The sequence below is a fragment of the Saccostrea echinata genome, unplaced genomic scaffold, assembly GCF_033153115.1.
Source record: "Saccostrea echinata isolate AGI-Se365-2 ecotype Australia unplaced genomic scaffold, CSIRO_AGI_Sech_v1 ptg000086l, whole genome shotgun sequence".
Classification (NCBI taxonomy): Eukaryota; Metazoa; Mollusca; class Bivalvia; order Ostreida; family Ostreidae; genus Saccostrea; species Saccostrea echinata.
Genome location: NW_026889835.1, coordinates 2,939,161 through 3,006,157, shown reverse-complemented (window position 1 = coordinate 3,006,157; position 66,997 = coordinate 2,939,161). Strand labels below are relative to the sequence as shown.

Here is a 66,997-nt window from a genome sequence, read left to right as displayed (position 1 = left end):
GAAAAAATGTTAAACGGACATATCCGTACAAAGAATCGCAAAGAGTAAACATGTGCATGCCAAAAAACTGAAGGAATTAAACACATCATTATTTTGCATCAGTAATATGATTCTTTCTTCTGAAAACTGTATTTGTTTAAATGCAGGTAACAAATTCCGATGTGAATCAGCTTGCACAAAATCTAGTTCATTAAGAATGATCGCTTAGTTTCGGATCATGGAAAAATTAATCCCTATAATGCCTGACGCACGTGGCGTCAGGCAATTATGTATGGAGGTGCGGAATTGAAAAAGGATACGAAAACCTTAGTAGTGATTATAGGTAAGGTGTTAGGGGCGCTAAAATGATTTACCGGTATACAATCAATACAAGAGATGATGGGAGGCAGAATAACATAACTTAAAAGATGTTATTCCTAAGGGGTAGTATCTCCTTTCAATCTCATTTTTTGAAAGAATCAAATAAGGAAGAAAAAAGCATTCCTGAAAGAAAACTTGGCAGGAGTTGGTCAAGGTGGGAAGGGAAAGGGTTGAAGATAGGATAGTTGTCGTTCCCTTCTTAGAAAACGTTATATGTGCTTTGAAATGGCCTATTATTATATTTTAATTAACTTTCAAGCTAAATATTTATATCGCAAAAGAGCTTCCGTATATTGTCCTAGTGTAAAAGTAATTTATGGACTGTAGAAGTCAGCGCCTCTCGCAAAAGTCCAATAATGCGAACACACTTTGTAAAGTGGAAGTTACATTTTTAACATAGCAATAATTTGCTAATGTGTCTTCATTATATCAGTACTTCGAGTTTGATGTAAATAAAACAAGGCTTATATACAAATAGTGATGTAGAAAACTAAGCTCTCCCACTCGGCACATCTCGGCCGATTCGTTCCTCATCCCTTTGATGAAGGCGACGGAATCATCCGAGGTTTAGCGAATGAAAGTTCTCCGTTTAACATATAAAACTGTGCATAAAATGCTATGTAATTAAAAATTGCTCCAAGAGTTTTGTTAGAAATGTAATGTTTTAAAATAATAAACATGCTACCACTTTACATGTATATTACATTGATGTTTCTATATAAAATTTTAAATGTATTTGAAAAAAAAAAATTATTTTGCATAAGAACATAACTTTATCAGGAAAAAAATTTATCTAATTTAGACTGTTAAATCTAGGTAACACTTGTAAACTCTCCATTAATCCCTTAGCTGCAGAACCCAAGGCCAAACATCCTATATCAGTCCATGCATGGGGTGAATGCACACAGAGGGTTAAAAGATAAACTGAATATTTAATTATGTCATCTAATGCGTGCATTCTATAGCAAATAACAATATGACACTTAGGCGCGCAAAGGCCTAATCATTAGCCAAAAAAAGTTTGTCATCAGGCTAAGTAAAAACAGTCGAAGTGATTTCTTCGAAAAAGAAATGAAAGTGGAAAGGTTGCCTGGTCCCCTTACCACTACGGTGTTGACTCTATTGAGTTTGGGAAGGGGACTAGCCTGCATTTATGAGTAATATCGCCAACAGACGACAGGAAAATGCCGGGAAAAAGAAAGAAAGGATATAAAGGCACCCACCGACAAAGTTAGTATAAGATTTGAATACTTCTAGCCATTACTCAAAATAGCAATAAAGGGGAAGTTTTATTCAATACTGAAAATAGCAAAAAAAGGGAAATTTGATTCAATGGTAAATATATAATTATATCAGGGAAGTCAAGGGTTTGAATGAGATACCATAGTCGTATGAAAAGTCTCGTTGTTTACAATGTTTTTGTTTGTTTAAATGTTATTATATATTATAAATTAGTGATATCACCTATTTGTATTTCTTAAAACATTAAATAATGAATGGTCTCTTCTTCAAGACAATTTTAAACTATATATATATATATATATATATATATATATATATATATATATATATATATATATATATATATATATATATATATATATATATATATATATATATATATATATCACTAGCGGATTTAAGGGGGGGCGTGGGGGGCGCACGCCCCCCCCCCCTAAAATTTTCAAAGTATGATATGACTAATATCAATAATGCCATACTTTGGTATATAACAAATCAATACCGCTAATTTTGTGCCTGGTCTTACTCTTAAAATACACGAAAACCCAGGAGCTTCCGGGGGCTTCGCCCCCTGGGCCCCCTCTATTCAAAGTATGATATGACTAGTATTAATAATGCCAAACTTTGGTACATATAAACTAACCAATACCCCTATAATTGTACCTGGTTTTACTTTTAAAATACACGGAAACCCAGGAGCTTCCGGGGGCTTCGCACCCTGGGCCCCCTCTATTCAAAGTATGATATGACTAGTATTAATAATGCCAAACTTTGGTCCATATAAACTAACCAATACCCCTATAATTGTGCCTGGTTTTACTCTTAAAATGCACGAAAACCCAGGAGCTTCCGGGGGTTTCGCCCCCTGGGCCCCCACCAGGGCTCGCCCTGGACCTACTGGGGGCCTTAAGGCGGCCCCCAGACCCCCTGCCTGAACGAAATTATCCACGCCCCCCCTCATCACAAATCCTGTATCCGCCCATGTATATATATACAAAGCACTAAAAATGACCAACGACACGAACAATAATAATTGTCAAATTTTCGGGACGACCTGCCCCTTCCTCAGGAAAAAGAAAAAGTTAAGAAGTCATAAAAACAAAGGAAACAGAGAAACAAAAACAACTAGCACTACTACTAAACTACCACACACTAAATATTTACAGTGTTACATGTTTAATTTCAAGTTAATAAACAGTCGTGAACAAAGAAATCCGGAGCGTTATGAATTGCGTCCGGTCACACCCGCCGTATGCTCTTTGTCATGATGAGGAAATAACGGAAAAAACCCGTCGACCATTCAGTGTGTAAATAATGGCCTAACAATTAGTATGAAAAACATCAGTCAGCATTTGACTTAATGATAAATTGTATTTGCTGACAAAGTCATTGTATCGACCATAGAACTTACGAAATGACGACTTTAAACGAGACTGCTGATATTCTTGTTTCATCAATTTGTTTGTCAATAACTTACCTCGTTTTAAAAATTGTTCATACCGATACGTAGAGCACAATTGTAAAAATTCTCATCATCATTTGAGAATTCCCTTCACACTTTAACTAAGTTATACAACTAATATATTGAAAGAAAACAATTTTTGGTATACCACTTTAAAAAAAGAACGATATCGTTCCCAAAAAGAGTATTGACTCGTGCTCACTCCTCCATGGCATGGAAGGTAAATTGCGTTTCAAAGATTTGTATTTGTCGATTTTAATTTGTGTTTGTTTTTAATTTCATAACCTAAAAACCAATCCGTTCGCGGACACTAAACATAGAAAAAAAAACTTGGAATGGCCTAATGTTTATCAGTGGATATTAAATTCAGAGCTTTTGCAATGTCGCATATGCCTATTAGTTATTCTATTCTTTAACTGGAATGACAAATACATTTATCATTCAAAATCGGATTGAGATCGGCATGCTTGTATTCTCCGCTACGTCATTGTTGTGCCAGTCAGACGACCAAACGCGCCGAGCTCCAGTAATGGAAAGTATTAACTTTCCTTTTCCGAGTTATTCCCCTTTGTTTGAAAATTCAGAGGCTTTGGTTTTCCAGACAATGGCTCCGAGACTACAAAAACCGCAGCAGAATTACCATTGAATTTGAAAAATAAATTTTTTTTAATTGTGCACATCGGTTTTTGTTTTTTGATTTCTGCGTTCAAAAGGGTGCTAAAGAAGGGTAAAAAATTGGGACGCTAAAATGAGCGAAAATTTAGACATATTTTCCTTTGCATTCTTTAAACTAAAAATATTTTGTAAAGACATGTAGAATAAAAGTTATGCAAAATTTCAAGAGTTTTCATTTGACATTGCTTAAAAGGAACTGGCCCCTAGAATTAGGGTTCTAGGACTCAAAAACAGATATATAAAATCAATATTTTGATATGGTGTTACATGTAGTTGGAGAAGTTGTTCTTTCATATCTTATTGATCTCATGAAAATGTTATTTTGTTCGAGTATTGCGTAATATGTGAGTAAAAAGCTTGACCCGTAAACAGGTAACCCTTTTCATTCGGCAACTGAACGAGAAGTCTTCATGCTTGTAACTGAAACAATCTTGCTATAAATGATACCCCTTACTTCATTAAATGCTAATTTTTAATAATCTTCTAAAATGAGGTTTTTAACGTGGCGTTGGTTTTCTTAACAAATTATTTAGTGACAACTTTCTTTTTTATTTAGTTTTAGAGCAAGCCTTCTAATAAAAGAGAGGAATAGATTATTTTTCGTTTTTTATCATTAAAATAAAGAATCAAAAAAGTAATATAAAACTTTTAAGCATAGAATGGTTTATGTTCATTAACTGTACATTCACCATTCACCTCGGTTTTTACCGTCCCTCGATCGCACGTTGCCGAGGTTACCAGTGTACCAGCCATCTGGGGTCATAAACAAAACAAACATCAGCGATGTAAATACATTGTGCAAACACAGTGATTACTGGAAAACTACAATGATGCGCATTGATATGGTACATGTAAAATTTTTCGTTTGAACAGAACTTTTGAGTCTTTTTTATCGAAAGTCGTTTGTTACATAATGACAAACCCATTTTCTAGAATTGAGAAAGCAATATTCCTCGCAATGTTTTAGGATATCCTACTTTCTGAGACTAGCAACGCGAATTATACTGGAATGGGGATATCATGAAGCTGGGAGAGAGAGTGAGAAACTATATCCGCTTCTGTAAAACTCACGCATTGCAACGAATATGTTCATAATTTCATGTATATGTATTTGTTATGTCTAGGTAAGTTATCACAGCACGTGTATCTATCAAACACGTATTTACGCGGTGTTTATGTAGACTGCCAATATGATTGACTATTGCCTTTATAGAACGGGGTGGGGGGGGGGGGGGTGTTTATTGTTTAACGTCCCTCTCGAGAATTTTTCACTCATATGAAGACGCCACCACTTGCCGGTGGAGGGCTGCAAATTTATACCTTTACTCGGCACTTAGGGCCATTGAGCAGTGAGGAGTCTTTTTCGTGCCAGTTTATTGGGACCGGTTTATAGGTCTCATTCGAAGGACGGGTATCCACATGAATTTGAACCCGCGACATAAGGATTGGCTCCTTACTTCGCGACTCTTAGAGCAGACGCTCTAACCACTGCGCCACGAGGGCGACGGTGGGAGGGGTGGTGGTGGTGGTAAATTCCGCTACAATAGTAGTATTATAGTGAGATTCCGCTATATTTTTAGCCGTAGTTATCCTCGATTTCACCAAATAACATGATTGCTGTTTATAGCGCAAGTCACGGTGGGTATAAAAATGGACAATAACTGGCATCCGTGGATCTTACGAATTTTATTAAATTTTCTGCCAATGCGTTTGATGGACTTTTGCGAGAAGCGCTACTTTTACGGTTGATGGCTTACTTTGACATTTAAACCTGCACAAGTAATAGCTTTTCAAAAAGCTTGCCTGACTAATCAATCAATATCTATGGAACGTATAAGCAAGAGAGGTGCTAAACGTTTCCGTCATCAAGGAGCGACATAGTTGCGATACTTCATTACACAAGATGTACAATTGACTTTCTCATAACCAAATACTACAGATTAACGAATATCTAAGACATGCCACTATTTGGTCATTTATAGTTAGCCCACTGGCTGACTAGTTACGTTGGGATGAAACTGCAAGTGCGCTAGCGTAGATAATAATTCTGGGAAAAATAGTTTGATGATTCGTTTTAAAGAAATTCATATTACATGTACTCTCTTACTAGGGGGCGCGCTTCTTCATGCACACTCTCTGGTCAGTGATAGATTGAAGAGACGGCCTCTATTTATAGACTGGTCTGTTTTCCGTCGTTCTCGACGACGAAGTAAATTATGAACCGTTTTAACTGGGAAAGTTGTCTTGAAGTGCTTGAGACAAAAATGTTTCAATGCTACTCTAGGACGCAAAGTAAATGGCCTGTACACTTTATAGTTAGAGCAAAACAATATACTAATAACATCCCCCCCCCCCCCCCGGGACAAAACTCACGCGATGATGGTTTTACCACATATAGATGTACAAGTATTATAAATGAGTTTAAAATACATCTTTATGTACAGTTTTAGATTTGTTTAGTTTTTCTTTTCAATCGATTTCAGGACCTTTTTATGCCCCCGGATCGAAAGATCCCGGGGGTATATTGTTTTTTTTGTCCTGTCTGTCTGTTTGTCTGTTTATCTGTTTGTCTGTTTGTCCGTTTGTCTGTCTGTTTGTCCGTTTGTCTGTTTGTCTGTCTGTCTGTTGTCAACTTTAACCTTGCCCATAATTTTTGATTGGTTGGAGCTATGACTTTCATATTTCACATGTATATTTCTTGTGACAAGACCTTTCTTTGGGTACCATCATATTTGACCTTTTGAACCTTGACCTTGGAGTTTGACCCACTTTTGCTAAATTTTATGAGACTTTAACCTTGACCATAACTTCTGAACAGTTGGTGCTTGGGGTTTCAAACTTCACATGTATATTTTTTGTGACATGACCTTCCTTTGGATACCAACAACTTTGACCTTTTGACCTTGACCTTGGAGTTTGATCTACTTTTGAAAAACTTTAACCTTGGCCATAACTTTTGAACAGTTGGTGCTTAGGGTTTCAAACTTCACATGTGTAGTCCTTGTGACAAGACCTTCCTCTGGATATCAACCACTTTGACCCTTTGACCTTGACCTAGGAGTTTGATCTACTTTTGAAAAACTTTAACCTTGGCCATAACTTTTGAATGGTTAGAGCTAGGGCTTTCATACTTCTCGTATGTAATCCTTGCGACAAGACCTTCCTTTGGATACCAACCAACACTCTGACCTTTTGACCTTGACCTAGGAGTTTGACTTACTTTTGAAAAACTTCAACCTTGGCCATAACTTTTGAATAGTTGATGCTAGGGCTTTCATACTTCACATATTTAATCCTTGTGACAAGACCTTACTTTGGATACCAACCACTTTGACCCTTTGACCTTGACCTAGGAGTTTGACCTACTTTTGAAAAACTTTAACCTTGGCCATAACTTCTGAATGGTTGGTGCTAGGGCTTTCATACTTCACATATGTAATCCTTGCGACAAGATCTTCCTTTGGATACCAACCACTTTGACCTTGACCTTAGAGTTTGACTTTTATTTAAAAAACGTTAACCTTCGCCATAACCTTTGAACAGTTGTATCTAGGTCTTTCAAATTTCACGGGTGTATTCCTCGAGACAAGACCTTTCTTTGGGTATCAACATTTTTTATCTTTTGGCCTGGATTTTGACTTGCATTTGAAGAAACTTTAACCTTCGCCATAAGCTGCCATACGGGGGCATCAGTGTTTCACAAAACATCTTGTTCATAATTATAATAACGTGCTTTTTTATGAAATGAAAACCAGTACAGATCATGATGTCTTCTTCATTTTGCCGATTCTTTACTTTGAACCTTACGGGAGTGAAGCCCATTCCTTTACGGGTACTGACCTACACTCTTGTCACTGTATTAAAAGGAAGCCCTTGTTCCTCACAAAGCATGAAATAATATGCAACTGGCTGACTTTCTAAGCTTTTTTAAAAACCTAACGTTGTAACGTATATTATTAATAAACGTACTATTGAAAAAAGGTGGAAAACAGACTGAATCAAGAAGGAATGTCCCATTTACTAGGTGGAGGGAGTTTTTTATGATTGGACTAGTCCACTTATGGGATAAATAGTAAGAATAATCAGCAAATCCATTGCTTTAGTGTTGCCTACCCATATGCAATGTGTTTTAAAAATGAGATAAAATTTACTGTTAATAAAAAATCTGAAGCTTAAGAAAAAGGTTAAAAGAATATTTCCATAGAAGTTATCACACCCATTCAATAGAACAATCCAAGAAAAAGTCGCGAAGATAATTTACATGTGACATTTGGCGCGAAATGAATGTGTCACCCCTTTCGCAGAAGGCCAATGGACTGATCCAGTAGTTTAGAAACACAGAAAAAATGTTAAACGGACATATCCGTACAAAGAATCGCAAAGAGTAAACATGTGCATGCCAAAAAACTGAAGGAATTAAACACATCATTATTTTGCATCAGTAATATGATTCTTTCTTCTGAAAACTGTATTTGTTTAAATGCAGGTAACAAATTCCGATGTGAATCAGCTTGCACAAAATCTAGTTCATTAAGAATGATCGCTTAGTTTCGGATCATGGAAAAATTAATCCCTATAATGCCTGACGCACGTGGCGTCAGGCAATTATGTATGGAGGTGCGGAATTGAAAAAGGATACGAAAACCTTAGTAGTGATTATAGGTAAGGTGTTAGGGGCGCTAAAATGATTTACCGGTATACAATCAATACAAGAGATGATGGGAGGCAGAATAACATAACTTAAAAGATGTTATTCCTAAGGGGTAGTATCTCCTTTCAATCTCATTTTTTGAAAGAATCAAATAAGGAAGAAAAAAGCATTCCTGAAAGAAAACTTGGCAGGAGTTGGTCAAGGTGGGAAGGGAAAGGGTTGAAGATAGGATAGTTGTCGTTCCCTTCTTAGAAAACGTTATATGTGCTTTGAAATGGCCTATTATTATATTTTAATTAACTTTCAAGCTAAATATTTATATCGCAAAAGAGCTTCCGTATATTGTCCTAGTGTAAAAGTAATTTATGGACTGTAGAAGTCAGCGCCTCTCGCAAAAGTCCAATAATGCGAACACACTTTGTAAAGTGGAAGTTACATTTTTAACATAGCAATAATTTGCTAATGTGTCTTCATTATATCAGTACTTCGAGTTTGATGTAAATAAAACAAGGCTTATATACAAATAGTGATGTAGAAAACTAAGCTCTCCCACTCGGCACATCTCGGCCGATTCGTTCCTCATCCCTTTGATGAAGGCGACGGAATCATCCGAGGTTTAGCGAATGAAAGTTCTCCGTTTAACATATAAAACTGTGCATAAAATGCTATGTAATTAAAAATTGCTCCAAGAGTTTTGTTAGAAATGTAATGTTTTAAAATAATAAACATGCTACCACTTTACATGTATATTACATTGATGTTTCTATATAAAATTTTAAATGTATTTGAAAAAAAAAAATTATTTTGCATAAGAACATAACTTTATCAGGAAAAAAATTTATCTAATTTAGACTGTTAAATCTAGGTAACACTTGTAAACTCTCCATTAATCCCTTAGCTGCAGAACCCAAGGCCAAACATCCTATATCAGTCCATGCATGGGGTGAATGCACACAGAGGGTTAAAAGATAAACTGAATATTTAATTATGTCATCTAATGCGTGCATTCTATAGCAAATAACAATATGACACTTAGGCGCGCAAAGGCCTAATCATTAGCCAAAAAAAGTTTGTCATCAGGCTAAGTAAAAACAGTCGAAGTGATTTCTTCGAAAAAGAAATGAAAGTGGAAAGGTTGCCTGGTCCCCTTACCACTACGGTGTTGACTCTATTGAGTTTGGGAAGGGGACTAGCCTGCATTTATGAGTAATATCGCCAACAGACGACAGGAAAATGCCGGGAAAAAGAAAGAAAGGATATAAAGGCACCCACCGACAAAGTTAGTATAAGATTTGAATACTTCTAGCCATTACTCAAAATAGCAATAAAGGGGAAGTTTTATTCAATACTGAAAATAGCAAAAAAAGGGAAATTTGATTCAATGGTAAATATATAATTATATCAGGGAAGTCAAGGGTTTGAATGAGATACCATAGTCGTATGAAAAGTCTCGTTGTTTACAATGTTTTTGTTTGTTTAAATGTTATTATATATTATAAATTAGTGATATCACCTATTTGTATTTCTTAAAACATTAAATAATGAATGGTCTCTTCTTCAAGACAATTTTAAACTATATATATATATATATATATATATATATATATATATATATATATATATATATATATATATATATATATCACTAGCGGATTTAAGGGGGGGCGTGGGGGGCGCACGCCCCCCCCCCCTAAAATTTTCAAAGTATGATATGACTAATATCAATAATGCCATACTTTGGTATATAACAAATCAATACCGCTAATTTTGTGCCTGGTCTTACTCTTAAAATACACGAAAACCCAGGAGCTTCCGGGGGCTTCGCCCCCTGGGCCCCCTCTATTCAAAGTATGATATGACTAGTATTAATAATGCCAAACTTTGGTACATATAAACTAACCAATACCCCTATAATTGTACCTGGTTTTACTTTTAAAATACACGGAAACCCAGGAGCTTCCGGGGGCTTCGCACCCTGGGCCCCCTCTATTCAAAGTATGATATGACTAGTATTAATAATGCCAAACTTTGGTCCATATAAACTAACCAATACCCCTATAATTGTGCCTGGTTTTACTCTTAAAATGCACGAAAACCCAGGAGCTTCCGGGGGTTTCGCCCCCTGGGCCCCCACCAGGGCTCGCCCTGGACCTACTGGGGGCCTTAAGGCGGCCCCCAGACCCCCTGCCTGAACGAAATTATCCACGCCCCCCCTCATCACAAATCCTGTATCCGCCCATGTATATATATACAAAGCACTAAAAATGACCAACGACACGAACAATAATAATTGTCAAATTTTCGGGACGACCTGCCCCTTCCTCAGGAAAAAGAAAAAGTTAAGAAGTCATAAAAACAAAGGAAACAGAGAAACAAAAACAACTAGCACTACTACTAAACTACCACACACTAAATATTTACAGTGTTACATGTTTAATTTCAAGTTAATAAACAGTCGTGAACAAAGAAATCCGGAGCGTTATGAATTGCGTCCGGTCACACCCGCCGTATGCTCTTTGTCATGATGAGGAAATAACGGAAAAAACCCGTCGACCATTCAGTGTGTAAATAATGGCCTAACAATTAGTATGAAAAACATCAGTCAGCATTTGACTTAATGATAAATTGTATTTGCTGACAAAGTCATTGTATCGACCATAGAACTTACGAAATGACGACTTTAAACGAGACTGCTGATATTCTTGTTTCATCAATTTGTTTGTCAATAACTTACCTCGTTTTAAAAATTGTTCATACCGATACGTAGAGCACAATTGTAAAAATTCTCATCATCATTTGAGAATTCCCTTCACACTTTAACTAAGTTATACAACTAATATATTGAAAGAAAACAATTTTTGGTATACCACTTTAAAAAAAGAACGATATCGTTCCCAAAAAGAGTATTGACTCGTGCTCACTCCTCCATGGCATGGAAGGTAAATTGCGTTTCAAAGATTTGTATTTGTCGATTTTAATTTGTGTTTGTTTTTAATTTCATAACCTAAAAACCAATCCGTTCGCGGACACTAAACATAGAAAAAAAAACTTGGAATGGCCTAATGTTTATCAGTGGATATTAAATTCAGAGCTTTTGCAATGTCGCATATGCCTATTAGTTATTCTATTCTTTAACTGGAATGACAAATACATTTATCATTCAAAATCGGATTGAGATCGGCATGCTTGTATTCTCCGCTACGTCATTGTTGTGCCAGTCAGACGACCAAACGCGCCGAGCTCCAGTAATGGAAAGTATTAACTTTCCTTTTCCGAGTTATTCCCCTTTGTTTGAAAATTCAGAGGCTTTGGTTTTCCAGACAATGGCTCCGAGACTACAAAAACCGCAGCAGAATTACCATTGAATTTGAAAAATAATTTTTTTTTAATTGTGCACATCGGTTTTTGTTTTTTGATTTCTGCGTTCAAAAGGGTGCTAAAGAAGGGTAAAAAATTGGGACGCTAAAATGAGCGAAAATTTAGACATATTTTCCTTTGCATTCTTTAAACTAAAAATATTTTGTAAAGACATGTAGAATAAAAGTTATGCAAAATTTCAAGAGTTTTCATTTGACATTGCTTAAAAGGAACTGGCCCCTAGAATTAGGGTTCTAGGACTCAAAAACAGATATATAAAATCAATATTTTGATATGGTGTTACATGTAGTTGGAGAAGTTGTTCTTTCATATCTTATTGATCTCATGAAAATGTTATTTTGTTCGAGTATTGCGTAATATGTGAGTAAAAAGCTTGACCCGTAAACAGGTAACCCTTTTCATTCGGCAACTGAACGAGAAGTCTTCATGCTTGTAACTGAAACAATCTTGCTATAAATGATACCCCTTACTTCATTAAATGCTAATTTTTAATAATCTTCTAAAATGAGGTTTTTAACGTGGCGTTGGTTTTCTTAACAAATTATTTAGTGACAACTTTCTTTTTTATTTAGTTTTAGAGCAAGCCTTCTAATAAAAGAGAGGAATAGATTATTTTTCGTTTTTTATCATTAAAATAAAGAATCAAAAAAGTAATATAAAACTTTTAAGCATAGAATGGTTTATGTTCATTAACTGTACATTCACCATTCACCTCGGTTTTTACCGTCCCTCGATCGCACGTTGCCGAGGTTACCAGTGTACCAGCCATCTGGGGTCATAAACAAAACAAACATCAGCGATGTAAATACATTGTGCAAACACAGTGATTACTGGAAAACTACAATGATGCGCATTGATATGGTACATGTAAAATTTTTCGTTTGAACAGAACTTTTGAGTCTTTTTTATCGAAAGTCGTTTGTTACATAATGACAAACCCATTTTCTAGAATTGAGAAAGCAATATTCCTCGCAATGTTTTAGGATATCCTACTCTCTGAGACTAGCAACGCGAATTATACTGGAATGGGGATATCATGAAGCTGGGAGAGAGAGTGAGAAACTATATCCGCTTCTGTAAAACTCACGCATTGCAACGAATATGTTCATAATTTCATGTATATGTATTTGTTATGTCTAGGTAAGTTATCACAGCACGTGTATCTATCAAACACGTATTTACGCGGTGTTTATGTAGACTGCCAATATGATTGACTATTGCCTTTATAGAACGGGGTGGGGGGGGGGTGTTTATTGTTTAACGTCCCTCTCGAGAATTTTTCACTCATATGAAGACGCCACCACTTGCCGGTGGAGGGCTGCAAATTTATACCTTTACTCGGCACTTAGGGCCATTGAGCAGTGAGGAGTCTTTTTCGTGCCAGTTTATTGGGACCGGTTTATAGGTCTCATTCGAAGGACGGGTATCCACATGAATTTGAACCCGCGACATAAGGATTGGCTCCTTACTTCGCGACTCTTAGAGCAGACGCTCTAACCACTGCGCCACGAGGGCGACGGTGGGAGGGGTGGTGGTGGTGGTAAATTCCGCTACAATAGTAGTATTATAGTGAGATTCCGCTATATTTTTAGCCGTAGTTATCCTCGATTTCACCAAATAACATGATTGCTGTTTATAGCGCAAGTCACGGTGGGTATAAAAATGGACAATAACTGGCATCCGTGGATCTTACGAATTTTATTAAATTTTCTGCCAATGCGTTTGATGGACTTTTGCGAGAAGCGCTACTTTTACGGTTGATGGCTTACTTTGACATTTAAACCTGCACAAGTAATAGCTTTTCAAAAAGCTTGCCTGACTAATCAATCAATATCTATGGAACGTATAAGCAAGAGAGGTGCTAAACGTTTCCGTCATCAAGGAGCGACATAGTTGCGATACTTCATTACACAAGATGTACAATTGACTTTCTCATAACCAAATACTACAGATTAACGAATATCTAAGACATGCCACTATTTGGTCATTTATTAGTTAGCCCACTGGCTGACTAGTTACGTTGGGATGAAACTGCAAGTGCGCTAGCGTAGATAATAATTCTGGGAAAAATAGTTTGATGATTCGTTTTAAAGAAATTCATATTACATGTACTCTCTTACTAGGGGGCGCGCTTCTTCATGCACACTCTCTGGTCAGTGATAGATTGATGAGACGGCCTCTATTTATAGACTGGTCTGTTTTCCGTCGTTCTCGACGACGAAGTAAATTATGAACCGTTTTAACTGGGAAAGTTGTCTTGAAGTGCTTGAGACAAAAATGTTTCAATGCTACTCTAGGACGCAAAGTAAATGGCCTGTACACTTTATAGTTAGAGCAAAACAATATACTAATAACATCCCCCCCCCCCCGGGACAAAACTCACGCGATGATGGTTTTACCACATATAGATGTACAAGTATTATAAATGAGTTTAAAATACATCTTTATGTACAGTTTTAGATTTGTTTAGTTTTTCTTTTCAATCGATTTCAGGACCTTTTTATGCCCCCGGATCGAAAGATCCCGGGGGTATATTGTTTTTTTTTGTCCTGTCTGTCTGTTTGTCTGTTTATCTGTTTGTCTGTTTGTCCGTTTGTCTGTCTGTTTGTCCGTTTGTCTGTTTGTCTGTCTGTCTGTTGTCAACTTTAACCTTGCCCATAATTTTTGATTGGTTGGAGCTATGACTTTCATATTTCTCATGTATATTTCTTGTGACAAGACCTTTCTTTGGGTACCATCATATTTGACCTTTTGAACCTTGACCTTGGAGTTTGACCCACTTTTGCTAAATTTTATGAGACTTTAACCTTGGCCATAACTTCTGAACAGTTGGTGCTTGGGGTTTCAAACTTCACATGTATATTTTTTGTGACATGACCTTCCTTTGGATACCAACAACTTTGACCTTTTGACCTTGACCTTGGAGTTTGATCTACTTTTGAAAAACTTTAACCTTGGCCATAACTTTTGAACAGTTGGTGCTTAGGGTTTCAAACTTCACATGTGTAGTCCTTGTGACAAGACCTTCCTCTGGATATCAACCACTTTGACCCTTTGACCTTGACCTAGGAGTTTGATCTACTTTTGAAAAACTTTAACCTTGGCCATAACTTTTGAATGGTTAGAGCTAGGGCTTTCATACTTCTCGTATGTAATCCTTGCGACAAGACCTTCCTTTGGATACCAACCAACACTCTGACCTTTTGACCTTGACCTAGGAGTTTGACTTACTTTTGAAAAACTTCAACCTTGGCCATAACTTTTGAATAGTTGATGCTAGGGCTTTCATACTTCACATATTTAATCCTTGTGACAAGACCTTACTTTGGATACCAACCACTTTGACCCTTTGACCTTGACCTAGGAGTTTGACCTACTTTTGAAAAACTTTAACCTTGGCCATAACTTCTGAATGGTTGGTGCTAGGGCTTTCATACTTCACATATGTAATCCTTGTGACAAGATCTTCCTTTGGATACCAACCACTTTGACCTTGACCTTAGAGTTTGACTTTTATTTAAAAAACGTTAACCTTCGCCATAACCTTTGAACAGTTGTATCTAGGTCTTTCAAATTTCACGGGTGTATTCCTCGAGACAAGACCTTTCTTTGGGTATCAACATTTTTTATCTTTTGGCCTGGATTTTGACTTGCATCTGAAGAAACTTTAACCTTCGCCATAAGCTGCCATACGGGGGCATCAGTGTTTCACAAAACATCTTGTTCATAATTATAATAACGTGCTTTTTTATGAAATGAAAACCAGTACAGATCATGATGTCTTCTTCATTTTGCCGATTCTTTACTTTGAACCTTACGGGAGTGAAGCCCATTCCTTTACGGGTACTGACCTACACTCTTGTCACTGTATTAAAAGGAAGCCCTTGTTCCTCACAAAGCATGAAATAATATGCAACTGGCTGACTTTCTAAGCTTTTTTAAAAACCTAACGTTGTAACGTATATTATTAATAAACGTACTATTGAAAAAAGGTGGAAAACAGACTGAATCAAGAAGGAATGTCCCATTTACTAGGTGGAGGGAGTTTTTTATGATTGGACTAGTCCACTTATGGGATAAATAGTAAGAATAATCAGCAAATCCATTGCTTTAGTGTTGCCTACCCATATGCAATGTGTTTTAAAAATGAGATAAAATTTACTGTTAATAAAAAATCTGAAGCTTAAGAAAAAGGTTAAAAGAATATTTCCATAGAAGTTATCACACCCATTCAATAGAACAATCCAAGAAAAAGTCGCGAAGATAATTTACATGTGACATTTGGCGCGAAATGAATGTGTCACCCCTTTCGCAGAAGGCCAATGGACTGATCCAGTAGTTTAGAAACACAGAAAAAATGTTAAACGGACATATCCGTACAAAGAATCGCAAAGAGTAAACATGTGCATGCCAAAAAACTGAAGGAATTAAACACATCATTATTTTGCATCAGTAATATGATTCTTTCTTCTGAAAACTGTATTTGTTTAAATGCAGGTAACAAATTCCGATGTGAATCAGCTTGCACAAAATCTAGTTCATTAAGAATGATCGCTTAGTTTCGGATCATGGAAAAATTAATCCCTATAATGCCTGACGCACGTGGCGTCAGGCAATTATGTATGGAGGTGCGGAATTGAAAAAGGATACGAAAACCTTAGTAGTGATTATAGGTAAGGTGTTAGGGGCGCTAAAATGATTTACCGGTATACAATCAATACAAGAGATGATGGGAGGCAGAATAACATAACTTAAAAGATGTTATTCCTAAGGGGTAGTATCTCCTTTCAATCTCATTTTTTGAAAGAATCAAATAAGGAAGAAAAAAGCATTCCTGAAAGAAAACTTGGCAGGAGTTGGTCAAGGTGGGAAGGGAAAGGGTTGAAGATAGGATAGTTGTCGTTCCCTTCTTAGAAAACGTTATATGTGCTTTGAAATGGCCTATTATTATATTTTAATTAACTTTCAAGCTAAATATTTATATCGCAAAAGAGCTTCCGTATATTGTCCTAGTGTAAAAGTAATTTATGGACTGTAGAAGTCAGCGCCTCTCGCAAAAGTCCAATAATGCGAACACACTTTGTAAAGTGGAAGTTACATTTTTAACATAGCAATAATTTGCTAATGTGTCTTCATTATATCAGTACTTCGAGTTTGATGTAAATAAAACAAGGCTTATATACAAATAGTGATGTAGAAAACTAAGCTCTCCCACTCGGCACATCTCGGCCGATTCGTTCCTCATCCCTTTGATGAAGGCGACGGAATCATCCGAGGTTTAGCGAATGAAAGTTCTCCGTTTAACATATAAAACTGTGCATAAAATGCTATGTAATTAAAAATTGCTCCAAGAGTTTTGTTAGAAATGTAATGTTTTAAAATAATAAACATGCTACCACTTTACATGTATATTACATTGATGTTTCTATATAAAATTTTAAATGTATTTGAAAAAAAAAATATATTTTGCATAAGAACATAACTTTATCAGGAAAAAAATTTATCTAATTTAGACTGTTAAATCTAGGTAACACTTGTAAACTCTCCATTAATCCCTTAGCTGCAGAACTGTAGCTCTCTGCTTGAGAAAATTCGGACAGACAATGCAGAGAGCTACAGATCCAAGCGTTGTAAAAACCTTCGATTTACGCCGCCGATTTTTTGTCGCTCGCTTCGGCTATTATTTCTTGTATTTAATGCTTTCCCCTGCTTTAAAAGTAGTATCCAATAATTATCCATATATTTTAACCCTTCCTGAAACTTTGAGTGTATTCGATTAAGACAACCCGTGTCACACTAGTGTTCAATATGCGCATGCTTACTAGTTGAACTCTAGAAATCCAAATAAAACATCTCGTGTTGTACAGTGTTTATTTAAATATGGCGGGTAAACAGTATATCCCCCTCTCCTTCGGAGTGGGTGTATAAAATCAGATCAAAAACAAAATCCGACAATTGTATCCTGAAAATATGTTTTCTTAGTTTAATGAATGTAAATATTCAATCAGACACTCCGAAAACTGGGTTGTAAAACTTTTTGAAAATGGACTTGGATTTATCTGGTTCGAACAGGACAAACAAATGATTAATAAACAATTTCCAATTATCATACAAAGAATAACAGATAATTTCATACAAAACATCATGGCTGAAATTAATTGTTCAATAAAATGGATTTTTATACCGACATATTGAAATTATTTTACCTTGCAATATTATTTAAGAAAGTCAATGCCTCCTCTTTATAAAAACAAATAAGTAGAACAAGAATGTCTTCACATAACCTTGCAACTGAAACTGGGCATCATAGAAATATTGTAAAGGACCATTTTGTGAATTTTGTAACACTAAGATAGAAGATGAATTTTATTTGTTTTTGATTTGTCCTCTATGCAAAGATTGAGAAGTTAATAACTTGAAAAAAACCATCCGCATTCAAATTATAGTTCAATAACTGAGTGTGCAAAACTTTTCTGAGCTTTGTAATTTCGGAAATTTTTTGCATTTACCTCCTGTAACTGTTTGCATAGAGTTTAATAATTAGTCAGAAAAGTACTGTAGCTGACATTTTTCATTAATCCAGTGTTAGTCATAGGTTGGGAGAGACATACATGTATACTTGTGTAAATTTGTAAAATCTATACCATAAAAGATTGTGACGCCGGTTGGAAATAAACCTTGAGCTAATGTGATTTAATGGTTTTTGTGGTCTTAATTGGCTGTGGCTTTTAACTTTGAGTTTGTAAAAATTATGTTCAATATTTACACTAAATTTATCTTTAAAAAATTACTTATGAAATGGTACAATATTATGATTGAAGGCTGACAAGGTAATTTCCATATAGGTATAACCTTTTTAAGTGTATATTTATTGTAAAGAACACACCAGCTGGTTCTGGGGATGCGACCTCCATATCTATAAGATTTCTATATGTAACTGCCATTGCTCTCACAATAAAGTTATTTTAAATCATTTTGAAACTGAATTATATAAATAATTAACACGACATATCTATGTTACAATCGTTAAATCTATAGTAATAATTTTATTGATCAATATACATAGACATTTATATAATCCAATAATTAGACATAGTCAAAACAAAAGAAGATAAACTTCTCTTTTTTTTTTAAATGTCAATGATAGCACAATAGTAAATTGATGAGGTTAATCTGAAAACTAAACGAGAAAAAAAGATGTCAAAAAAATATTGTAGACTTTTTTCATGGACGTTGTAATTTCTAATACAAAGATTGACAAATTTATGCAGAAACAGTTTTCACATTTACATTGCGTCTTTACTTCCCGCCATTTTTTTTTTCACCTGTTACTCCAGGTAAACTGAGGAGTATACTCGCGTAACACGAGTTGGTCACCAGTGTCGAAGACGTCTTATTTTATTTAAAACTCTAGTAACTCGTGTAACTCGTGTCGCTTAATCGAATACACCCTTTATTTACCTTTCAACAGTTCCAGACGGCCGTAATATCAGTTAAAAAAAATGAATTCCGACGTCGACGTTGGTGTCATCCTGAAACAACACGCCCGAGTTTTATTTATCTCATTTCTTTTTTACATACATGTTGTATTCTAATCTTTATAGACAATATACATTATATTTAAACCTCCTGAAATTTTTATTTACATTTTCTTGACAAGTACATGTTCTTTGAATTACTTCTTTTCGCACAACCCCCAATAACATAAACGTCGGAATGGGATTTTTTTAAACCGACATTTCAAAACCATAAAGGGCTGTTTGAGACCGTTGAAAGGTAAATAAAGTATCAGGAATAGGAGTAAAATATATGGATAATTATTGGATACCACTTTTAAAGCAGGGGAAAGCATTAAATAAAGAAATAATAGCCGAAGCGAGCGACAAAAAAGCGGCGGCGTAAATCGAAGGTTTTACAACGCTTGGATCTGTAGCTCTCTGCTTTGTCTGTCCGAATTTTCTAAAGCAGAGAGCTACAGTTCTGCAGCTATTAATCCCTTAGAGGGCCTCTTAATTGAGTGTCATAATTTTAACGAGTAGACATAATATTTGGACAAACTTGCGAGTCTGGATCATTAATTGAATTCATATCCTATTTCCTTGTGTTAACACAAGTGTCATATTCTGTTTTCTCTTGCAATATTATACCACCTGCCTGTCTTAGCATTTCCAGTTCTAAAAACACGATATTTCCTTGAAAGTTTAGAAGGTAAATTTAACAAGTATTTCTCAAAAGTTAATGATTTTTAAAACAATCTATGATTATGAATTTTGGGAATTATACAAGTCACTATACCAGTATTGCTAAAATATATCTACAAGAACATTATATACTGTTAACTACTTAAGTCATTAGAAAGTATGTCAATACTGAAATGCAAAAGATTTAATCATGGCGGCCGCCGATTTTGACCATGCTGCAGCATGTTTAATCATTGCGCACATTTAAACAATGGCAGGGCCGCAATGGTAAATCCCCTTGTAAAGAACCCTGTTATGTCAAAAACTTTAAGTAATAACATATACCAAGTGACAAACTAGAATCGACGAATATCACGAATTACTATTTATGAATAAATTATTTAGTGATTCTTACGACATGTACAATTTAAACTTAAATTAGAAATAATTTATTTATAGAAATCAAAAATCGCACAAACCCTTCAGTCAAACAGATGGGCCATGATCAATCAAGTACCCCAGCTATTTCAAGATGTAGTTCAATTGCGGAGTCATTAAACATGGATGCCGATAGTGAATCAACATTATCTGTACACAGTGTTGATGGTTTTACACAAATGGACAGCGAAATGATATCCTCTAGATTTGAGGAAAGTCTTAACCTGTATTCCAATGACAAAAAGAACTCTTCAATGCTACAGGAAGAAATTATGCTGTACGGGCTAGAACTTTCAAATGCAGACGATCTCCAAGAGGAGAAAGAAGGAAAAAGATTTTATGAAGAAATGATTCCAACAGAAACGCTAGAAACTGTTTTGAAAACTAATCCACATCAGTATAAACGGTGCAGATTTAATGTAGAAAATTCACACGAATCTGTTTGCAAGATTCTAAACGTACCGGATATAGATGGCCTTGAAGAAATTCAAATATCTGGAAGATCAAAAGCGGGAAAGAGCTTCAATGAAGATGTTGTATTGGTAGAAGTGTACAACTATGAAAAATACAGAGAAGAATATATTGCTAGGTACCAGAGGGATATTAACAGAAGCAATAGACTTCATAAAATATATGGAAAAGTGGTAGGCATTTTTAAAAGGAAAAGAGCAAACCACATCACAAATCCGGTTTTTGTCTGTGTCCTTGATGACACGTCCAATTTTCTTATGAGACCCCTGTGTAAAACAGTCCCAAAGCTTACCATTATTCATGATAATAAAAATCCGAATTTTATTCTTGTTCACAAGTACGATCCTCAGTTTTCCAGCATCAAATTTCACAATTGTTTCAAAATCGATCTTACAGAAATCAAGAACTACACCTTCTTGGTGGTTTTTATCAAATGGACCGATTTCCATCCTTATCCGTTAGCTGCCGTCATTAGAGTAATAAAAATCGAAGAAAATCAGTCCTCGGCTCTACACAATCTTCGATTTCAATACCAAGTCCCTAAATACTACCAGAAAGAAACTGTCACCGAGACAGAAGGAAAACTTGTTGAGTTTCAAGCAAACAAAATAACAAGTAACAAAGAAGATAGGATAGATTTGACTGCTTTGAAAGTTTTTACCATAGATCCTGCAAAGTCTAAAGATCTTGATGATGCAATTAGCATTGAAAGAAAGAAAGATGGAAATTTGCGTGTAGGGGTTCATATTGCCGATGTTGGAGCTGTTATAAATAAAGATGATGCAATAGATGTGGAAGCTCGAGAGAGAGCATGCACTTTTTATCCTGGACAAGGCATCAATCCCTACCACATGTTACCTGAACCATTCGCCACCAACTTGTGCAGTCTTCTACCTGAAACACCTAGACCCGCCATCACAGTTTTCTTTACGTTGCACAAAAAGAATAAAGATGAAATAAATATAATAAACGTTGAAGTATTGAAAACCATTGTTTTGTCATTTAAACAGTTAACTTACGAAGAAGTTCAAAAGATTATCGAGAAAAAAAGTCCACCTGGAGAACTAGACGAAGATATTTTACTGTTGTTCAAAATAGCAAAGATGTTACGTGCCATACGAATGCAAGATGCAATGTTCTCTTTTCCTATTGAAACAATGCTTAACGAAGTACAGAATGATATTCTTAAATCAAAAGAAGCACATTATTTAGTTGAAGAATTCATGATTCTAGCAAATAGATCTATTGCTGAATTTCTATGGAGGAAATTTCCGGACGTTATACCTGTGCGTTGTCAGGATGCTCCTTCCAAAGATATGGTTGAATCTTGGATTAATCAGAGCAGCCCAATTCTAAACATGGTGCTCCAATTGCAACACATTGACCCACTGAGAAACGACCAAGTTATAGGAATTCATCAAATTAAAAAACAAATTAGATACCCGCATGTTATGCCACTTCAAAAGTGGGTCTGGGAAAAACTTTCAGAATGCATAAAATGCAATGATATGGAAAAAGCGTCAAGGCTAATTTGCACAGACGAGCTGCACCCAATGCAATGTTTGATTCTAGAGGAATGGCTTTCTTTTCAAGAGACAGCTAAATACAGATGTACTGGAACTGCAGATGATAAAGAACTTTATCATTTTTCTCTGAAAATGAACTTGTACGTTCATTTCACATCACCTATACGAAGATATCCAGACCTAATTGTTAATCGATTGATTCATGCAGCTCTGGAAAATACCTACTGTCCATATACATCAGATGAAGTACATGATCTTTGCGAAGAATTTAACACTATAATGCATAGAGCAAAGCAGTTCCAAAAGCAGTGCCAAATTATGTTTTGGGGGTTTCAGCTGAAAAAAACACCACAAATATTGCATGGCTTTGTAAAAGACTTTTCAGAAAAATCTCTTTCAATAATAATTCCAGGATTAAGATTTCTACCCGTGCATTGCAAGGAGATCCCATTCAATTTACTTCATTTGAGCGAAAAACCGATTATTACAAGGAAAACAGATCCGAACAATGAACGCTTGGTATTAAAATGGTTGCAGAGATTATATGATATAACCGGAAAACCAGTCAGTAGAGAAGGATGGCTATCACCAGATGCCAAAGCAGCATTTTGCAAGCAAATAAATCCTCATACAAGAGCAAGATTTATTGGCCAAGAAACATGGAAAACTGTTTTAACAATGACTTTGGGTGAAAATCGATCAGATCTTAGAAGAATATTGACAGGGAGATATACTGAAGACACATTCGGTTTAGATGAAGATAAGCATAATTTTGTTGACACATGTACAGATACAGTTCTTGATCATTCTTCTGAAGTGGAAAGTGGAAATGTTATTAAACAAGGATGTGAGTACAGTATGTCTTTTTCCCGTGGACAAATCATGTGTATTCAGATATCAGCCGAACCAAAGGGAGGAATTTTCTCTCCATCATTTCAACTTTTTGATATGACAAGTAGCATAAAACATTGCCTTCAGCATACACGTGACCCGATAAAGTTTTTTTCCAAGTACTCAGTTTTAAAACCACAGAAAATATACGAAACTGCATCGAAATATTTGACCATTTGGTTACCCATCCTTGAAATGGAAGCAGTGGTATCAGCAGTTGACGAAAACTCTGTTACTATTAACAACATACCTGTTAGTTTTGATACAAGAAGATCGGGTCACTTTTTTCTTCCTGCTAGATTTTGTAATCAACGAGACATAGAATTTAGCAGAATGTCAGAGAAATTTATATTACAAGGAGAATCTGAACCTGATGAAAAAGAATGTGTAAACAGTGACTTTCTTTGTCTACGTTCCGAACACTTAGACCAAAGACCTGTTGAAACTAAGGACGCATCGTCAAAAGATCCACACGACAGAATTATTTGGATTCTCCATGGACAATTGACTAAGATGGAAAAGATTAAACAACAAGATCAAATACAAGACTCAGATGAAAGCCAACCACGGAGTAAAACCACTTATAGAGTGACCTTTAAGCTACATAGTGGCAGCAGTGATCCAAGTAAAGCAATGTTGTATGAGACGAGACCGTCACGATGTTCGGTGGAAATAATTCCAAAATCCGAAACAGATGTGTATGTGTTTTTTAAAATATCATTAGAGGTATAATTTATGTGTAAAAACGGAAGTTATACGGTAAACATATAAGCAAAAATACGTGTGTTGAATAATATACTTACATCCAGTGAATATTATCTCGTTTATTAGGTCACCTGAGTCACTCAGGTGACCTATTGCTATCTGTTTTTGTCCGTCGTCGTTCGTCGTCAATCGGTCGTAAACTTTGAACATTTTTAGCTTCTTCTCTGGGAACACTGATCCAATTTTAACCAATTTCGGCATATAGCATCTATGAGTATGGGTAAAGGGGAGTACAAATTGTTAAATTCATGGCCCCTGTCCCCCCTGGGACCTGAAGGACGGGGCTAAATCCTTCAAAATTAATACAATCTTTAAAAATCTTCTTCTTTACTCCTGGACATCATAGTCAAACTGTTGGCATGATTGTTATAAGCATTGATCCTTCTACCAAAATTATGAAATTCATGACCCCAGGGTCAGAGGTTCTGGTGCTAGGGCGGGGCTCTAATGATTATACAGTAAAAATGCATTAATTCTTTGAAAATCTTCTCTTCTCCTGGGTATTGAGCCGCTGAACTAAGTACATAGTTATGATAATGAGGAGTGCCTCTTCCAAAATTAAGAATTCAATGGCCCCGGGGTCAGGGGTTCCGTGGGAGGGTCTTATTTGATATTATATACTAAAAATAAATCAATGCTTTAAAAATCTTCTCCTCTGCACCTTGGTATCTACCAAGCAAACTAAATACTTAGTTATGATGAGAAAGGTGCCTCTTCCAAAATTGTGAATTTTATGGCCACTGGGTCAGGGGCTCTTGTGCTTGGGTTGGGCTCTATTGATTAATTATCCAAAAAGCATTAATGCCTTGAAAATCTTATCCTCTGTCCCTGGGTACTAAGCAAACAAACTAAATGCAATAATATCAGTAAATGTATTAAATATAACTATAAGTGTATGTGCCTTTTCTTTGCTCCTGGGTATCTAGGAGGCAAAGAGAGTCCATAAGTGTAATAAGTGATGCAAATGAGAATTACTCCCCTTTGCTAGATGTTGTTAATCAAGAAATCCTTGTATATAATCTAATTAACAGGTTAATTGATTGAATGAGAATACAAGAAAGAATTTTATATATATACAGAAACAAAATAAAAATGAATGTTTGGTTTAAATGAGCAAAGCATGCTTAAAGTAAGATTCCTGCCTGGAAAACAAAGTGAAAAATTGACATAAAGATTATCTATATATTTAGAAAAAGTTGTAATTTTCACGTTATGGCTACGCTATGGTGATCTGTTTGACAGTATGTGAGTAATTGTCTGTGGTAGAGTCATGGTTAATAAGAGACAAGATAAAGTTGTTTTATATTTTATCAAAATGAACAAAGAATCACAGCTAGAGAGCTAGGGTGACTTATTGTAATAAGTGACAAGTTGCAAATAGCCATGTTGTATACCAAAGTATGTGTGTACTGAATTGTAGCACTAGGCAAATGACAAAAACATTTCTGTATATATATAGAATACCTTACATAATAGGCAAATGCCCCTTGTATTTGTATATTTGCATTCATTATCATCCCAGTAAGACTTAGGAAAAACAAAGTATGATCCCAAGGAAATCACTCGGTTATAACAATAAGCTTACAATAAGCAAGGGTATTTTTACCAGATTTTTGAAATTCTTGGGCAACATTGCTTCGTCTATCAGTTAACTCTGTTTTATACTTCTATGGGCCCTTTCCAGTGTTGTATTATGCTCAGGTGACCGTAAAGGCTCTTGGGCCTCTTGTTTCTTACGAAAACAATTGCAGTGTATCAGTCAGTAATCGCCGTTAAGCTTACCACTTGTATTGATTTCTTGAGGAGTGTTTCTTCCATCAACGAAACGTACATTGACTTATATTTCAATAATACACTATTTAACCTACTTTAACCTACTTTAGATGATTATTTATATAGATATGAATATAAACAATAAAATGTCTTTTATGTATTCTATGTATTTTTTTCTGCAACAGCTGCAACATTAATTCCCATACTAACAAATAAAGAAAGTATTTTATTGTTTAAATGATTGATACAGAGTGCGAGATTTTCCGAATTTTACTTTTGTAGACGTACAGAATCTATACTTCAGTGCCTTGGACAATCAACTGATCTGGCGAAGAAGGTTGCATTATGTAATGGAAAATCCATTCATTTAAGTAAGGTTTTATTACGTTTTTGTTTCGTTTTTTTCCCCAGTATTTTACATTTTCAAAACGGTATCTTGGTCGTACATAAATTTTTCTTTATTGTAGATAAACGGTACTGTAATATAGCTCGTCAAATGACTATAGAAGTAAACCTTGAAAGCATTGTGCGAAACAACGAATTTCAGAAGAAGGCTATTCAGAATGCTTTGACTTCAACATTTAGCCTAATACATGGGCCTCCAGGTAGGTCAAATTTTTAAAGTAAAGAGAAATTGCGAAATGGGTATCTGGAATTCTTGTAAATGTTTTTTCTGTATTTATGTATTTTTATTGTAAAGAGTCACGAGTTAACCAATGAGGTGAACAAAAGCAGACATAATAAATATATAATTAATTATTTAGGTTTTCTTTTTCATTTACACTCTTCACTATATTCTGTAACTTTCACATGGTCTTCAACAAGAAAAAAAAGTGCTTGGGTTTTTGGCTTCTCCAAGTCCTTTCTCATACTTCAAATATTCTATTCATTCCTAAGGATCTACTTAAGAAATGAATTTAATTTTTGAAGATTTATGAGGACATGAACTACGACGCTTCCCGCCGGCATATTTCATGAAGCGCTTCATGATAAATATGCCGGCGTGAAGCGTTGTAGTTCATCTACCTCATGAATTTATAAAAATTAAATTAATTTCTTATATTAACATTATTTTTCTGATGAGTTGCCACATATTACGCCATTCAACTGTCATTTTTAAAGCAAATATCAGTTCGCACTATAGATTTGACGTCAAGCAGGATATTATGACGTAACAATGGAGATATTCATGATCATTCATGGTAGTTCATGAGAAAATGAACGGTTTTTTAATTTGTAAAGAATCAAAGGGAAATTTATTGGAAATGTAAATATTGAAAAATATTTTTCATATAAGCACAAAATACGTTTATGACAGCTTAGTCTGGCTTCCTTTAAACAAAATCAACTTTCTACACTGTTAAGCCTTATTACCATGCTCAGAAGATTGGAGACTTAGCCTATCTTTTTTTGGAAATATTACTTCATTGATATACAATTAAAAAATAATGTTGAAACCCTCTCTAGTGTGTGGTAATTATCGAACCATTTAAAAAAATAGATGAAAACATACTTTAGGATAGAAAACCATTAATTTCCAGTGTCATCATAAGATTTCTTATTGTGTGTTTAGCAATCCAGTATACTCTTACTCGCATAAAGACCTTTATACTTTGATCATAAACATTGTAGGCAACTAGGACATAAAAACATTGGGAGGATAATATTTATTATTAAACTTAAGACAGTTCCACCCTCGCAATTTTAATTTTTCAAAGTAGAGTAACTGCATAAATTTCCCTTTCTTTTAGTTTAATATAATTAATAATCACAGCAAATATATAGACTGCCACATTTTTAAGATGTTGAAAATGCATAAACAGGAGTACATGTAAACAAGTTTGGAAAATGCACATGATCGGTAATCTCTATCCCTTTCAACAAAAAATCTAAATATTTTGAGTAAGATTTTAACTTAAGAACCCCTTACGAAAATCTTTCACGAAAATATTCGTAATAAATTGAACTTAAAAATTTTACTTTCAAGATTAAGATGTCCCTAGCAACGATCTCCATATGCTTTATGATCTTTATAATCCAGTTTATGAATGGGATAAAAATGAAAATAAATTTGAATTTCTCCAAACTGGAAAGCAAAACAGAAGTCATTCGCCTCAAATATTGAGTGTAATCAAGATTATTGGGAATCTGTAAGTACTTTGCAGAAGGTTTCAATTAATTTATAGATGGATACTGTAAATACTATTTGCAGGGTGTGTAAAATAGTTCAAATAATTATACTTATGTTTTTTTATCTGATAAAGTTTACATTATATAAGATATATAATTACAAGAGGGTTAGAACTCTCGTAAAGTTACAACAAATTTTATCTCTTAAGATTTTTTTTTTATCAAAATGAACAAATTCTTATGTTTCTCTTACAATGAAATTTAATAAGATTTTTTGTGAAAAGGGCCACGAAATGGCTAAAAATGTGTGAAAACTGGTTCAAATGACTCTGACACAAGATAGACATATAAAACAGGAAATATATGAATGAATAAAACTAAGAAAGAGTTCTTGTCCTTTGTAGCATTTTTTAAAAGAATAATGCAAAATTATAAATTTTCGATGTTTGAAGGAAAAAATATTTTTTTGTGGGGATTTGAATTTGTGGATGGAAACGTTTTGTGTATGAAATTTTGCATTTCGTGGTGGACATGAATTTGTGGGTCTCTTCATACCTCGAAAACAATGAAAATTACCCACCCACCCCTCCAAATAATTAGTGATTTCACAGTAGATGAATGGAATAATTGTAGAAATTGTAGCTTTTTTAAACTTCACATACTAAACCATATTTTTTCTTACCTATAAAAAACATTCCAGTGAAAGATATCTTTCTGCTGGGTACAAGGATTAGTTAATGGAAGCTTTTTCAAAGGCCTATAACGTCACGTGAGGATACCTTAATAGCATTCATCCTCGAAAATCAAATTTCCATTTGCAGGTACTGGAAAAACCCACACTGGTATAAAGTTGGTATACCTTTTTAACAAAATTAACATCCAGATGCTTCAGGAAGGCCATGAAAGAATGCAAGTTGTTTTTTGTGGACCAAACAATAAATCTGTAGATCTTGTAGCCAGTAAGTATTAAGTGTTGTTATGAAAAAAATATGAAAGAAATGTGTTCAGGTAACTTTTAAGGTTTAAACTTTTTTTTTCAAAAGTAACATCATGAAAAAGGTGAAGATAACGAACAGCGATCAATCTGAAAAAAAAAATACAAACAGTAGAAACCAATGAGCAGGGCATAAAACGCGGATCATGGAAATGTCAGAGGTAGAACCAGGTACCTAAGAGATGTAAGCATCTCCTGTTGACCAGTAACACCCGCCGTGAGCCCTATGTATTGATCAAAGAGATAGTATACGGTCGTCAAAACTTTATAGCACAAAAAAAAAAGCCTAACGATATGTATAAAATGTCAAAACCCAATAATAGGTTATATTTATTTTCAGGGTAATTATAACGACCATAGAATTTACGAAAAGCTGACTTTAAATGAGGTTATAAAAACCCTGTAACATCAACTTATCTGTTTGTAACCTGCCTCCGTTTAAAAATTGATCTTTATCAGAGCATGCTCATGAGTATCGTAAAAGTTGGGAGACATAAACTTTTGCGGAAAGCACTGACTTTTACAATCGACGGCTTACTTTTACACTAGGATAGTATATGGAAGCTCTTTTACGATATAAATATTAAGCATAACAGTTAATTAAGCGATTATAATGGACCATTTCAAAGCACATATTACGTTGTCGAGGGAGGGAACGGCAACCAACCTCAACCTCCTCCCTTTCCATATTTTCCAACTCTTGCTTAGTTTTCCTTCTGGAATGTTTTTTCTTCGTTATTTGATTCCTAAAGAAAATGAGATTGAAACCCTCACGAATGAATCATTTAAGCTATGTTATTTTGTCTCCCATCATCTCTTGCGTTGACTGCATACCAGTTAATCTTGTAAGTGCCCCAAACACCATTAGGGTTTTCTTATCTATTATCAATTTTGTAACTCCGTACATAAAGCAGATTTAAATGTCAAAGTAAACCGTCGACTGTAAAAGTCAGTGTTTTTCGCAAATTACTACATAAATAGGAAAGTTTGACAATGACGATGGAAAACTTAAATCATCTCGTTTATCTCACAGTTATTTGTAAGTTGGCCTTTTATACTCTATAATCAGTAAAACATCCAAATTTGAAACAAATGTGACAGACTCTGTGATGTCTTTTATTTCGAGCTCTCGGGGATATATTTAGTCGACATATAAATGGATAAAACGTCGTCGATATCTATCGGAATGTCGAGTTGAAAGCCACAGCAAATGTTTCCTTCTCATGTAGAAGTTTTATATCAATTCTGCTTCTAAGGAACATAAGCGCAGATAAGCTTGTAAAGGAGCACAATTAGTCCCCATTAGAATTCCAACAGTTTGTTGGAAAAACTGGTCTCCAAAGACTACATAGATGTTGTCAATGAGGAACTCCAACATCCTTTTAATATCAACAGTGCTAAACTATTTTCCTAATTTGGTTACATTAAAAAAATGGATTTTTTTAAAACTCCTTTTTTTGAACTTCTAACCTCCAAATTTTATGAGGATAATGATGAAAATTAAGACAACTGTGAATTTGTTTTGTTAATAAGTTACTTAATACTTCATTTAATGATTTAAGATCTCGGGCAATAAGAAATAGTGAACGCGAACTAGGAATAATCGCAATAGCAGTATGCATTTACTGAAGATGGATTTCTGCCATCTTTCAGCTCGGCACTTTTATGCATGCCTATCGTTTTATGACAGTTCTGTCCATGGCATTCTCCTGTCGGTTCCGATCGTCATCAGATGCTCTCCAACCTTCACCGGATGTTTCGATCCTAAACCATGACATCCTCCAGAAGGTGGGTCAGCAGTGGTGACCAATCCACTACTCAATGGACCCTTACCTCCAGTACAGATCATCTCGATGGTGCTATATCTAGCTGGATGACCTCTCTGCTGCTTCTTCCAGTGTTCTTATTGCTATCTTGCATGCTTCTCCTGATACTCCTTATCGTGCAAGCAGCTTTCACGCCGATTGCTCTTGGAATCCTCTGCAGCTGATCTCTATCGGAAACAGCCAGACGCTCCATCCTCTTTTCTTGCAGTCTACCATGAGCTCTGCATATTTAAGCTTAAGGATCTTCCTTTCATGTTCCTCCTCACAATTTCTTTTCCCATGGCAAAATCAGCTCTATTGTGACTAACGTTTTCGACTGCTGGGACACTAAAACTGCGTCTGGTTATAGGTTAGTTTCCACGATATCAGAGAAAACTAACTTCCTGCCTGGATCCGCTCTGAGTTCCAAGTCATGCCCTCTATCCAGCATTGATGTCCGCCTTGCTGCTCTTGTGTCAGCCGTTGCTTCACCCTGTCTCACAAACTTTATCTGTCTTTGTTTCATGTCTGTTGGTCGTTTCCTTGTCCTCTCCACCTCCAGCACATCAGTCAACTCCGGCAGGACTTTGTCGTGTCGCCATCTTTATCTCCCCTGAGTCAACGCTACTTGACATCCTGATAGAATATGCGCCATGGTCCCTCTTTTACCACACAGTTTGCAGTTTGGGTCTTCTCTTAGTCCCCACTGTTGCAAGTTTACAGGAGAAGGGACTGTGTCATACACTGACCTCAGCAGGAACGAGATTCTAAACTGATCGGTTTTTCACAGTTTTGCCCATGTTAATTCCCGCTCCGGTAAGTTCCATTTCATCCAGGTCCTCTGTTTTCCGAGTTCTTTGGTTCTTGCTTTCCATTGATCTTCCTCAGTGCGCCGTACCTTAGCCTAAACCATGGTGCGCCTCTCTGCTGCTGATGCCTTTTACCACTGCTGAAAATTTGACATTCCTTTGCCCTGTCGCCCAGTGTTTCTGTTTCCAATGATGTCTCGTAAGTATAACATACTATCTGCTTGGTCCACTGATGTTTTGTTGACCACCCTCTTCCTGTTCTTGTCTGGGTCCCTGTTCTTCTTGCGATCCTGTCGTCTACTGAGTCCCGTAATGTCATTATGGATCTAATGCTGGTAAATCCATTCCTTATATTTTCCAGGTAATCCGCTGCTATCAACTATTTAAGCTTAAAAAAGGAGTTTCTTCTTTGTGTAATCGATGATATCTGTCTGTGATGGAATCATTAAACCACTTTCCCGAGCAATTAATTGGCTTTCCTATTATTGATGGGATCTCCTCTCCTTGAATTTGCATCTTGACTAGTCTGTTTACACGCCCCTTCCTCAATACGAGATATCTGGATTTCCTTGGCTTGAACTTCATGCGTGTCCCGGAAACACTATCTTTCAAAGCTGATGGGACCCATCTTGCCTGTATATGAGTCGTTACGTCACTTTGAGATCATCCATAAAGCTTCTGACTGGTGGCTGATAAATCCCAAGTTCATCCTTGGCCCTCTTGTCTCTCTTCCTGCAGTTTTGATCACCATCCTTATACCCATTACAAACAGGATAGAAGAAATTGTACATCCTATGACTATCCCTTTCTCTACTCTTTGCCAGGATGTGGTGTAGTCATCGACAGTGAACCGGATCTGCATTCCTCCGACGTAGGCCATAAAAATCCCCTGAACCTTCTCTGATACAGCTGTATTTGGTAAAGCTCCATCGCCGACTCAATAAGCTTGTGGAGCATTGATCCATAAGCATTGACAGGTCTAACAACTGCTGCAAAGTTTTTCTCGCCTTCTTTGGCCTCCTTGATGAGCTGGTTTATGACATTTGTGTGTTCTACGTATCCGGAGTACCTGTCTTTTGTATAGATGTATCTATGTATATGTTGTCCGCCATGTACCCTGATATCCGTTTTGCTAGCACTGACATAAATATTTTCACCTCCACATTTAGCAAAGATATTGTTTTAAACTGGTTGATTGTCTTAGAGTTCTTCTCTTTCGGTACAACACACTCTTCTGCCTCCTTCCAGCATCCTGGTTTTGGCTCTTTCCTGCAGATTACTCGGAAAAGTTGCCACATTTCTAAGTAACATTGGCACCTCTTGTACAATGTATATAGTATCATACTGGTGCGGGAGCTGAACCTGATCTTGCTTTCTTGACCACTTCCTCCAATTCCTTCCATGTAGGCTCCTTCACATCTATCATAATGTGTGGTGGATCCACTTTCACCGCACGTTGGCATTAACCCAGTGGTTCTTCTCTCAGTGGGCCAGAGTGTGTTTCATGTAAACACCCCCAAGCTTCTTCCTTTGAACAGTGAAGTATTCCTCTTCTTTCTACACCTAGCAGCTCCTGTGTAAACTCAAATGGATTCTTAACAAATCTTGCCTTGCTCATCTCTCTTTTCGTCTTCTTCTGCCTTCGGTTGCTCCGCTCTCCGTTACCTTGAAAGCTCTGACCTGAAGTCGTCCGTCAGCTGCGCCATTCCTACCTTTTCCCGAGTCCGTCGCTCTTCTAATCTGTTTATGCAGCTCTTATAGTGTTTGTAGACATTCTCTAATCCTTCGCTACCGCCTATTTGGGGTCTGATCTTTGTGCTCATTTATCGATTTTCCTTTATCCGTCCCAAACTAAGTTCTTCTAGAAGTAGAAAAACAGTGTTCATTATTTAAATCATAACGAGAAATACGCTACATGCGGTACTAAATAATGAAAATCGTAACCTCTGTTGGTTCAGGCCCTTAGGGATAAGAAAAAATTGATCATCAGCTGAAAACAGTTGATGGTTTGACAATCCCTACAAAGATCTTTGTATGGAAATACTCACGTGATACTCTGGTTATATATATATGCTATAGGTCATTGGACTTTGTGGCTAATAAGTAAAATATCTGAAACATCGTTTCTACACATGTTCTGATTTTAAGCTAAATGATGAACAAAAACAATCATTCTTATTTTTTTTATTTTAAGCATTACTAGTATTCTCATATTTGTAACAGAATAGTATTCAACTTTTTGACCCACTAATTCGATACACAAATGGTATGATCGTACAAATTAATGAAAAATAAATAAATGGATATTGATTGAAAACAGAATGTCTCCAATTATATATAATTATGTACATACTATAACTCCAACCAACCGACCTCCTCCCCCTACATTAAAAAAAAAGTACGATTTAAAGAAAAATACTTATATAATATAATTGTATCGGTATCTACAAGTTGTAAGTATTAAACCTTTATATTTTTATATATTACTTTATATTTTACACATGCACTGAAGAGCAGAGGAAATTCTGGTCGATACCATCGAACTACTTACTATCTTAAAAAGTAAATTTGCCCTGATTTTTGATAGTTGATCGAATTACCGGTAAGTTTTTGAATTTAGAAAGAAACTTTAGAATAGTAAAATACTTTTAGGGGGTGCCTTTAAATTCTCCAACAATACATGTACATCAATTAAATGATTACGATTGATGTTTGAATCACAGTGCCAACATAGTTCTAAGAGACGTGATTCTGAATTAAAGGCATATATTTGATTAATTTTTATGTATCTAAATAATATTTTTTAAAAATGCAACTAGCAATTATACAGTTACATGGAAGTGTGAAAACATATGGTTTGTCTTTGTTCCTTCATGCGTAAAGTCCAGCAAGGGTCTCGGAGATAATTGATAATGCAATGTGAATTAAGCAAGCCAGTGTGCCCTATTGAGAGATAATTAAATGCTATGCATTAAAAATTGAAAGATGATATATTTGTTTGATTAAAGTTTCAGTTAGAGAGAATTTATGTTCTGATTTTCTGATTATCACAGATCTTACTGTGTCGCAAAATCTTTTACTGTGTCGCACGCATAAAATTTGGATCGTTAATATTTCGGGGGAAATTTTACTGAGTCGGGGCCGACACAGTAAAATAGCTCATTGAGAACCCTGGAATACATTTAACCAGAGATCTCAAATGGAATATGAGGCGACTCAGTAGCAAAATACTGTAAAAAACATTTATAAACAAACATTTAAATTGACACATTTTGACTTTATTATATTGAACAATATATATGATAGATCGGGTTTCCCAGTTACCAAAATTTGAAGTCCAGTCATAACCCTACTCTGACTTACTTTTTACGATAAATCTTTTTATTCATTTGTTAGCATGAGCCAATTAGTGTATGCCATTTTTTTTAAATTAGAGTGGATGCTTAAAAAATACAAAAAGGATTGTCCCGATATTATCCGACTGTATGGTAACTCTTTAGAAAACAAAGTCTTCCCAACACCTGGTAAATTCTTTTCCAAAAGGACATCCACAAAGGAATCAAGACCTGACCCAGAGCTGGAAGATATATCTTTGCATAATCTGATACGATTAAACGATAAACCATTATCTGATGAAATACATAGATATGACGAAATATTTCGTAAATATACCAAAGGAGAATATGAACCAACATTGGAGGATTTGAAGATGTACAGACACTTAATAAATGAGGCAACACAAAGAGAAATTAAACAACATCAAGTTGTTTTCTGTACAACCGCAGTTGCAATAAGCCCAAGATTTATAAAAGCACTCACTGGAAACATCCAACAGTTAATAATAGACGAAGCAGGAATGTGTACTGAGCCAGAGAGTATTGCAGCCATCATTGCTACCAAAGCAAAGCAGGTGGTGCTAATTGGAGACCACAAACAACTACGACCTGTGTTAAAGTCCAATTATGCAGCAGAGCTGGGTCTCGAAAAATCTTTATTTGAAAGATACTCTGACAGAGCAACCATGCTTCGAATTCAGTATCGTATGGTAAGTGCATGTGGCGTTTAGGAAAAAGTTTGGTCAAATTAATCTGGAATTAATCTTAATTTCTTGACAAATTGTCCTCTTAATATACATATATACTACTATTTTTGTAGCACCCAGGGATATGCGAGTTTCCTTCGAATGAATTTTATGATGGACGACTTCAAACGATGTCTTCTCCAAAGTGGGACATTCCAAACCCTTTAAAAATTTGGGTTAACAGAGACAAGATACCTATTGTGTTTTGTCACATAGAAGGAGAGGAGGAATTTCTGACTGTGTCTACCGAGGAAGGAAATGAACAATCTTGCAGCAATAAACGAGAGATAGACAAAGTCGTGAGTAAAACTAAAATTGGGGAAATAAATACCATACATGTTGTGATCTTTAATTATAAGCAAAGAGGTAATATCAAAAGAGAAGTTATTGGAAAAGATTTTTTTAAAAAAACTTGTTTCTCTCCATTGAGGCTGTTTATCGTACACTTATATTGATTGAATTTTCAGGTGGAAGTGTTAAAACATTTGCTTTATCACGAGAAGCTAGACCTTACTGACAAAGAGAACTTGAATATAATGTCCCAGTACAATGCTCAGTGTCATCAGATAAGATCAGCTTTGTCTAGTATAGCAAAGGAGGTCAATGTCAACACAGTTGTGGCTAGTCAGGGTATGTATAGAAATGAGATCTCTACATTTCCTTATCAGTCGTCCGCGTGGCACAGTGGTAAGAGAGACTGCTCTAGAGTCGCAGAGTAAGGAGTTGATCCTTATGTCGCGGGTTCGAATCCACTGCGGGACCTGGAGATCAGTCCTTCGGATGAGACTGTATAAACCGAGGTCCCGTGTCGTAGTAGGTGTTGGAACGAAAAAGATCCCTCACTGCTCAATTCCCTGAGTGCCGAGCACAGGTATAAATTTGCAGTCCTCCACCGGCAAGTGGTGGCGTCTCCATATGAGTGAATATTTCTCGAGAGGGACGTAAAACAACATACAAACAAACATTTCCTTATCTGAAGTACCATGCATACAGATAAGGTACTACAGTAAATATATCTTGTATTTTGGATAATGTCTAAACGAAGTCTTTATTTCCTCAGGTGGAGAATGGAACTATGTTATATTCAGTACAGTTCGATCTTTGCCACGATATCGTATTGAAGATAACCCAACTCTGGGGTGGTGCAAGAAGAGTCTTGGTTTCATTTCTGACGAGCATCAAATAAATGTTGCACTTACCAGGGCAAGAAGGGGATTAATTATAATAGGTTTGTGAATTTAGGCAACAACTGTTACAGTACAATGATCTTTATTAATATACCAGTAACAATATTATCAAACACATGCAAAATTAGTCATTCACTAAGCACTACAGTAAAACCTGCTTCTGTGAAATGCAAGTACACGGTATTTCAATCCATTTATTGCCTAACTGTAAAAAGCAAACCCACATGGTATTCGATCAAAAATCTTCCACTGCCAAGTATAATATTAATTACAATATTCACCAAAATATCTATATTTTCTCTTACTTTTATTGCAGGAAATAAATATCTCCTGTCTTGTGATTCGGTGTGGAAGAATCTCATCGATCATTATGCTAGCTTGGGCTGTGTGGTCGATGAAACTGAGGTATTTCCCCGAGTTTCACGGGATCACAGATGCACGGGTCAAGGATTTAGAAAAGTTACCGAAAAACAAGGATTTTACAGAAATTCTTCTCCACTGAAGAGGAGAACAATCAAGAAGCGAACCTGTACTCAAAGTGAAGAAGATTTCTATAAAGGAACAGATCGAGAAGAGGAAATGCACCTACGACAAATACAACAAGAATACCTTTTATATTCTTGAAATGAGCTTTAGAAATGTCTTGGAATTTAATTAAAGAAATGACTTGTTTAGTGCAAGTAAAACAGAAAACGACATATAGGTAAAACACAGAAAGAGATTTTATTTGAGATATAAATAACCATCTTTGCGTTTGCAATATCTCCAACAATTTTGAGGTCTGTGTGAAATGTGTGTATTTGGTACTAATATACAGAAAAAAATCAACATAACCCGACACACAAATGGAAGGAAAATAAATATCTAAAGGTAGAGACACTGCTCTGCGCCTGAGAAATGTGTGTAAATTGATGTATTTCAAAAAGCGTGCGTTTGTCCAGATATGACCATAGATTAAAACTGAAATTTAGTTGTAAAAACGAGCAAAGTAATTACCAACAGTGCAATGACTATTTAATAAAGACTTGCGATAAATCACCAGATATCGGTCGCTTCTTCTCCCAGTCTGAAACCCAACCAAAATACTTTAGCAAAACAGGATATCTTTGTACAAATATGATTTTTTTTCTAATTTCATCATGATATTCACATTGGCTTAAATTTCCCACCCCCTATTTTTTGACATGGAAAAGCTGGTTTACTGAAAGAAAAGACTTTAATTGTGTATAGTTTGGATAGTTTCATAAATGATTTGTACATGCAGGTTCAAAGGATTAGATAAATTTCATCTATGATATTTTTACATTTTGAGTTGAAAGCCTATTGAATACCTGAAGGTGCAAGTGATATTGAGAGAAATTAAAACATTCATATTAAAAAGATTTGTCCCTGGCATACATGATGATATTAATTGTTTGTGATTGGTTTTTGATATACCATTACTTGACAATAGAGAGAAATAAGCTTCAAATGTAATATTCCTTATGATGAATTATTATCTATTATTTACATTCTTAAAAATTTTTATAAAACAATAAAAAAAAATCAACTTGCTTCAGTACAAGTAAAGATAATTTTTGCATAAATGACATCCCAGAAAAGGGTGTTAAATATATGTATAAAAAGAATGCTGGTATTTGGGTGAGAAATAAAAGATTATTGCAGATAAATACTGATTTAATTTGTTAGGGGTTGAATTACTAGTATAAAATACGATTTAGATAAACTCCAGGACAAATTGTACGTCTTACCCAATGGATTTCTGAGAAAGCTCTAACTTTGTGGTGCTCGGGGCTGTCTCGAACAGTTTTCTCCATATCGCCATATCAAAATAAAAGAAATGAAATATTTGCAAAGAAAATAATATTATCTTAATGACGAAGGCTGCGTTGAAAGAGTTACAGAACATACTAGTTAGTTTGAGAATATCTCTTGTTGATGAGATATATGTTCTAAATATTTCCGTTAAAATAAAAACCTCCAACATTTTTAATCGATAATTTTTGCTGTCGACTGAAAATAATCTCAATGATGCATCTGACATTAAAATGGGCGAAAATATTCCAGGTATCGATTCAATATTTATTGAAAACTTTAATACAAAAGCATGTTTTCAGCGTTTTTTTATTCAAATATAATGCAAAAATTCTGTAGAAACACTCCTGTGAAAATTAGCAGTACCAGTACTTTTATGCAATGACAGTGGCATTGTATAAAATATTTCCTCTAGTTATTGCTATATTTATTAAATGAAATGTACTGAACAAAGCTTGAAAGGATAAAAATCATGGTTCCCCTATAAAAAACAAAATCGAGATGAACAGATACAAATATACATGGGTGTCACTAACAGAGAACCTAAAAACATCAATGTCGACGCATATTTTTTTTTTTTTTTTTTTTTTTTTGGTCAATACACATTCCCGGTCATTATGTTTTGCGGTACATTTATGTATTTCTCTGTAATGTTAACGTGTATTTAATTCTGTATAAATTTTTCAGAGAGTTAGGGGTTAAATTGTAATATATTTAAAAGAAAACACACATTATTATAGTATTCCCTTGACACTACCTCCGCCTGGCAGTTAAAAGGTCATGTAAGTTCTACAAAATCAGATATTTGAATTTATATGCAGTGAATAATTTTTAAAGAAAAAAGAAGTAAAAAAAAAAGAAAAGTTGACTAATAGAGGATGTGCTCATCAATATTAATAAAAATATATTTCTTGACAGTTGAGCTGATCACGCCATTCATTTTATATAGAGTGTAGTATCGTACCTGCATTTGTAAAGGGCTAAATGATTCCCCCACATTATGTGCTGAACAATCGAAGATAACACCATCAGTCTATAGAACATCTAACATTGAAGAATCGTACACGGTAACCCATCATCGGATTATACAATTCAATTTTTAAAATATACGATGAAATAGCAGAAAGACTTTTCTTTCTTGCATAAACATTTCTGCATTCAGGTATATTCCATTTAACTGTGTTTTATTATGTCGCTCACCTTTCAAAATTGTATAATTGCATGTTAATAATTAATGCGTCGATCGCCATGTGAATATGAAGATCTTTGAAGATCTAAACTCCTGAAAGGCCAATACCTAAATAAGTTTTTATGTTGATTTTTAGCTCTACTGGTCAGAGACCAGAAGAGCTAAGGTGTCCGTCGTCCGTCCGTCTGTCTGTAAACAATTTTTCAAAACGCTACTCCTCCTACAGTTTTGGTTTAATTTCAATATAACTTGGCACACAAGTAGACTACACTAAAATACATTATTTAGTGCATCGGTTTTTGATTTTGATGAACGGTGTTGCCATGGTTACTAAAAATAGAAATTTCTGTGAAAATCCTTTAAAACGCTACTCCTCCAACAGTTTTGGTCTGATTTCAATATAACTTGGCACACAAGTAGACTACACTAAGATACATAATTTAGTGCATCGGTTTTTGATTTTGATGAACGGTGTTGCCATGGTTACTAAAAATAGAAATTTCTGTAAAATTCCTTTAAAACGCTACTCCTCCTACAGTTTTGGTCCGATTTCAATATAACTTGGCACACAAGTAGACTACACTAAGATACATTATTAAATGCATCGGTTTTTGATTTCGATGAACAGTGTTGCCATGGTTACAAAAAATAGAAATTTCTGTGAAATTCCTTTAAAACGCTACTCCTCCTACAGTTTTGGTCTGATTTCAATATAACTTGGCACACAAGTAGACTACACTAAAATACATAATTTAGTGCATCGGTTTTTGATTTTGATGAACGGTGTTGCCATGGTTACTAAAAATAGAAATTTCTGTGAAATTCCTTTAAAACGCTACTCCTCCTACAGTTTTGGTCTGATTTCAATATAACTTGGCACACAAGTAGACTACACTAAAATACATAATTTAGTGCATCGGTTTTTGATTTTGATGAACGGTGTTGCCATGGTTACAAAAAATAGAAATTTCTGTGAAATTCCTTTAAAACGCTACTCCCCCTACAGTTTTGGTCTGATTTCAATATAACTTGGCACACAAGTAGACTACACTAAGATACATAATTTAGTGCATCGGTTTTTGATTTTGATGAACGGTGTTGCCATGGTTACTAAAAATAGAAATTTCTGTGAAATTCCTTTAAAACGCTACTCCCCCTACAGTTTTGGTCTGATTTCAATATAACTTGGCACACAAGTAGACTACACTAAGATACATTATTAAGTGCTTCGGTTTTTGATTTCGATGAACGGTGTTGCCATAATTACTAAAAATAGAAATTTCTGTGAAATTCCTTTAAAACGCTACTCCTCCTACAGTTTTGGTCTGATTTCAATATAACTTGGCACACAAGTAGACTACACTAAGATACATAATTTAGTGCATCGGTTTTTGATTTTGATGAACGGTGTTGCCATGGATACTAAAAATAGAAATTTCTGTGAAATTCCTTTAAAACGCTACTACCCCTACAGTTTTGGTCTGATTTCAATATAACTTGGCACACAAGTAGACTACACTAAAATACATAATTTAGTGCTTCGGTTTTTGATTTCGATGAACGGTGTTGCCATGGTTACTAAAAATAGAAATTTCTGTGAAATTCCTTTAAAACGCTACTCCCCCTACAGTTTTGGTCTGATTTCAATATAACTTGGCACACAAGTAGACTACACTAAGATACATAATTTAGTGCATCGGTTTTTGATTTCGATGAACGGTGTTGCCATGGTTACTAAAAATAGAAATTTCTGTGAAATTCCTTTAGAACGCTACTTCCCCTACAGTTTTGGTCTGATTTCAATATAACTTGGCACACAAGTAGACTACACTAAGATACCTAATTTAGTGCATCGGTTTTTGATTTCAATGAACAGTGTTGCCATGGTTACAAAAAATAGAAATTTCTGTGAAATTCCTTTAAAACGCTACTCCTCCTACAGTTTTGGTCTGATTTCAATATAACTTGGCACACAAGTAGACTACACTAAGATACATAATTTAGTGCATCGGTTTTTGATTTTGATGAACGGTGTTGCCATGGTTACTAAAAATAGAAATTTCTGTGAAATTCTTTTAAAACGCTACTCCCCCTACAGTTTTGGTCTGATTTCAATATAACTTGGCACACAAGTAGACTACACTAAGATACATTATTAAGTGCTTCGGTTTTTGATTTCGATGAACAGTGTTGCCATAATTACTAAATATAGAAATTTCTGTGAAATTCCTTTAAAACGCTACTACCCCTACAGTTTTGGTGTGATTTCAATATAACTTGGCACACAAGTAGACTACACTAAGATACATAATTTAGTGCATCGGTTTTTGATTTTGATGAACGGTGTTGCCATGGTTACTAAAAATAGAAATTTCTGTGAAAATCCTTTAAAACGCTACTCCCCCTACAGTTTTGGTCTGATTTCAATATAACTTGGCACACAAGTAAACTACACTAAGATACATTATTAAGTGCTTCGGTTTTTGATTTCGATGAACGGTGTTGCCATGGTTACAAAAAATAGAATTTTTTGTGAAATTCCTTTAAAAGGCTACTCCTTCTTCAGTTTTGGTCTGATTTCAATATTACTTGGCGCACAAGTAGATTACATTAAGATACATTATTCTATTTATTGGTGCGTGTTGCAAAGTTTCAAATCCAAGTGCTACTTTTTCTTTGTTATATGTACAGACCAGTAGAGCTACAGTCTCATCAGAGACTTCTGGTTTAAAATTGCAAGTCAGCAATCCAATGCATATCCAGGCAAAGTACTAGTATGCCTTGATACAAAAAGTATGTACACTGAGTTGTTCAATTTCTTTTTATAAGTAAGCATTATTGCAGTTTGACGTACATGTAAATGAAATGCATTCTGTTAAAATTATTTGATTTTAACATATTTTATTGAAACATAATCAATGGGATTGGACACAAGTTATTCCAACTTAGATTGTCCTCTCCAACACATAGAAAATGACAAAAACATATACACGTGATGTACAACCAACAAATGTACAATACAAAAAAAAGAAGGGAAAAAAGGTGCAGAGAATTAAGAAAGGAAGGGAATAGGAGTGCAAGGAAAGAAGGAAGGGGTTGTAAAAAATACAGAATGGTTACGCTGGTTATTCATAAAAATCTTTTCGATTTTTTTAATATACTTATGTACGGCTTTAACAATATTGATATTATTTTGTGGACTCAAGTTTGGGTCCCCAAATAGAACTATGTCAAGGTCTATTGCTCCTTTGTTATTTTTTATGGTGTGAAATAATTCTGTTCTTATTTCAGCATGATTCTTACAGGAAGAAGCGTTCAATGTTTTCATTGATGTATCCACAAGAACACTGAGTGTTATCTGAAAGCCTAACGTTAAATAAATCTGACTAAGGAGGCTTACATTGTGTCTCATTCTAGTTAAAACTGAGTTCGTTTTTTTATCACCATAAGAAAAATAATTTGGGGAAGATTCACCTTCAAAGAGTCTTTTTTAAAAGGATTTACACTATCAAGGTTTCTAATCTCGGTAGGTAAGGCATTCCATGTTGAAATTGTTGATGGAAAAAATGATTTTTTTTAGTAAGTTTGTTCTACACTGGGGAATAGCAATATTTTTACGATTACGTAAATCATAATGGGTAGTTTGTGAGACATCAGGGGGTAATAGATCTAATAAATATTCTGGCGCGAGACCATGTTTTATTTTAAACATACAACATTTCTCTTTTTCTCGTCTATAAGCAAGAGTTTCCCATCCTGTTTCGAAATATAAAGACTTGCAAGGAGCATAAATTGTAAGGCCAGTGACAATACATGCAGCTTCCAATTGTAATTTCTCCAGCTTATCACGGTCAGGTGTAGAAATGTTATCCCATACTTCTGATGCATATTCAAATAGGGGTCTGATAAATGTAATATACATCTTAGTCAAAAAATAACGATTCAATGATAACTTAAATTTACAAAGAACTGCTATTTCTTTTGAAAAGTCTTTTTAATAATGTTATCGATGTGATTTATCCATTTGCCAGAATTTGAAAATGTAAATCCAAGATGACAGTGAGTAGAAGACTATTTCTTTATTGTCAAATTTAAAACGTATATTGGATACTTAATCTTGTATACACCCCAAAATTAATATTTTGGTCATATCAGGATTAAAATTTTACAAGTTTTAGGTGTTTGAAACAGATGTATTATCTGCAAATAGTCTAGAGAGAACTAAGAGTCCACATCATTTAACCAAGCAAGAACCTCACCCACATATTTTGCTAATTTATATTTTAAACCTTTCAACCAAACTGTGTCAAATGCCTTAATAATATCACAAAAAGGTAAAGCACGTGACTTCTTTATTGTCTAAAACAATACAGATATTATGATAAATTTCTGTTACTTGGGTAACTGTTGAATGGTTCCGCATAAATCCATCTTGTAGGTTATATAACAGTTTATGTGATACTAAGTGATTATAAATGTATTTAAACATTACTCTTTCAAAAACTTTTCCAATACAACTCAATAAGGAAATTGGTCTCTAGTTGGATGGGTTTGATTTCTCACTCTTTTTAAAAACAGGAATTACATTAGCATGTTTCCAAACACCAGGAAATTTCCCAGTTCTCAGGGATTTATTAAACATAATTTCTAGTGGGATTGCAATTTCTTTTATTAAATTATGACTGAAGTTGTCGGAACCGGAGGCCTTTTTTAAATCGATAATTTCATTTTCATATATTGTAACATTTTCAAGTTTGGCCTCTGTCCTTGATTCGAATTCGGGAAGGTCTTTATCTGTGTTGTCATTAGAAGAAACTTTACAAAAATAAGCATTCAGTAATTCACATTTTCCTTCATCTGTAAATACATAGTCATTATCTTCTTTTAGTGGAGGAACCGATTGTGATGGCTTAGAACCCTTCAACAACCTGCAAACTATCTGCCAGTAAGTTTTTGAGTTTGTACAATTTTAAATGATTCAATGATTCATTTAAATTTATTAGGCATCCTTCTTCTAGTTTCTATTTAAAATTATTGACTTTATTTCTTTGTTTTCGGTATTTGTCTTATCAATCGCATTTTTAGATTTTCTGTAAGCTTTTGTAATTTGTTCACGCAAGTTTATTTCTTTCCTTATTTCAGAATTAAGACGACGCACCTAATTCATATCTGCAATAGATTTTTTATTCAAATTTTAATATGAGGTAAAGTGACTTTTGATGAGTTAAAATCAATAAAAAATCATATAGTCATCGATGAAGATTTTTAATAGGGAGAGTTTCAAAAGATGGCGATGGAAATCAATAATTACTATAGGAATTAATGGGAAATTGCCAGTGTAGGGTATAAGAGTGATCATTGAAAAAAAATTTGCAATAGAATTTTTATTCGTATTGACGGACAATGTTAACAAGACAATTTTCCAGCAAATTATGCCAAAAAATAAATGGGTTATCGGCTTAGATTTTTCAGGGGGGGGGGGGCATGTCAAACTCAGTGTAGGGCACATTTTGGGGGAAATTTTCAGTGAAAATACCTTGGCCAAATAAATCATTTATTTATAAAATTAACAAATGAATATTAATCGAACTATTTACAATATTATTGAATTGAGAGGAAACGTTTGAATATCTTTAAAAGAATTAAAAATGGATATTTTTTTTATCTATTGCAATACATGATTAAGTCAATTTGTTTCAAGGCATATGCGCGGTTTTCTGCGCAGTGGCGCAAAATTTCGAATTAGGTCCGTCGTCCTTAAACCAAGGTTTATTGTCCGGTCTCACTACTACATTTTTTTTGCGGGACGTGTTCATTCACAAATTCTGAAAGTTTTTCGTTAAACCTTACTACATCGACGTCAACATCTTCGCTATTTGAAATTTCGCTCAAATTTGTTTCACTCATTTCATTTCTAAATTGATCAAAATTCGCTCTTTTGTACAGGAAAATCTTTCGAACATACGTATTTTGGACCACTGTTTCTAGTTTGAGTATAATATAGGTTGCTTTGTGATCACTTATAGTTTTATCGAAATCCATGGTTCCTGATTCAAGGCAATCAAGGGTATCTGCAATAAGTATGGGGTCAATACAAGTTGATGTCATATTTGTCACTCTTGTTGGCTCCTTAATATAGTTTGTAAGGTTATATGTCATAATTATATCAGTTTCTTTTTACTTTTTTACTAGGAAATTTACTAGGAAGTTTACTAGGAAACTTTTTACTGAAATCTATATTCCAGTCCCCATTTAATACTAGATTATTATATTCATCTAAAGCTTTTGGTGTTTCATGATCAGGTCTATAAATAGTACATAAACTGCTTTTTGATTTTAGCTTAATTTCTACCCAAATTGTTTCGTCAAACGCATTTTCAAGATCTTGCCGTCTCAGAGCTTCAAAGCCTTCTCATATATGAACAAGAATTCCACGGCCATGACTAGTTCTATCTAATCTAAAGGGAGAATTCAAAGTAATTAGTTATCTTGTCTAATTTGTGTCGTATACTTCTACAGTCAGATGAAAAGTTGACAGACCACTTACATTTAACTCTGCACCAGGGTTTTCCGCAATATTATTACATAACAAAAGCAAAGTCATACGGAGAAAAATATACTGAAAGTTTAGTATATTTCTCTAAATCAAGTCCTCTACCTTGAAAAGGAAAAATAATACTTCTTTTGTTAATTTGCCGAATTTTAGAATAAAAAATCTTTTTCTCCGAATGATTATCTTGTGACGCAGAGAGTAATAATTTCCAATCGCTGCACGATATGTCATTAGATCATTACCCATGATCTAAGACGTCAAATCTAAAGAAGTAAAGAAAGATGATTCTCGTGCAGCGACGGCAGACGGGAATGTCGACTTCATTCATACAGTATAACGCTTGAGTAACCAAAGAATAGTGCAATGATAAAGTGGGTGAATCGTGAGATAGGAAGAAACATAAAGCATAAACAAAAGAATAGTTAAAGAATTAGGGAAAAGTAAAAGATCAGTAAGAACTCAGAGCAAAGCATGGGCATGCAAAGAAGTTAGAAGAAAGGTAGGATAAATGTTTGTTCATATGTAATTTAGAAATTTACATAAAATATATAGTCATACAAAATCAGTAATGTAAGTGTTCGTGGAAAATATCGCTGCTTTGCTTTAATTGTTTTTTTTTATCTTTCAAAAGTATTTTCTGGTATCTGGGGGAAAATACTAAACTATTTACTTAATGTTAAGCCTTATCTTCACTGACATGATCATCTTCTGGAAGAAAGCAAGCAATGTCACTGAGGTTAAAATTATCAGTGTATCTTGTAAGTATACCCTGTATGTTTATGAAACGAATTTGCATTAAGGGGGCAGAAATATACCACTATAATAATTGAAATAATATACGAAAGTTCTGAATTTTTAAAAGTATTACTGTTTTAATTATTATCCTATAAAATTTCAGATAATACTTACATGCAACTTTTATATCGATTAAAGGGTATTGCATTTTTGAAATATCTCATGTTAGTTATATATTATAAATAAAGTAAAAAAAAGGGAAAATATGAAGAAAAAAATTAAATCAGATTTGTTCCAGGAATGAACTAAAATTGTACTTTTTAAAAATTTAAAAGGTATGAGTTATAATGAATTTCCATTGAGGATAGGGAGGTTTGATATTAGCCTTGCCGATCCCCGAGAGTCCCAAAAGTCCATGTTTATTCCGGGAATACGCCAGACTTAAAAATAACTATGCCATTTTCAGAGAACATTTGGCAGCGAGCCAAAATAAAACCACCCGAAAGACGATTACTTAACAAAGAAGTTAAAAAGAAAGTAGGGATAGATAATTATGTACATGTGACAGTTGAGTGCAATGGATTGATAGGTGACAAGAAATGCCGGGAAAGAGGAAAAAAGGCTTTAAAAGCACTTTTCGAAGCAGTGAGTATTTTAATATTTTTAAAAATGTTTATAAATAATGAAGAAATATCATGTTTGAAGTGTTAGGGTATAGTGTTTTGAAAGCAATTGTAGTTTGATATGAAGGTTTCAAATACAGACTAATTAAACTCGGTCAAATCAACGTCAATCCACATAACTGCACAAAGAGTTGTCTTAGGTATTCCAAATATAACTATTTGCTAATTTAATATTTTCGTAGTGTTTAAATTTAATAATTCTGCTTTAAGAAGCGAAACCAATTTTTTTTCTCGAACTACAACAGAACCATGGTATCATGACTGTAAGCATGCATCAGATTCTGTCTCTATAGTTTTAAATAATGTTGATTATTAAAAAAAACTAGTTATTTCATGGAATATCCTATTCTGTGTGTTGAAGATCCTTTTTATCACAGAAGGGACTTATCAGAAAAAAAAATACTAAACCAGCGTGACAAAAAAGTTCTAATTTTAAAATCCAGTGTTTTCATTTAAAAAAAAATACATGTCATTCATAATGTTTTCCTCTTGCAAGGGAGATTAATCTTTCTAACAACTATGCGAAGTAGTGAACAAAGGGATGTAATCAATAAATTTGATTCAGAAAATGATTATTATCCTAATCAACTCCTGTGAGAGAAACACTGGGGGCATGATTTGAACAAACTTTAATCTATACATTGTCAGGAAAATTTCACATTTCATCTTTTCTGGCCCAGTGGTTCCTGTAAAGGAGATTTTCATACACAGTCTTAATATGCCGTATAATTTCCTAAGATTTTATTTATTCCTTTGTAAAGATCTCACTGTGTACTTAACAAAGATAAAAACAGTAGTTTTATTCTTCTCAGGAGTACCAAACTACAGATAACAAACTGAATTAATTTCACAGAGATATAGTCATCACACAAATACAGATATGATTAATTGTTTACGTGGACTTTTCACTTCCTCATATCTACTGGTATTCGATAAGAATGATAAAGTATCGGAGATAGTATATCACGTATTATTAAAGTGAGAAAAAAAAACTCAAACTGAATAATTGCATTCTTATGTTGTTGCACGCATTAACCAGATAACAATTTACTTTGCGTAACGTTTATAACTAGATATCTGCATAGTGTTATTAAAAACCTACATGTATTCATACACACAAAAGCAGATCAATACATAGATTTTTAATGATGCATTGCATTTAAAAATCATATGTCAATGGGCCAAAACTAAAGTCAGAAGCACTCTATTCTGGGATTCTTCGAAATAGATAGAAAGAAAGTAGAAGGTTTTTTGACAATGGATATTATGATTTGTACATCTTATGACCTAGATATATAAGGTAAAAGAGAAATCATTGTTAAATTATACCTTTCGACGTAAGAAAGTTTTTATATAAATGCTATACATAACTAAGGTAAAGTAGTCAAATGTATACGTAAGTTACAACTCTTAATATTAAACTGGCCAATTACAGTAAAATATATATCATGAAATGCCGACACTGCACGAAAAGTTAAAGAGTAAATCTGGCAAAAATTCTCTACCGACGAATTTCATATAATGAAATCTAAATAAACTGAGTAGACCATTTCTCGCCGTGGGCCTGGAAAACTACAACAAATCATTTGCAGAGTAATAAAATGCAAACTAAGATAATTTATATATTTATGTTCTCTGTAATTATCTGAAAGGACTTTGGTCTTTTTTCTTGCGCTACCTAACAAAAACGGTTTCCATCCTAGATAGTCATACACTGCGGTTTGGTTCAAGACGGATAGCGTCCCCAAATCTGTCTCGGCGTTGTTCCCTCTCGGAATCAGTATTTGGTGAAGAGGATTATGATAGCATTTTTGCAGATAGCGACTCGGCCTCTGACAATGATTTTGAAGAAAACGAATTTGCGGCTTCTAGATTTGAAGAAAGTCGACAGCTATATTCTGGTGGCGAGGAAGAACATTCTAGGGTTTTGCAGCAAGACATTATGCAATATGGACTTGAACTTTCAAACACAGAAATGTTCAAAGAAAAGGAAGGTAGACCTTTTTACGATAAAATGTCTTCAGTGGAAATATTGGAAAAGAAATTGAAAGACAATCCACATCGGTTTAAGCGTTGCAAATTCAACGTACGAAATTCTCATGAATCTCTTTGCAACATCCTTGATCTACCCGATATAGATGGTTTGGAAGAAATTCAGATTTCTGGACGATCTAAAGCTGGAAGAGTTTTTGATGGGGATATTGTCTTGGTAGAAGTATACAATTATGTGAAGTACAGAGAAGAGTTCATAAGTCGATATCAGAGAGACATTAATAGAAACAACAAACTGCACAGAATATATGGAAGAGTTGTTGGTATTTTTGAAAGGAAGAATTACAAAGATATTGCACATCCAGTTTTTGTCTGTGTGTTAGACGAAACTTCAAACTTTCTTGTGAGACCTGTGTGTAAAACAGTTCCAAAACTGAACATAATTAACGATTACAGAAATCCCAACATCATTCTTGTACATAAGTACGACAAGGCTTCCTCAACGATTAAAGTTCAGAGTCAATTCAAAATTGATCCAAAAACTATAACGAATTTTACTTTCCTGGTCGTATTTATCAGATGGACTGATTTCCATCCTTATCCATTGGCTGCAGTTATCAAAGTCATTAGAATCGAAGAAAGCAAGTCCTCTGCTTTACAAATTCTTCGACTTCAACACCAAGTGCCCAAATACTATCAAAGAGATACGGTTGCCGAAACTGAAGAAATTCTTCGTGCATTGGACACAGAAAGGAAAAGGTGTGACGAAGATAGAGAAGACCTGACTGCTTTGCGAGTTTTTACCATAGATCCAACAAATTCCAAAGATCTCGATGACGCACTGAGTATTGAGAGGGTTGGTGAAAACTACCGCATAGGGGTTCACATTGCGGATGTTGGAGCTGTCATAAAGAAAGATGACGCTATAGATTTGGAGGCCCAAGAGAGATCTTGCACATTTTATCCTGGACAAGGTATTAATCCTTACCACATGTTACCCGAACCATTCGCCTCAAACATATGCAGCATACTTCCAGGGGTTCCAAGACCTACAATCACTGTTTTCTTCACTGTAAACAAGAAAGGGATAATGGTGAAAAATTTTGAAATAAAGAAAACTATTGTAAAGTCATCAAAACAATTTACCTATGAAGAAGTACAAAATATTATAATGAACAATGTTGGTCCAGTGTCGGAATTGGACGAAGACATTTTATTGCTTTTTAAAATAGCCAAATTTATCCGATTTGCAAGGATTCAAACTGCCATGTTTTCTTTACCAATTGAAACTAAATTGAACGAAGCGATAGCAACATTGTCGACTTCAAGAGAGGCACATTACCTTGTTGAAGAATTCATGATATTAGCAAACGTTGCAGTTGCGCAATTTTTGAAGGAAATATTTCCTGAAGTGATACCATTACGTTGTCAGCAGGCACCATCAAGGGATTTGATAGAAAAATGGATTTACGAAAATAGTCCAGTTGTACACATGGTGCTCCGATTGCAAGGTATTCATACGCAAAAGGACCAAGAGAGCATAGGTTTACATCAAGTAAGTCATGTTCTCAGATATAGATATGTCATGGCAATTCAGAAATGGGTATGGGAAAATTTGTTCGAAAATATTAAAAACAACGATCTGGACACAGCAGAAAAGCTAATTTGCACAGACGAACTTCATCCGATGCAATGCTTAGCTCTGGAAGACTGGATATCATTTCAAGAAACTGCTTTCTACAAATGTAGCGGAACAAATAAAAACGCGGATGAAATTATCCATTTTTCGTTAAAGATGAATTTTTATGTGCACTTCACGTCACCTATAAGAAGATACCCGGACATAGTTATTAATCGTCTCATTCATGCAGCGCTGGAAAACACAGAATGTCCTTATTCAGTAGAGGATGTGTCAAATCTTTGTGAAGGATTCAACAGTAATATTCGCCGAGCCAAACAATTTCAGAAGCAATGCCAAATGATGTTTTGGGGTCTTCACTTGAAAAAGACTCCAAAAGTAATGCATGGTATTGTTAGAGAACTAGCGGATAAGTCAGTATCGATAATTATTCCAGGTTTTAGATCACTACCAACGTACTGCAAAGAACTCCCTTTGAATTTACTACAAGTGTCCAGTAAACCAAAAAACATGGAGCTTCACGAAAACGAATATTTAGTTCTACAATGGTTAAGACGACTTTATGACGTAAATGGAAAACCAAACGCCAGTTGGCAAAAGTTATCATATCGAGAAAGAGAGACTTTTAGTAAAAAGATAAATCCAAATTTAACAACAAAATTTATACCACAAGAAACGTGGAAAATATTCCTTTCGGCGGTTATAAAAAATAAACTTCCAGAACTTCGACAATTTCTTCTGGAAGGAGGGACCGAAGACTTAAACTTACTAGGAGATGGATATAACTTTATTGATGGTTGTCATGAAACGGTGTTTGACCACACATCTGAGGTCGAAAGTGGTAATGTTATTAAACAAGCCTGTGAATATAGCATGACTTTTACACGGGGACAAGTCTTTTGTGTTCAGCTCTCTGCAGAACCCCACAGAGGAATATTTTCTCCAACATTACAATTGTTCGATATGACCTCAAGCATAAATTATTGCCTACAACACACTCGTGATCCAATTAAATTTCTTTCTAGTTATTCCTCATTAAAGCCATTACAGATGTACCCATCCCCAGTAAAGTATTTAAGTATTTGGCTCCCGTTAGTAGAAATGGAGGCAGTTACGTCTGCCGTCGATGATGATTCTATTTCAATTAATAACGTTCAAGTTACATTTGAATCTAAACGTATTGGGCATTTTATGTTACATAAAAGATTTACCGATCAAAGAGATATTGATTTTAGCGTCATGTCAGAGAAATTTGTTTTACAAGGGGAAGATGAACCCGATCGAAAAGAATTTAATAATACCAGCTTTTTGTGTATTCGATCAAAGCATATGAATAATCAGCCAGTTGGAACAAATTATTCTTTGTCCTACAATCCAAACGATCGAAACTATTGTATACTTCATGCTCAAGTTACCAGGGTTGAAAAGTTAGACAAGAAGCCAAAGTCGGAGTCTGGGGCAGAAAATGGACGGCAAAAAAATTCAAAAACTGTTTTGAAAGTTCATTTCAAGCTTCATCCTGACAGCTGTGCTCCCAGTGACGCCATGCTTTATACCCACAATCCCTCTCCCTGTACAATAGAAATCATTCCAAAATCAGAGACAGACACGTAAGTTGTGTGTGAGTCTTTTTTTTTTTTTTTTTTTTTTTTTTTTTTTAGCGAAAAACACATTATATATATATATATATATATATATATATATATATATATATATATATATATATATATATATATATATATATATTGTAGACGAATTCAAGTCGCTCTGGGATGTATTAGCCAATCGACAGACGTTGCCAAAAAGATTGCATTAAACCAAAAAGGAGCCATACGTTTAAGTTCGTATAGCTTCCTCATTTCTTGTTATAAATTCTATAATGAACTATTCGACAACATTTTTAGACCTTTTTTCTATTCTAGATTCATGGTATTCCGATATAGCGTCTAGAATGAATGTGGAAGTGAAAATTCCAAACATTGTGCCAAACAATGAATTCCAGAAAAACGCAATTAAAAAATCTCTTACTTCTACATTTAGCCTAATCCATGGACCTCCTGGTGAGTAAAAAAAATAACAGCTAAGAAAATTGAATCATTTCCTGGGAACATTTTTGTGCACTTTAAATTAGTAATTATACCATGTACAGTTCAGTTCAATGAACATCCATTTTAATTTCACTTACATTCAAAACTTTTTTTCAAAAAAGTGCACATCTGTATTTTTTAAAAAATTTTGTGTGATATTGTCAAAGTATATTAATATACAAGTATAGCTTTTTTCAAAAGCTTGCAGTCTTTAGCAACAACCTTAAACAGTAAACTGACGTTCATCTATCAGGCTGTATCATTTTTTTTAGTTGTTCTTGGCTTTACATATTTCGTCAACAGTTTTGTTACAAACTTTTTTTCAGTGAAGAAGAAATAAATAATCTGTCCTTGATCATCTTGAAAATAAACAATCTCTCCTTGACTGGCATGAAAATAAACAATTTGACTCGGAAAATGTTGCCAGCCCCCCTCCCCCCTTTTGCCGAATCAAATTGTCGTCGCCCTACCGTAGAAAAGACAATGCAAAAACAAAGGAAGAAAAAAGTATTGATACAAATTTTAATGTCTGCACTCAATTTCTGTTAACCATTAAAAATTGAGAAAAAAAAACACTTTTTAATAGATGCTGTAAAAAATTAGAGTGTCAGTTTCATTTATTGCAATTTTTTTGTTCGGTTTGCCGATTTTTTTTAGATTGAAAATCTAGAAAAATTGTTAAGTCGTACGAAAATTAGACTACCAGAAAATTATTTCCCTGCCGTGAACAGTATTTCAACCAATGAAATAATTGACAATTTTCACTTCATGTATTTTCAACCAATCACAAAAGATAGGAAGTGCAAAGTCCGAAGACTGTAAAATACTTCAACTCTGTATACCGTCTTCCAAGGAAGACGGTAATCATGTATAAAAATGTGATTTATTGATCAAAATTTGGTTTTGATTTTTAAGGTACTGGAAAAACCCACACGGGTATAAAACTTGTTTATCTATTTGACAAAATTAATTCCAAAATGGAAGAGCAAGGTCACTCCAGAATGCATGTCGTTTTTTGCGGACCAAACAACAAGTCTGTGGATATGGTAGCCAGTAAGTTTCCTTTAAACCTCATATTTATTTATTTATTTTTTGGAGATTCTGTACATAAAAAAGGAAAATTAAAGGTGAACTGACATTCTTAAATCTTTAAAAAAAAAAAAAATTATATTTTTTCGTGTTTAAAAGACTAAAGGGGTTAACACAAGTGGCATATCTTTGGACAATCTCTAAAATTATTTCTGATTTTAGGGTGGATGCTTCAGAAATATGACAAGGAATGCCCAGATATTGTTCGACTATATGGTAATTCTCTGGAGTGTAAAGTATTTCCAATACTTGGTAAATATTTCTCAAAAAGAGCTTCTTCAAGGGAATACAAACCGGATCCAGCGCTGAAAGACGTATCTGTGCATAATTTAATCCGGTTAGAGGATAAACCTTTTTCCGAGGAAATACGTCGATTCGATGAACTGTTTCGCAAATACGATTTGGGTGAATACGAGCCCACATTGGCTGACTTAAAGAAGTACAGGAAATTGACAAGTGAGGCAACACAGATGGAAATAATGCAACATCACGTTATTTTCTGCACAACCGCGGTCGCTACAAGTCCAAGATTTATCAAGGCACTCTCTGGAGAGATTCGTCAATTAATAATAGACGAGGCAGGGATGTGTACAGAACCAGAGAGTGTTGCCGCTGTCATCGCCACCAAAGCAAAGCAGGTGGTTCTTATAGGCGACCACAAACAACTTAGGCCTGTGTTAAAGTCTTCTCATGCAGCAGAATTGGGTCTTGAAAAATCTTTATTTGAAAGATATTCAGAGAGGGCAACTATGCTTCGGATACAATACCGCATGGTTTGTAATTACAATATATTGTTTTTAAAGTATTTTTAAGTATATTCATGTGTTTGGAGTCAACTTAATTACTTCATTGTCTGAAATTATTTTTATACTTTAGTTATAATATTTACAGCACCCAGGGATATGCGCGTTTCCCTCGAATGAATTTTACGATGGAAGACTTTTGACGGAATCATCTCCAAAGTGGGACATTCCAAACCCTTTGAAGATATGGGTGAACAGAGATAAGATACCAATTGTGTTTTGCCATATAGAAGGAGAGGAGGAATTTCTGACAGTATCTACTGAGGAAGGAAATGAGCAATCTTGTAGCAATAAGCAAGAAGTAGACCAAGTGGTGAGTACAGCTGAGAAAAGGAAATTTTTCAGAAAGGTTGTGTATTATTTAACCAGGCCAATTTTGAAACAAGCGAGAGTTTGAAAATGGGTAGAAATATGCATTTCTTTCAAAAGGGAATTTTCAGGATAAGAGTACAGTATCGAAAAAATGTATCTAAATATAAGGCCATTCCAATTTTTTTTTCTATGTTTAGCGTCCGCATGTGCCTTGGTTTTTGACACCTCTTATCAGAAAAAACAAACAAAATGAGGAGTCCTGAAATTGATTTTTCTGGTCAAAATCTTTTAATTCTGTAAATATCTCTAAATATTTGTCTACAATATGTCATATTAGGTATATTTTAAGCATTCAGTATATTTATTTTGCTAAAGAATAGATCTTTCTACGAGAAAAATAGAATAATGAAATCAAAAGCTTTGTATGACGTCATTTTAAAGACTATGGTCTGTTTTTTTTTTTTTTATAAATTTTTTGGCTTTTGTGTTTTTTGCGAATAGGTAGGTAGGTTTTTGAAAGATGGGTGAACGCTAAATGGAGAAAAAACTTGGAATGGCCTTATTTTATTTAATGCAATGTTTTGCAGGTCAAAGTTTTGACTTACTTGATTGAGAGGGAGAAACTTGATCTTACCGACAAAGAAAACCTGAATATAATGTCCCAGTATAATGCTCAGTGTCATCAGATAAGATTAGCTGTGTCCAGTATAGCAGAGGGGATAAATGTCAATACAGTAGTAGCAAGTCAGGGTATGGAATTGGTAGTTTTACACATATCAATTAAGCTTGCGATGAAAAGTTGCCATTAATTATTAAGTAGAAGTTCAGATTACAGACATAAGTTTATTTTTTATCAGTATAAAAATGTACTTGTTATTTTAGTTTTTTTGAAGTACTAATGCTACCAAATCTATAGTATAATGCTTGGATGTCTTGGGTCCTTTTACAGGTGGAGAATGGAACTACGTAATTTTCAGTACAGTACGGTCTTTACCACGTTATCGTATCGAAGGCAATCCTACTTTGGGATGGCGCAAGAAGAGTCTAGGTTTCATTTCTGATGATCATCAAATCAACGTTGCTCTCACCAGAGCAAGACGTGGTCTTATTATCATAGGTTAGTATCTAAACATAAAGGAAACACAAAGAATATACAATTACACAAGTTGAAATAGTTCCTGGTAACTTTTTAAATATACATATACTCAGTTTCAAGGAAAAGTTTTGGATAATTTTCAAAGAAAATGAAATACGAACTACTTTATAGCTTCTATAGTTCGTTAGATGGTTTAAATATCTTGTATCCTTTGAAAAGAAATTCTTTTTTTCATTAAATTCCATAAAAAAAATATAAAAAGGATATCATCTTACTTTCATGTTTATAAGAGATAATATCTATTTGTACATGTATAAGGATTTTCATCTTTACAGGAAACAAACATTTGCTATCCTGTGACCCCGTGTGGAAAAATCTTATCAATCATTATGCAAGATTGGGTTGTGTTGTTGATGAGGGTGAAGAGTTTCCCAGACCTGTGTGAGTACGAAACTGGACAGCAGCATACAAAGATGTGGTAGACAGGGGCAAGCATTGTGAAAGATATCAATTAATCAAGTGTAATAAAAAAGCAACGTTTAAAGCTGAATGCAATTCGTAAAAGGCAGCAATCTACAGTGTATGTTTGTTCCTATATTACCTTTCATTTTCCGTTAGCTGTACGGCCCCTATATAAGCCGTTCACTTGGTCTCGGTGCTGTGTCATCAGTTTTCACCATTCTAAAACTCTCTGTAGAAGCAAGAATAACCGTGTGCTTTTTCCACGGCAGAAGAGAAAGTTACCAAAGAAACTTACATCAATTGCACAGTGTCGTTCATTTCCACGCAGGTACAAGTGATAAGGTCAGGTGTAACGAATGCGAAGGGTATACCCACATGCAGATATCGGAGATAGGAAAACTAATAAGGAGTATGTCTATTTACGAGTCGAAAACAGCTTTTAAAAGTCAATGGAGAATCATAATGCACAACTTTCCAATCAGCAATCCTCGGCTGACTCGCTATGCTCCATACAAAACTCGGATGTGATTGGTGGAGGAATATGCGTCAAATCGATGCATTCCTCCGCCGAATTGCCTCATATTTTGCAGAAATGGTAAAATACTGTTCACGTCTGAGGTTAGTGTGCAAGGCACGAGCCACCCGAGGAGCTCCGAAATACAACTTTCAGCACATTCTACAGACAAAAATTATCTACATGTATGCCACAAGCATGCATTTATGCTCAGAATCACTTAACATACATGTACCTATTGATAGGAATAATGAAAAATCAACTTTTTATAGAGTGAGATCTTTATGTTTCCTTTATTAAAAAAGAAACCCTCCCCGTTATAGAATCGGTTTTCATACTGAATACCTTGATCTTTTCTTAAATACATGTATTTGGGTAATAGATGGAACGAACCACCAAGTGTCTCTTTCAAAGATACGACTTAGTTTGTGGGAGATAAACATGATTTCTATATATATGTAGAACTGCTTTCATTTGTCAGGGTTGGGTAAATTGTTAAATACATTATTAAAATTTAATGATATGCAACCCCCGACTTTAAATCCCCCCCCCCCCAGAAATATATATTATCTACTAGAATTATGCATTTTAAAAAAAGTTTCAACCTATTTATAATCACCCAATCAGTTTCTTCAGTATCCAGTAGTAAAAATCTTTCTTTTTAATTTAAGATTTATTAAGCCAGGTCGCGTCGCCGGAATCTCAGATTGTCACTGATCCAGGGGACCAGAGTTTCAGTCTTTCTATTTCATGTAAATCATTTCAGTCAATAGTATCATTATTCATATTTTTATTGCGCTTGTATTTTTGTGTGATTTTACTTTTAAACTATGAACTATATTATATTACCCGATGTTTGTATGTAAGTTGTTTTGTGTGGGTATGGGTGTGTGTGTGTTTTGCTTGTACAGTCTTTGTAAAAGTAGTGTGAAACAGTATGAATTGTTATCGTCATCATATCAATAGATTTTCTCTGTATCTATATATACATAATTATGTTGGATTTTGCTAATAAACAATGTAATATTTACTCTTTTTGCTATTTCTTTTATTCGAGAAATTGGGATTATCACATATTTAATACTTTTCTCAATCCTCTATAGAAACCAAATTCACTCTGGTCATGTTTAAAAGATAATCCCAGAAGCCCAGTCTGTAACAAAAGGGACACAAATTCATATACATGTAAAGGTACAGGTGTAGTTGGATGACTGTTTAATTTTTAATCAAGTACACTGTTTAAGACGATCGAGAAAATTCATATTACAATCATGCATTATTCAATAAAGATCCCTTCATCCTGAGCCTGATACTTGATCAATTCATTATGCTGACATATTATTATTGTTCTTTATTAGTGACATATGAATTCTCTTAAGCAGAGATACCGTTGTTCAATGCCCTTTTGTAAGCAGTTTCTTCTCTTCTTTCAAAAAAGAAAGTATTAATTAAAGCGCGCACTAATTAATTCAAGGACTAGCCTAATTCAAGTGCACAAGGTATCTCGACTTAAGACCTTAAAATTCATCACAAAATTTAATGTACAGAGATTGATTAAAGGGATGACTTCAGAATTCCAAAAGAGGTAACCTATAGGGCCGGGATTTACAAAAAAAAGGGGGGGGATATCGTAATATTTCATTACCTTACATTTAAAAGACTTTATATACAAAAAATCAAGATTTTTTTATCTTAACTTCTTTGCCACTCATCAGAAGAATGAAAACTTATTGAAAAGTAAACATTCAGGTAAAGATACTTATAGTATCTCAAATAACAGGAATACAAGTGGAATGTATATACATATGGATAACATTTGAAAGAAATTAATATGACATGATAACGTAACTGTGTGAAATTTTGTTTGTTTAACTTGTAAATACTCTCAATTTAGTCCACAGGTAACATTCATAATTAAATAATTTATTTAACATATAATGTAACACACCTTTAAACATAAATGATATGATATGTTATATATGTATGAGAATATTTAAGATAATATGGCGTTAATGCACACATGTATATAGGAAGAATGCTTAAGAAGGAACTGAATTACACACTACCTCAAGCGCTGGAAATGTATGATTGTGTATGATACATTGATTGATTGATTGTATGTTGTTTATCGTCCCATTCGAGAATTTTTCACTCATAGAGAGACGTCACCATATACCGGTGAAGGGCTTCAAATTTTGACCTTTACTCGGCACTCAGGGCCATTGAGCAGTGAGGGATCTTTATCGTGCCAACGCCTGCCTTGACACGGGGCCTCGGTTTTTAAGGTCTCATCCGAAGGACCCGCAACTTTCACTTCAAAGTGCCGAGCGCATGGCGAAGGAACAGTTGCTATTTTTTATCGACTTAGGTCTGTCGCGGCCGAGATTCGAACTCACGACCTCCCGATCACGGAGCGAGCACTCTGCCGACTGAGCTACCGTAAACGGTCGTGTATGATACATAAACGGAGTGGTGTGAAAATAATAAACCCTTAACTTTGAGCAGAACATATACAATAATAGTTCTTCAGAATATACACTGTATACAGTTCTTCAGTATATGATACCACCCCCCCCCCCTCACTCACTCACCTTTTGCAACAGTGCTTTCTTGAAACTAAAATATTTTAAATGCACCACCATCTATGAGTAGTATTCACCTGCTCACCACATGTATAACGAGTTGATCTTGATTAATACAAACTCGTTACTTTGAACATTTAAGTCAAAAACTAGCAAATATACAACATGATCAATATCAACAATTCACCTTAAACACCAACAACCCATGGCTTAAAGAGAAATGTTGATCAAACTGTGAGCCCCTCTGAGGTGGCGGATCATGTGGGTGCTCCCTCGCCTCTACGACGAAGAAACTCTTTTGACAATTTAGCTTCTGCCCAAAAAGGCAATATATCTCCAATGATAATGTCACACCAGGGTAAAACCTTCAATATCTCAGAATTATTACATTCCACGATCAACAGCGCTTATTTCATTTAATCAGCTGCATCATCCTTTATTCCAGCCCTTTTGCCACAATTTGGGACACTATTAACTGAATCAATTCTGTTACTCACTACAAATATTGACACTGTTATTCAAGATCTAACTTCAACTTCTTTCAGTATTGGAGAAGAAACTCATTAAGGTTCCATTGGGTCCTAATGACTACATCTGAAATCAACAACACCGATCAAATTGTTGTTGGAATTTGCAACGAAAAATTGAAGTTATCTCCCTCTATCAGTCCAGATGATATAAACAGGTCCCACATAATTGGATCCACCCAAAGCGGAAAAGCCCAAATTATTTGTAAATTCAACATCTGGAAAATGAGAAATAGGATCTACGGGGCAAAATCTGAGTTAAAAAATCAAGGCATCGAAAGTAAAATTTTTAATTCTGAGGACCTTACCCGCTCTCGACAACAAATCATTCAAACACTATCCAAGGTGCGTTACTACAAAAAAGGCTCATATTGGACAAACGATGGAAGAATATTTGTAAAGAAGTCTGTGAATTCGCCAAAAGTCTTGATAAATCACCTCAGTGACATTGCCTGCTTCCTTCCAGAAGAAGATCGTGTCAGGGATGATGAGGCTTAACATTGAGTAAATAGTAATGTATTTTCCCCAAAATATCAGAAAATACCTTTAAAAGATAAAAAAAAAAACCAATTTAAACAAGAAGTCTGTGAGCCAATGCTCACTAATAATACCCCCGCCCTGATATAAATAAACATGTTCATTTATGGACAGACACAGGGATAAACAGAAAGATGACATCAAATTCGTACAAAAATAAATCCCACCATATGGCATGCCTAAACTAAGAGTGTGCTAAACTTTCAAGCATCTGCAATGAGTAATTGCTGAGAAAACTGCTACTAAAATTTGTTATGCATGGTACGGACAGACGCAGGGATAAACAGAAAGTTGACATCAGATTCGTACAAAAATTAATCCTACCATATGGCATGTCTAAACAAAGAGTGTGCTAAACTTTCAAGCATCTGTGATGAGTAATTGCTGAGAAAACTGCGACCAAAATCTGTTATGTTTGGCACGGACAGACGCACGGATAAACAGGAAGTTGACATCGGATTCTCACAAAAATAAATCCCATCATATGACATGCCTAAACAAAGAGTGTGCTAAACTTTCAAGCATCTGTGATGAGTAATTGCTGAGAAAACTGCGACCAAAATTTGTTACGGACAGACACACAGACAGCTAGACGGACTGACAGACAAACACACAAAGTTAAAACAGTATACCCCCCTCTCCTTCGGAGTGGGGGTATAACAAAACAGCAATGTCTTTTTCGAACACTTACATTACTGATTTTGTATGACTATATATTTTTTTGTAAATTTCTAAATTACATATGAAGACACATTTATCCTACCTTCCTTCTAACTTCTTTGCATGCCTTTGCTTGATCTGGGTTCTTACTGATCTTTTACTTATCCCTAATTCTTCAACTATTCTCCTTGTAAATGCTTTATGTTTCTTATCATCTCACGATTCACCCACTTTATCATTGCACCATAGCCCCTCTTTACTCCTTGGTTACTCAAGCGTTACGCTGTATGAATGAAGTCGAGATTCTTGTCTGCCGTCGCTGTATAAGAATCATCTTTCTTTACATCTTTAGATTTGACGTCTTAGGTGAGTTAGTTTTTTAGATAGTTCCAAGCATTTGACACTGTATGGAGACAAGCTCTCTTTTTGAAACTGCATAAACTTAGTGTAACAGGCAAACTTTGGACTAAACTAAATGACTGTCATGTTTATACATCAGGTGCTATTATAGTTAATCAATCGCAGTCTAGGTGGTTTCCTGTACAACAGGGCGTAAGACATTTTTGTATCTTGTGTACATTAATGATTTGATTGATAGTCTAGAAAAATCATCTAATAAATCTGGCATTCTTAATATTTCAAGCAGCTGTCCCTCACTGGCGGATGATCTAGCATGCATTGGACTTTCACCTGCATCCCTTCATGCAATGCCTAACATTTCATACCAGTATTCTAGGAATTGGCGATTTACGTTCAATGCCCAAAAATCTTGCATTTTAAGATTTCGAGTGAAAAGTGTAAAACTAAACTCCGACTATGTATGGTATCTGGGGAATGATATCATTCCTTGTTTGGACAACTGCAACTATCTTGGCATTCTCATCAATATTAAGTGCAATTTTTCAGATAGGATAATCTCTGCGTGCCTAAAAGGGACATATTCTTATTTCGATCTTAATGATATTGGATCTCGATACCTAAAACCTTTCACACTCTCACATCTTTACAAATCAGTTGTTTTACCATCGGTACTTTATGGCTGTGAATTATGGAGCTGTGAATTATGGAATGACATATCCTCAAATGATTTACATCGCTCGAATGTTTTCCAACATTTAGTGGCCAAAAATGCCCAAAATCTTCCTACAAAAACAAGGTCTGACATTTGTGAAAACCCTTTTCAAGTTCTTCCGATACAAGCTGAGACTGATACAAGGAAGCTACTATTTCTTGGCCGTCTGTGTTGCCTGGAATTCAAACTCTGTCAAAGAAAATATTCTTAACAAGGCTTTTTTTTCATAATTTGAGGGAATCGCTCAAAAACAGCTAGGCTTTATTCCTGACATTTTGAATTTGTTATGTATTTATAACCTCTGTGGATATATGAAGGAGTGGCTTCCAGTTGGAGTATTTCCGTCAAAATCATCTTGGAAACGGATTGTGAGATCTGCAACCTTTCAATACAATAAACTCCAGAGAGATAATCGCATGTCAGGTGATCCAGAAATCGACCGTTTCCGTAGTATATTTCAGGATAGTTACCCTGCGTTGTTTTGGCGACTACCTTCCAACTGTTTCGAAATTTCTCTATGCAAGTTCATCTGGAAGCTGGTGTTAGAATCTCCTAGAGTTACTATCAAAATTTGCTCCCTGTGTTGATCTGTTTAACCATGTGTCTTGCTCATGCCGCTTCACATATGATATCCGTAATCAATGGTGGGAGGATATAACCAACTTCTTTGATATTCACTTGTGTGCTGAATTATGTGCCCTAACAGATGAAGAACTGTACTGGATTCTACTAGGCCGCATGCCGAGCACCATTCTTTCCGCCTTCCACCTCCGGAACTTCCAGTTGCGAAACTTTTGTCTTGTTTGCGATGCCTGTGCATACTACAAGCGTAGTCTTTCGGTACTGTAGATCTGTCAGTGAGGGATACCTCCCAAAACCTCCTTTTTTCAGCCTCCCCATTTTTTATCCGTTATCCTTTTGTGATATCACATAGAAACATTGCCTCCAACAATCTAATGGAATTTCCATGGGTACCAATTGCGCCCCGTTATTAGCAGACCTTTTTATGTATTCATATGAAGTAGAATTTGTCCAAAATCTTATTCGTGAAAAGAAGAAAACACTTGTTGTGGCCTTCAACTCGACATTTAGATATATCGACGACGTATTGTCAATTAACAATGGTTATTTCCATTTTTCTGTCGATACGATATATCCCGGTGAGCTTGAGATATAAGATACCACAGACTCTGACACATCTTGGGATATTTTACTTGAAAAAGACGTTAATGGTAATCTAACAACCAAGCTTTATGATAAACCTGATGACTTTAACTTTTCAATCGTCAACTTCCCTTACTTATGCAGCAATATACCTTCATCATCTGCATACGGGGTTTATATCTCTCAGTTGATTCGATACGCAAGAGCATGCTCTACGTATGTACAATTTCTAAAAAGAGGTAAATTATTAACAATCAAGTTGATGAAACAAGAATATCAGCAGTCTCGTTTAAAGTCATCATTTCGTAAGCTTTATCGTCGATACAATGACCTTGCCAGCATTGAGTCAAATGCTGACTGACGTTTTCCATACTAATTGTTAGGCCATTATTTACACACTGAATTGTCGACGGATTTTTCCGTTATTTGCCGATCATGAAAAGGAGCACACGGCGAGTGTGACCGGTCGGCAGGGGATGCCCACTCCTCCATGGCACCTGATCCCACCTCTGATGTTTTGGAGGTCCGTGTTAGCTCTGATCCTATTTTGTAATGTTTAATGGACTTTTGAGCTTGAATACTGTTCGTTATCTCCATATAATATAATGTGCATATATAAATAATGACCACTAGCTTGTGGTCACAACTTTTGTAAAAATTTCATTTTTCTATAAATGTACACATGCATTTCACTTTCTCTTGAGTGCGAAAATGATATGTATTTTGAACTTGTATATTATTCTTTTTGCATATTTTTGTATAATGTTCATTAATCACTGTAAAGTGGAAATAAAGTATGAATGAAAGCATGAATAATCAGGGGAAAACAGATATAGTCAAAGGCAAACTATTGAATATTTCTTAATTTCAATTTACGTGGCTTTAATTTGATAAACGGTGGTTTGATTTTGATTTAAACGTATTTTATTGAAACATAATAAATGGGATTGGACACAAGTTATTCCTACTTAGATTGTCCTTTCCAACACAAAGAAAATGACAAAAACATATACATGTGATGTACAACCAACAAATGTACAATACAAAAAAGAAGGGGAAAAAGGTGCAAAAAATTAAGAAATCAAAGGAAGGGAATAGGAGTGCAAGGAGAGAAGAAAGAAGGAAGTTTTAATATACTTATGTACGGCTTTAACAATATTGATATTATTTTGTTGACCCAAGTTTGGGTCCCCAAATAGAACAATGTCAAGGTTTATTGCTCCTTTGTTATTTTTTTATGGTGTGAAATAATTCTGTTCTTATTTCTGCATAATTCTTACAGTACAGGAGGAAGTGTTCAGTGTTTTCATTGAAAAATTTACAATAACACTAAAGTATTATCTGAAAGCGAAACCCTAAATCAGTCTGACTAAGGAGGCTTACATTGTGTCTCATTCTAGTTAAAACTGAGTTCGTTTTTTAGCTCACCTGAGCCGAAGGCTCAAGTGAGCTTTTCTGATCACATTTTGTCCGTCGTCCGTCCGTCCGTCTGTCTGTCCGTCCGTCTGTAAACTTTTCACATTTTTGACTTCTTCTCAAGAACCACTGGGCCAATTTTGACCAAACTTGGTACAAAGCATCCTTGGGTAAAGGGGAATTTAAATTGTTAAAATGAAGGGCCAAGTCCCCTCACAAGGGGAGATAATCAAGAGAAGACAAAAATAGGGTGGGGTCATTAAAAAATCTTCTTCTCAAGAACCACTGGGCCAATTTTGACCAAACTTGGTACAAAGCATCCTTGGGTGAAGGGGAATTTAAATTGTTAAAATGAAGGGCCAAGTCCCCTCACAAGGGGAGATAATCAAGAGAAGACAAAAATAGGGTGGGGTCATTAAAAAATCTTCTTCTCAAGAACCACTGGGCCAGAAAAGCTGAATATTATATGAAAGCATCCTGGGGTTGTGTAGATTATAAATTGTTCAAATCATGACCCCCGGGGGTAGGGCGGGGCCACAATAGGGAATCCAAGTTTTACATTGAAATATATAGGAAAAATCTTAAAAAATCTTCTTCTCAAGAACCACTGGGCCAGAAATACTGAAACTTATATGGCAGCATCCTGGGGTAGTGTAGAATCTAAATTGTTCAAATCATGACCCCCGGGGGTAGGGCGGGGCCACAATAGGGAATCCAAGTTTTACATTGAAATATATAGAAAAAAATCTTTACAAATCTTCTTCTCAAGAACCACTGGGCAAGAAATACTGAAACTTCTATGGAAGCATCCTGGGGTAGTGTAGAATCTAAATTGTTCAAATCATGACCCCGGGGGTAGGGCGGGGCCACAATAGGGAATCCAAGTTTTACATTGAAATACATAAGAAAAATTTTTACAAATCTTCTTCTCAAGAACCACTGGGCCAGAAAAACTGAAACTTCTATGGAAGCATCCTTGGGTAGTGTAGATTATAAATTGTTCAAATCATGACCCCCGGGGTAGGGCGGGGCCATAATAGGGAATCCAAGTTTTACATTGAAATACATAAGAAAAATCTTTACAAATCTTCTTCTCAAGAACCACTGGGCCAGAAAAGCTGAAACTTATATGGAAGCATCCTGGAGTAGTATAGATTATAAATTATTCAAATCATGACCCCCGGGGTAGGGCGGGGCCACAGTAGGGAATCCAAGTTTTACATTGAAATATATAAGAAAAATCTTTTAAAAT

At 35.0% G+C, this 66,997-nt stretch overlaps 2 protein-coding genes across 2 annotated transcripts; both read left to right on the top strand.

Annotated features, from left to right (window-relative positions):
* The first annotated feature begins 20,508 nt into the window (after positions 1–20,508).
* LOC133177065 (helicase with zinc finger domain 2-like) lies at positions 20,509–37,544 on the top strand. Its single transcript, XM_061312156.1, has 9 exons — positions 20,509–23,972; positions 26,095–26,183; positions 26,280–26,417; positions 28,764–28,901; positions 34,985–35,595; positions 35,706–35,930; positions 36,099–36,261; positions 36,692–36,859; positions 37,135–37,544. The coding sequence occupies exons 1-9, from the start codon at positions 20,509–20,511 to the stop codon at positions 37,440–37,442; spliced, it is 5,304 nt and encodes a 1,767-aa protein (XP_061168140.1). The 3' UTR covers positions 37,443–37,544.
* Positions 37,545–47,563: 10,019 nt separating this feature from the next.
* LOC133177064 (helicase with zinc finger domain 2-like) lies at positions 47,564–57,280 on the top strand. Its single transcript, XM_061312155.1, has 10 exons — positions 47,564–47,759; positions 49,446–53,034; positions 53,176–53,264; positions 53,347–53,484; positions 54,427–54,564; positions 54,763–55,373; positions 55,492–55,716; positions 56,303–56,465; positions 56,665–56,832; positions 57,147–57,280. Exons 1-10 carry the CDS (start codon positions 47,564–47,566, stop codon positions 57,254–57,256), a joined length of 5,427 nt encoding a protein of 1,808 aa, XP_061168139.1. The 3' UTR covers positions 57,257–57,280.
* Positions 57,281–66,997: the final 9,717 nt, after the last annotated feature.

What these genes read in the sequence shown, in the direction of transcription:
- LOC133177065 (XM_061312156.1), top strand. Translation starts at nt 20,509, where the DNA reads ATGGATGCCGATAGTGAATCAACATTATCTGTACACAGTGTTGATGGT. An exon ending in CCTAATACATGGGCCTCCAG is followed by an intron (nt 26,418 to 28,763) that starts GTAGGTCAAATT and finishes TTCCATTTGCAG; the next exon opens with GTACTGGAAAAACCCACACT. An exon ending in TTCGAATTCAGTATCGTATG is followed by an intron (nt 35,596 to 35,705) that starts GTAAGTGCATGT and finishes CTATTTTTGTAG; the next exon opens with CACCCAGGGATATGCGAGTT.
- LOC133177064 (XM_061312155.1), top strand. Translation starts at nt 47,564, where the DNA reads ATGCCATTTTCAGAGAACATTTGGCAGCGAGCCAAAATAAAACCACCC. An exon ending in GTCTGTGGATATGGTAGCCA is followed by an intron (nt 54,565 to 54,762) that starts GTAAGTTTCCTT and finishes TTCTGATTTTAG; the next exon opens with GGTGGATGCTTCAGAAATAT. An exon ending in ACGTGGTCTTATTATCATAG is followed by an intron (nt 56,833 to 57,146) that starts GTTAGTATCTAA and finishes TCATCTTTACAG; the next exon opens with GAAACAAACATTTGCTATCC.